This window comes from Leptodactylus fuscus, chromosome 4, assembly GCF_031893055.1.
Source record: "Leptodactylus fuscus isolate aLepFus1 chromosome 4, aLepFus1.hap2, whole genome shotgun sequence".
In the NCBI taxonomy this organism is placed as follows: Eukaryota; Metazoa; Chordata; class Amphibia; order Anura; family Leptodactylidae; genus Leptodactylus; species Leptodactylus fuscus.
In genome coordinates, this window is record NC_134268.1 from 90,011,121 (window position 1) to 90,083,209 (window position 72,089).

The 72,089-nt window shown below is 42.0% G+C and overlaps 1 protein-coding gene across 1 annotated transcript; it reads left to right on the top strand.

The window, feature by feature from the left end:
* The first annotated feature begins 18,018 nt into the window (after positions 1-18,018).
* Positions 18,019-48,329, top strand: RIOK1 (RIO kinase 1). The gene is made up of 17 exons (XM_075270799.1): positions 18,019-18,115; positions 21,685-21,850; positions 23,344-23,434; positions 24,182-24,251; positions 24,991-25,033; positions 26,006-26,098; positions 26,603-26,715; positions 27,535-27,615; positions 27,782-27,868; positions 29,847-29,984; positions 31,185-31,288; positions 33,929-34,035; positions 36,484-36,549; positions 38,103-38,222; positions 38,421-38,474; positions 39,151-39,273; positions 47,804-48,329. The coding sequence occupies exons 1-17, from the start codon at positions 18,063-18,065 to the stop codon at positions 47,912-47,914; spliced, it is 1,620 nt and encodes a 539-aa protein (XP_075126900.1). The 5' UTR covers positions 18,019-18,062; the 3' UTR covers positions 47,915-48,329.
* The last annotated feature ends 23,760 nt before the right edge of the window (positions 48,330-72,089 follow it).

The window sequence follows — 72,089 nt, forward strand, 5'->3', positions numbered from 1 at the left end:
ATGGGGATGGCACGGTAGAAGAATATGGTCTATCAGTGGAGGAGGATGAGCCTGAATTTCCCTCTGAAATGTGCCCTCATACAATCAGTTTCATTGAAGGGGTAAGTAATGTCAGATGAAGGGTTATTCTAAGAAGGGACATAACATAAGAATTGAACTTAGAAGCTGTACTATAACCTATTGTAATGATATTTATCCTTAATAACACATTATATCTAATGGTTATGCTCATTTTCCAGCTTTTCTGCAAAACTCCACGTGACCGACTGCCAATAAGATCGCCTATCAGATTCCACCCATTCTTCCACCCAATAAACTGGGACGATGTGGAGTCCGGCATTGCTCCCCCACCATTCCAACAGTACTTTGTAAGTATAACACCCAGTGACAGCCATAATGTTATCATTAGTCAGTTACACACTCACAAACCCTAAAAACGCTATTATTACATTTACACCCCTCCCCCGCATACACAGTTATCTGATTCTTAAACTTGTGTTTGTCTTCTTACAGGAGTAACTGCCTGATACAAATCAGCACCATTCCAGCAACACTATGATATGGACCTTACCTTACCGAACTGTGACAAACCTACCGCGAGATCCACCACATCCACGTAGATTTGAGTAGCGATAATCCAGGGATTTATTCCGATCGCCATATATTGGGGTCAGGAAGGAATTTTTTTTCCCTAAACTGAGGACAAAACAAAAACTAGTTCTCAGGGGGTATTTTTCGCCTTCCTCTGGATCAACATAGCAAGAAAATATTATGTTGAATATTAAGGATCTGCTTCAACCATTCTTGCTATGTAACCGTCTACAAATCTCATTTACAACTGTGGTGGAAAGGACAAAAACTACCGGATGTGACTAGAAGGATGCGGCTGCTCCTTCACCTATCGGATGTGGCCTGAGAGATGGATGATGCGTCTTGCACCTTCTCTCACCAGCCAAGGACTAGAGGAAGGTTGCGTCTTGCGCCTTCCCTTACCATACTACCACCATGGACCATCAGAAGGTTGCGTCTTGCGCTTTCTTGTACTGGCCATGGAAGACTAAAAGGATGCAACTTGCTTGTTCATCCAATAAAAAAAAAAAAAAAAAAAATTGAAGTTTTCCCTGATTTCTTTCCATATATGTAAAGTATTACCTGGGGAGGGGGGGGCTACCAGAGCTACCATTCAATATTTTTTTGTTACCTAAAGTGCTCCATTGCCAGATCTGTTCTGCAGTCACATAGTATATAAGGTTGGATGAAGACACATCTATTAAGTTTAACCTATATCCTTATAGTGTTGATATAGAGGAAGGTAAAAAAAAACACGATGTCAGTTGACTCTTCCAATAAGAATAAAACTCATATTCACAGTAGAGAAGTGGATCAAACCTCCCATAGGAATTAAAAATTAACTTTTATTATAAACCTTTAAAAATCGGGTTTTACACAATACAATACATACCAAAAGTTGAGAAATTTACTGCTTAGGGGGTTGCTAACATGACTATCTCATATCTTATTAGCAACTAACTCCCTAACTAGCATGAATGCGGTTTTCACTCTCCATAGAAGTCTCTAACAGGGCTTTTCTGGGGCTTAAATTCAGTACCTATATTCCCTTAATTAATATTTCCCAATCTATAGTAGCAGTAATAACTTCTTTTATTGATGTGAGCGGTTGATGCGCTGACCGCCGGCAGGACTGCCGCTATTGACTCTCAGCAGCGAGTTGCCCTGTCGGACTGCCAGCTTAAAAATGTTGAACCACTCCCCCATGAGATTGGACTAGCCAATACTCGCTGTTTAACTTGCGCATGCGTGAAATGAGGCGCGCCTGCATTACCACCCGCCTTACTATCATTGGCAGAGCCAGGCGCTCCCTTTCCATGTCTCGCGCATGCGCACTACCCGCCAGTTACGTGGTCGTATACCTCTTACGCTGGGTTCACACCTGCGTTCAGGGTCTCCGTACTATGGTTTCCGTCTTCTGCATGGCAGAAGACGGAAACCATAGACCGGGTCCGGCTGTGCGCGGCGGTGAGCGTTTTAGGCTCTCCGCCGCAAAACCGGATTTTTTTTATCCGGACACAGAGTAGTGCATGTCCGACTCTGTGTCCGGATTATAAAACCCGGTTTCGCGGCGGAGAGCGCAAAACGCTCACTGCCGCGCACGGCCGGACAGCTTTCTCACCCATTCAAATGAATGGGTGAGAAAGTCTCCTGCAGGCTTCCGTCTCCTGCATCTGTTTTATGCAGGAAATGGAAACCTGCAATAAGGACCCTACAACGCAGATGTGAACGAGCCTTTACTCCAGCAAGAAAATATTTTTTTCACGATTTTTCACGCATGCGCGCGGTCTTAGCGGACCTCGCCGCTACTACGTTCGCACATGCGCGTGATCTTTGCAAATATCGGAGCTACACATACCACCACCTCCTCCAAATGCTTGCCTAATGTCACTATAGATCATCGCTATTTACATAAATATATTATAACAGCCCCATGTAACCCTTTGCTATAGCTATTTGGATAGATGTGTCGATTTTGGAATGTTACCTTGTATATATCCTTTATTTCCTTCATTTGGGTGAATAAATAGTGTACTTAGTAATCACCTATATTCTCCCATTCAAGTGTATACAATGATACAGTTCGTGCGGCTTTTGCTAATTTATTCCCAGAGGGAGGGAGAAAAAGGGAACAAATCATTCCCCATTTTTTGTTTGTTTTATTCTTTATGATTGGGAAGTAAAGTAGCTTACACTACTGGACAGCTATGTTTTCATAACGCAATATTCCATATTAGAGTAGCAAGCTCGAAAACTTGCATGTCCTCAGCTGGGGATTTCTCAACAAAGACTGTACAATCTGTGATGTATAATCTACGATGTAAATGGGGATAGCTGGTTCATGCCAACTTGTCTTTAAAGGGGCTCTATCAGCAAAATTTTGCTAATAGAGCCCCACACATGCGTGAATAGCCTTTAAAAAGGCTATTCAGGCACCGTAAATGTTATATTAAACCCCGGTCCCATTTTTTAATAAAAGCATTAAAACATACATGCTAATCGTATCTGAACGTGCACCATGGGTGGAGATGCACGGTGCAACGTCAGCTTCGGGCACGCCTACCTCTTCTATCTTCTTGTAGTGACGCCCTCTGGTTCCGTGTCGTCTTCCGTCTACTTGTCTTCAAATCCTGTGCCTGCGTAGTAGTTTTTCCCTCCGGAGCTCTGGAGGGAAGTGCTACTATGCAGGCGCGGGATTTGAAGACAAGAAGACGAAGAAGACACAGAACCAGAGGGCGTCACTACAAGAAGACAGAAGAGGTAGGTGTGCCCGAAGCAGACGTCGCACCGTGCATCCCCGCCCATGGTGCACGATCAGGTACGATTAGCATGTATGTTTTAATGCTTTTATTTAAAAACAGGACCGGGGTAGAATATAACTGTTATGGAATTGCTAGGACCGCAATTCCCCAGTAAATGTTTGAACCCTGGGACGGGACACAACAGACAGTGAGCCCTTAGCTGAAGCCCCCAACTTTCCCTTCCTATTGCCAGGCCCTATTCTACGTAATAGGTGACAACCACGAAGACAGTCCCTTCCTGTATAGGTGAGACACAAAATGCAGACAAGACGGACAACAAAAAAAGAGAGGTCAGCTAGCCAAGGGTCAGTAACAGTCGAACGATGCAGTGCCAAATCGGAGTCCAAAGAATAGTCAGTGAGGAAAGCTAAAGATCAAGGATAAGAAAGCAAGCAAAATAGTGACAGTACGGAGCGAGAATGCACAAGGCAATAGCAAGCATAGGTGTGAATGAGAGCCAAGGTTAAATAGGAAGGAAGAACCCGCCCATGGAGTTGACAGGAAGGCAGCTGTCAATCACAGGTCAAGGCCAGATGAACCATTAGAGGAGCAGAGACAAACAAGGGCAGAAGACGGGTGTGGTGCAAATACAATCACAGCAGTAGAACCTTGTTCACATAGTGAGACCAAAAACTTTAAGCCATGAACCAAACTGCACACACCTCCTGTGCCGCAGCACGCGAGCAGAGGGCGGTGCAGAGATCCGAACATGCAGAGATGTTACAATAACATTTATGGTGCCTGAATAGCCTTTTTAAAGACTATTCACGCATGTGTGGGGCTGTATTAGCATAATTTTGCTGATAGAGCCCCTTTAACAAAAATAAAAAACCTGTAATTTTATTGCGTTCCACAGTCTCACAGCTGTTACAGTAAAGAATCTCAGTCTATGTTGCTGGGGAAATGTTCCTTCCTCTCGGCATAGAGGATGTCCCTTTGTCACGGTTACCGGCATAGGTGTAAAAACATCATTAGAAAGGTCTTTGCTCTGTCCTTTCAAGTACTTGTACATTGTGATTAGATCTCCTCATAAACATCTTTTCCAAACAGAGTAATCCCAAATTTGTCAATCTGTCTATGGCCCCAATACTCCCTTTCCCCTAATAATCTTTGTCGCCCTTTTCTGCACTTTCTTCTTCAGTTATTTCCTTCTTGTATCCAGGAGCCCACAATTGTGCACAATACTCTATGTGTGGACATAACAGTGATTCGTATAAAGGCATAACTATGTCCTTTTTTAAATTTTAATTTTCCAACCCCCACATAACTATGTTCTTGTCTTGAGCATCTATACCTCTCTTGATAGATTCCATAATTTTATTTGCCTGGACAGCAGCTGCCTGGCACTGGTCACTAAAGGTAAGCTTATTTTGTTATTCATATTGCATAACCCCTATGCCTCCAGCTTCCATAGATTGTGACACAGTGACTGCTGCTGTAACCTAAACATTGTAATCGTGACACACAGAGCGCCCCCTATCACCACGAATCCGCTGAGCTGCGTTACTATAATACTTGGAAAATACAAAATTAACACATACCCAAACTGTTCATCTAAGGCTATAAATTAAAATTAGCAGGTGAATCCAAAATTACTTCATCACCCAAACTCTTCTCTTCCTCACTCTAATAATAATAGTAATACATTTTATTTATATAGCGCCAACATATTCCGCAGCACTGTCCAATTTCTAGGGTTCAAGTACAGACAAAAAAGATACATTACAAAATTGATAGCACTTTTCTGGCTTCAAAAACAACCCCCCACTGTAGCTCATTGAAAATTGAAAAAGCAAACCAGATTGCTAGACTAGAGGAACATTTGAGCTAGTCCATAAGGCCACATGACTGCTATGTGAAAACCTGGTCACTCTGGATTAACCGACGTTAAGTGTACTTCCCCATTGACTTTCCCAACTTCTCTCCTTTCTTTCCTTTATTTTCTTTCTCTGCTATTTTCTCTAATTCTTAGATTTTTGGATATTATTGCTACTCATTCGCGATATTGAATGCTGGAATCTTCGTTTACAATTTCTGCTATTTTATGGACATACATTGGTGCTTAATGCTTATTGCTAATGTTTGATTGGTCTTTCCTGTAATGTTGTTTTGTTATGAAAAAATTCAATAAAAATTCTTAGAATAAAAAAAACATACATTACAAAAGAAATAGTTACTTCACACAATGGGACTGAGGGCCCTGCTCACAAGAGCTTACAATCTATGAGGTAGAAGGGGTGACACAAGAGATAGCAGGGGCGGCATCGGCTTTAGCATTGCTTATACAGCGGTCAGACAATTTTGTGATAGAGCATACTGTCATAACACAAATATAAAACTGTATGAGCTGTCACCAGTCGTGTTCTCTAACACGTGAAATAACTATTGGAATAAGGTAAACTAAAAGGGGCAAACTTTATAAAATGCATATTTTTTAAAATTTCTGCCAAATTTCCTACTTGTTCATAATTAAACACAAAACATATCAACCAAAATTTGCCACTAAGAGGAAGTACAATGTGTCACGAAAAAACAATATCAAAATTAATTTGCTGAGTTAAAGCGTTCCAAAGTTATTACTGCATAAAATGGCACATGTCAGATTTGAAAAATCGAGCTCTGTCAGAAAGTAAAAAACTGGCTTTGGCAGGAAGGGGTTAACCACTAGTGGCTCTTGCTAGTACCAGTCCCCCTTTTTTGGAATGAATTGCCTAAGTTTAAGGCTTCACGTAGCAAAATGCAGCTAAAAAAAACACAAAGGAAAAAAATGCTGCAAAAACACATAGCTTTTTTCTGCAGTGTTGTTTTCTTCTTCTATTAAAGAGGAGCTTTCATGTCCTCGGGCACATGCAGTTTTATATACCGCTAGAATTCCGACACTGCACTGAATTCAGCACACTGTCGACTTTCCCATTATGTGCATTTACTGAGAGTTCTTCACTGTCAGAAGGGCGTTCCTGACAGTCTAACTAGGAATGCCCCTCCTGACAGTACTGTGTGTAGTTCTATACTCAAAGGGAGTAAACTAGAAGTTAGGCGGGGGAGAGGATTTAGCTTAGTGTTAACCCTTTCACTGCCAAGGGTCTCTGGAAATTTTGCACCTCCAGTAGCCAGAGCAATTTTCACAGTTTTGAGATTGACAAATCAAACCTAAACTGCAACATTAAAAAAGCCTCCAACCCCCCATACCTATGTATTTTCTTAAAGTAGACACCTGCAGCATTATCAGAATGCCACTTAGTACTGTATACGAGCAGGCACCTTCATGTAATTTTGATTTAAAATGAATGTTTTATGAAAAAATGCTAAGAAATGTATATTAGTTGCTAAAAGCGGAAACTAAACAAAAAATTATATGCACAAAACCTCCTAAAAATAAGAGTTCAACATGTGCAGAGTTAATTCATATCCCTATGGCCTAAACCCGTACGCACGTGTCTTCAGAAAATCGCTAGAACTGCAAGGAACAAAAATCTGCTTTGAAGCTAGAAATGTTAAAAAAGTATCATCCTATAAAATGTAGGGATTACACACCATGAAAAGTAAGTGAATCTATAAACCCTATATATTTTTTGAAAGTAGACCACTGGAAGATTACAAATGTCTTAATGGGTCATCGATAGCCACATCCACCTTCATGCAACTTTGCGACAAACACAAATAATTTTTTTTAAAAATGCACTAAAACACATATTTGCACATAAACTCAGGTTCTATCTCAAAGTCTTATTCAAAATAATAACTTAAGGTGTATACAATGTGTATATATAGGTCCCAACAATATAAAAGTCAGTAAGAAGTAGCTCACCCTTGTACAGCTGATTCACCTCCTATGGTGCACGATCCTGTCCTCCTTGACTCCTTGGAGCTCCAAGTTAAATAAAGAAGGTCCAAACAGGTAGTTTGAAGGATCCGCAATTCATGGGCGTGTAAAATCCAAGTCTTTATTTCATAGCTTTTTAAAAAATGAGCCACGACAGGCAAAAAACACATAACAGCTTGACAAGAAGACAGTGAAAAAGGTAGAAAAACGTGAATTAAAACCGCTTAACTCAGTTAACGCTTAGTTAAGCGGTTTTAATTCACGTTTTTCTACCTTTTTCACTATGTCTTCTTGTCAAGCTGTTGTGTGTTTTTTTGCCTGTTGTGGCTCAATTTTAAAAAAGCCATAAAATAAAGACTTGGGTTTTACACGTCCATGAGTTGCAGATCCTTCAAACTACCTGTTTGGACCTATCTTCATTATTTAATGTGTTTATATACTATATGTATCGCAAACATCAACTACAAGAGCTCAGACTCCCAAAAACACGAATACAGAAGACAGGCAGGGTTTTGCTTTTATTCACTAATATGTTAAAAATCTATACTGCACTTACCAAACTGTGACTGTGATACAAAAATCTAACTTTTTTCAGATTACACAGCAGACCGTATATAAAACACAATTTATTAATTCATATATACAACTTTGCTGCAACTTTGCAGCAAACATAGATTACAAGCAAAAGCTGCACAAAAATTTAAATTTGCCATAAAAAAGTGCGGCTCAAGCAATCCCTTTCTTCAAACAAAATGTACTTTCCAAAAACTGCAATATGTGAGGAGTTCATACATACCACACATGTATATATTTACAGAGGTGGGTGTTAAAGAAACGCCATGAATCGCAGAAATGCGCCAATCCATTTTTTTAATGCAAATTAAATAGGACTTTACATAAAAATATTATTTTCCATCCCCCTATAAAAATTTTAGCAATCTATACGTTCATCTCTAGTGATAAATGTTATTACTATTATTTTAGCATGTAACAGACATCGCTAAAGATGTATTTTACTGTAGAAAGCTCAGGTATGGACAAGACAGGGAATGGGTGAAATGTAAACTTTATTCACGACTTTGTGTATGTGTTGTGTAAGTGTTTGGTGCGACTTTTTTTTGGCGCTGCGACCTGGACAATGATAAACACCTGGGTCACAGCACCAATAAACTTCCTGGTTATGTTTAGAGGGTATTATATAAGCATACCCCACTAGTAAAGCTCAGGGGGGAATTACATTATACCTGTATGTGACAATCAGAGACCAAAAGTATAGTATTCTCTGTGATTGGCATGAGAAGGGTTAAGAAGGATGAAAGTCCCTGATAACCCCCCTCCTGGGGTCACATACAGGTTATACACAGTGATGCGAAAGCTTTCTCTTCTCTATGCAGGCTGCAGGACTGCTCCTCCCCCTCCCCTTCTGCTACAGTTCACTAATGCTTCCCGAGACAGGAGGGGTGGGGGACATTTTAGAGCCCTAGATCTCTGGACTGCATGAAGATATATTGATGCTTTAAAATTAATTTTAAAGATGAGAATCTCATCTTTAAAATGATACCAAGTTCTTCATGATAGAACTTATAGTTTTGGAGCTGTTGAAACACTGGCGGAAATTGAGATCTGCAATTGGATCTCAATGCCAAATAAATTTTCAACAGTGAATCACTCCAAAACTATAAGTGGTATCATGAAAAGCTTGGTATCATTTTAAAGATGAGATTCTTATCTTTAAACTTAATCTGAAACCATCCAGATATCTGCATGCAGTCATGAGATATCGGCATTAGTAGGGTGGATGTATAAGCTACGTCCTCTGCTACTGAAGTGCAACCCTGGGATGACGTAGAGCTGACGTCCTCGGCAAGAAAAGGGTTAAAGTTTTAGTTTTTGCCAGACAACCCCTTTAACAATCTAATGCTATATGTGTAGCTTGTATTAGATTTATATGTACAGTAAATATCCTTTATTATTACATTTTATATTAGAGAAATTCTGATAAATGATCATATAAAAAACTAATTCCCATCACAAATAAACAGAAGTTCATCTAATAATCTCATAATAACTGGGTCCTGCTGAATCTGATTCCTCAATAACTCAGTGGCCTCTCTAGGTATCAAAGAGGTTTATCCCAAGATGTCAATTTATCACCTATCTACAGGCTACAGTACATGACAAGTGCTGATCAGCTGGGCTCTGATCACTGGGATCAACACAGATCACCAGAACTGCCACTCCAATATAAGTCTATGGGAGTGATATAGGAGCTATAGGTGCTAGCTCTATATCAATAATAAAGGTTCTGTTATGATTTCAGGAACTTCAAGAAAAACTATGGGTACCCCAAGATGTTTATGTAAGTACATCAAATCAATGCATTATCTGATAATTGATAACTTTTGATGATTCTGGAGTATTGGAATTTTACTAAACATTAAATTAAAAAAATTATAAACTTCAATTCTCTCTACATATATACAACTAATATACAACTATACTATGGATACATACATTTACAGAATATATCTACATACACATCATGTAGAACACCTGTGTTATGACATCATAGTTGAAAGATCGCCATGGTAACTGCATTGTGACATCATCACATTCTACCTTCTATATCACTGTCCCCACTTGGAGAAAATCACTTCCTTACAGACTTTTGCGAGTGAGGTTGATAATTATTTGCTGTTCAAAAAAGCAAACCAAAAACTGCTCAAGTAATGGAGGAGAAGAGAAGAGCCCAAAGAGATCGGGTTCTCAGACAGAGGAGAGGAATTACTGAAGAGCAGAAACCACTGTTCGCTTTAGGGCGAAAAGACTCTAAAATACCGGATATGGACAATAACGCCTCAGAAATGGCGTCTAAAAGACAGAACCTGGAGAAAACAAGAAAGATCAAGAGCCATGCAATCCTTACAGAGAAAAGGAAAATGGAGAACTTTACAGAATCTCGCTCTAGCGATGCTGATCTTCAAAGGACCGTTCTAGCTACGATGAGAAAAATCGGAGAACTAGCACATGGCAGAAGGAGGATCAACAAAGACTCAATCCTCAAAAAACGGAGAAACATCATCAGCTCAGAGTTCGAGATGGAAGAAGTTCTCCAGGAAATACCAAGACATGTCTCTGTCTCCAGTTCTGAGACTGAAGAGACTCTAAATCTGCAAAGAGAGGCAGCCCAGCGGAGAACCAAAAACAACAGAGACTGGGTTGTCCAATGTAGAAGACGTCTCTCCTATGCCAAACCAATAGTGAATGGAAATGGTGCTTTAAGAAGGTCCAAGTCACCAGGTAAGACAGAAATAATTCAGTATATTAGTGATGGGGCGGGTGAAATGGGATCTACTTATATAGTATATATATATATATATATATATATATATATATATATATATATATATACAGTCCTATGAAAAAGTTTGGGCACCCCTATTAATCTTAATCATTTTTAGTTCTAAATATTTTGGTGTTTATAACAGCCATTTCAGTTTGATATATCTAATAACTGATGGACACAGTAATATTTCAGGATTGAAATGAGGTTTATTGTACTAACAGAAAATGTGCAATATGCATTAAACCAAAATTTGACCGGTGCAAAAGTATGGGCACCTCAACAGAAAAGTGACATTAATATTTAGTAGATCCTCCTTTTGCAAAGATAACAGCCTCTAGTCGCTTCCTGTAGCTTTTAATCAGTTCCTGGATCCTGGATAAAGGTATTTTGGACAAACAATTCAAGTTCAGTTAAGTTAGATGGTCACCGAGCATGGACAGCCCGCTTCAAATCATCCCACAGATGTTCAATGATATTCAGGTCTGGGGACTGGGATGGCCATTCCAGAACATTGTAATTGTTCCTCTGCATGAATGCCTGAGGATTTGGAGCGGTGTTTTGGATCATTGTCTTGCTGAAATATCCATCCCCGGCGTAACTTCAACTTCGTCACTGATTCTTGAACATTATTCTCAAGAATCTGCTGATACTGAGTGGAATCCATGCGACTCTCAACTTTAACAAGATTCCCGATGCCGGCATTGGCCACACAGCCCCAAAGCATGATGGAACCTCCACCAAATTTTACAGTGGGTAGCATGTGTTTTTCTTGGAATGCTGTTTCTTTTTGGACGCCATTCATAACGCCTTTTTTTATAACCAAACAACTCAATTTTTGTTTCCAAAATGAAGCTGCCTTGTCCAAATGTGCTTTTTCATACCTCAGGCAACTCTATTTGTGGCATACGTGCAGAAACGGCTTCTTTCTCATCACTCTCCCATACAGCTTCTATTTGTGCAAAGTGCGCTGTATAGTTGACCGATGCACAGTGACACCATCTGCAGCAAGATGATGCTGCGGCTCTTTGGAGGTGGTCTGTGGATTGTCCTTGACTGTTCTCACCATTCTTCTTCTCTGTCTTTCTGATATTTTTCTTGGCCTGCCACTTCTGGGCTTAACAAGAACTGTCCCTGTGGTCTTCCATTTCCTTACTATGTTCCTCACAGTGGAAACTGACAGGTTAAATCTCTGAGACAACTTTTTGTATCCTTCCCCTGAACAACTATGTTGAACAATCTTTGTTTTCAGATCATTTGAGAGTTGTTTTGAGTAGCCCATGATGCCACTCTTCAGAGGAGATTCAAATAGGAGATCAACTTGCAATTGGCCACCATAAATACCTTTTCTTATGATTGGATACATCTGGCTATGAAGTTCAAAGCTCACTGAGGTTACAAAACCAATTTTGTGCTTCAGTAAGTCAGTAAAAAGTAGTTAGGGGAATTCAAATCAATAAAATGATAAGGGTGCCCATACTTTTGCACCGGTCAAATTTTGGTTTAATGCATATTGCACATTTTCTGTTAGTACAATAAACCTCATTTCAATCCTGAAATATTACTGTGTCCATCAGTTATTAGATATATCAAACTGAAATGGCTGCTGCAAACACCAAAATATTTAGAACTAAAAATGATTAAGATTAATAGGGGTGCCCAAACTTTTTCATAGGGCAGTATATCAGGCCTTATTTATCAAAAGTAGTGAAAACTGTCCTTGTTGCCCATAGCAAGCAGTCACAATCATTATCAAAGTTCCAGAACATTCTAAGAAGCCGAGTCTAAGCTCTGGCCGGTTGCTATGGGCAACAAGGATAATGTTTTTCTAATTGGTAGATAGATATAATGTATATATATCTATATATACATTTTTATATAATATATACAATATCACACAGTTCTTGTTAATGTTCTTCTATATAATAAAGTTGTATGTCCTGGCATTCTATGTAATAATGAATCATATTTCATCTCAGCAGATGGAAGCCTCAGCCTTAGCGATGACAGTAGCCGTACATCATCCCCAAGACAAGTGGTCAACATCGTATACTCTATTGACCTTGAAAATCTCCAATTTCACAAAACGCTTGGAGAGGGGAATTACGGAAAAGTAAGTGGTCAAACCTTTTATCTATTTCTTCTTATTACACATAATAGGTGGGTTTTATTTAGACTTACATATAAAACACCGCTCTGAAATGTGCGGGAGCCAAATGTATTAGGAGGCGCACACCTTGTAAAACATTTGGTGCATCTTGGGCTATTTCTTAATCTAGAAAATACCCTATAGTTTATGCAACATTTCCTGCCCCAAAATTAGCACAAATCACTGGACAAATATCACTATTTTAATTGTTCTTGTTATTATTATTATAAATCCACTTCTTTCCTGAAAATTCTTCTTGGTCTGATCTGTTTTGATTCTCTTTCAGGTCATCTTGGCATCAGATCCAGTCAGTGAAGATCTCCTGGCTGTGAAAATCATGTCTAAGAGCCACGTCCAGGACAAAATCTTTACTGAGATAGAAGTCCTGACAATTGCTGAAGGATGCCGCTTCCTAATGTGTATGCGGGCATATATGGAGACACCAGAAGATCACATCATTGCCATGGACTTTATGGCTGGAGGAGACCTGTGTGACCTGATGGAATGCTTGCCGTTTGATATAGACACAACAAGGTACATTTCTTACAGATGAATCCTAAAACAGGGTTGTGGCTAAAAGTTCATGGGCCTTGGAACAACAGTTTAGTAGACCTAGTCTAGGGCAGTCTTGGGTTATGTATCCATCTTATGTTCTCTGTATGGGTATATATGTATGTCACCACTGACCAATCCTATTCTTTCTACTCCACAGACTCTTTGCGGCAGAGATGGTGTGCGGACTCCAGTACCTGCATGAGAATGGCGTCATACATCGGTAAGTCAGACATAAACATAACCCTGTTGACTCCTCTATGTTGTCTTATTATATATCTATAGTGTAAAGATATTTGTAGTGAATTAACCAAATAAGTGTCTGCTCTTTCTTTCTGCAGTGACTTGAAGCCTGATAATGTCCTCCTAGATGCCACTGGTCACATCAAAATCGCTGACTTTGGCGTATCAGCCATGAGTGTGTTTGAGGAGGAAACAGTGACAGGGCTTGCAGGGACTCTTGGTTACATTGCCCCAGAGGTAAGAAAAATTCCTGTCTGATTGATGTAGATAGTAGGACTGAGTAATATCTGATACTTATGGCCTCCGGTCTACAACATCCTACATAACCCAAAAGAATCCTTCTCTAGCCCCTCACTACCCTAGACCAGTCCCATAGACTCTGTATGTGATCCCCTCACCAGTATATTCCACTGATCTCCTAACTCATGTCTTACAGGTACTGAGAGGTGAAGAATACAACCATTTGGTGGACTCGTTTTCCTTTGGCGTCATCTTATATATGATGACTGTCGGGCTTGAGCCATTCTATGGGGATGGCACGGTAGAAGAATATGGTCTATCAGTGGAGGAGGATGAGCCTGAATTTCCCTCTGAAATGTGCCCTCATACAATCAGTTTCATTGAAGGGGTAAGTAATGTCAGATGAAGGGTTATTCTAAGAAGGGACATAACATAAGAATTGAACTTAGAAGCTGTACTATAACCTATTGTAATGATATTTATCCTTAATAACACATTATATCTAATGGTTATGCTCATTTTCCAGCTTTTCTGCAAAACTCCACGTAACCGACTGCCAATAAGATCGCCTATCAGATTCCACCCATTCTTCCACCCAATAAACTGGGACGATGTGGAGTCCGGCATTGCTCCCCCACCATTCCAACAGTACTTTGTAAGTATAACACCCAGTGACAGCCATAATGTTATCATTAGTCAGTTACACACTCACAAACCCTAAGGGGGCATTCACACGGAGTAACACCGGGCGTTTACGAGCGCTCCCATTGAAGTGAATGGGAAGTGTTCGGCAGCCTGCCGTAGCGCCGCGTGTACGGCTGTAATACACGCCCGGCGTTACTCCGTGTGAATGACCCCTAAAAACGCTAATATTACATTTACACCCCTCCCCCACATATACAATTATATGATTCTTAAACATGTGTTTGTCTACTTACAGGAGTAACTGCCTGATACAAATCAGCACCATTCCAGCAACACTATGATATGGACCTTACCTTACCGAACTGTGACAAACCTACCGCGAGATCCACCACATCCACGTAGATTTGAGTAGCGATAATCCAGGGATTTATTCCGATCGCCTTATATTGGGGTCAGGAAGGAATTTTTTTTTCCCTACACTGAGGACAAAACAAAAACTAGTTCTCAGGGGGTATTTTTCGCCTTCCTCTGGATCAACATAGCAAGAAATTATTATGTTGAATATTAAGGATCTGCTTCAACCATTCTTGCTATGTAACCGTCTACAAATCTCATTTACAACTGTGGTGGAAAGGACAAAAACTACCGGATGTGACTAAAAGAAGGATGCGGCTGCTCCTTCACCTATCGGTTGTGGACTGAGAGATGGATGATGCGTCTTGCACCTTCTCTCACCAGCCAAGGACTAGAGGAAGGTTGCGTCTTGCGCCTTCCCTTACCATACTACCACCATGGACCATCAGAAGGTTGCGTCTTGCGCTTTCTTGTACTGGCCATGGAAGACTAAAAGGATGCAACTTGCTTGTTCATCCAATAAAAAAAAAAAAAAAAAAATTGAAGTGTTCCCTGATTTCTTTCCATATACATAAAGTATCATCCTCTTCCACAAGGCTCTCCATAATGCAAGAAGACGGAAACCACAGACCAGGTCCGGCCGTGAGTGGCAGTGAGCGTTTTATGCTCTTTGCCGCAAAACTGTTTTTTTTAAACCGGACAAAGAGTATTGCATGTCCGACTCTGTATCCGGATTTAAAAAACCGGTTTCACGGCAGAGAGCGTAAAACGCTCATCGCCACTCACGGCCGGACAGCTTTTATACCCATTCAAATGAATGGGCTTGAAAAAGTCCTGCAGGTTTCCGTCTCCTGCCTCTGTTTTGTCCAGGAAACGGAAACCTGCAGAACGGAGACCAGGCGCAGATGTGAACGAGCCCTGAGCTGTGTCCAGTCGTGTCCTCTAACATGTGAAATAACTATTGGAATAAGGTAAACTAAAAGGGGAAAAATAAATCCCTCTCTTTGGCTACGATAAAAATGTTAGTAACAGGTGACAGTGCATCAGGGTTACGTTTGACTCAGACCTTTGCTTCAACCCTCATATGCAGCGACTCGCACACTCATGTCATCTCCATTTCAAAAACAGTATCTGCTCTTTCCTTACCGCAGACACAAGAAAGACACTTATTGTTGCTCTGATTCACTCTGGCCTTGACTGCTGTAACTCCTTACTTATCGGTCTTCCCCCTACTAAACTCTCCCCTCTGCAATCTATTCTGAATGCAGCGGCCAGGCTCATCTATCAGTCTAGACGCAACATCAATGGATTCAGTCTGTGCCAGTCACTACATTGGCTGCCTATTTATTACAGAATACAATATAAACGTATCATCCTCTTCCACAAGGCTCTCCATAATACAGAACCTCCCTACATTTCCTCCCTCATCTCTGTCTACCGCCCAACCCGTGCTCTCCGTTCACTCAATGACCTAACACTTACATCCTCTATTATCAGAACCTCCCACGCTCGTATACAAGACTTCTCCCGAGCTGCACTACTTCTCTGGAATACTCTATCCTGGACAATCAGATTAACTCCCAATTTATAAAACTTCAAGTGCAAACTAAAGACACATCTTTTCAGACAGGCCTATCACAATTCCTATTGTAAACCCGTCCGTACCGTAATTAGAATGAACCCACCTCTGTTCCCGCTCCCACATTATCCCACACGATATGATGCCGTTTCAGGCTAACTTTATATGTCTAGGAACAATCTTCATGTTAAAGGACATGACTGGTGATGGCTCATACAGTTTTAAGGAATTCTACCATTAAAAACTTTTTTTTTCTAGTTGACACGTCGGAATACCATTAAGAAAGGCTATTCGTCTCCTACCTTTAGAGTTCTTCTTCACCCAGCCATTTAGTTAAAAATCCATCAGTATGCAAATGAGTTCTCTCGCAGCACTGGGGGCAGGCCCCAGCACTCAATGCTGCGAGAGAACTCTCCAGCACCGCTTCCATCTTCTTCTGGAACGTTGTCTTCATGTGTCTTCTTCTGGTGCAGGTGGTGAAACTTGTAGGCCTCGGGCAGAGCTGACTGCAGTTATTTTTCTTGTGCCCCCCAAAATTTTCTCTGTTGTGCCTGTAGGGTTATAGGTTGGACTTGATGGACTAATGTCTTTATCCAACCTCATCATCTACTATTTCTCTTTTTGTCTGACCAATCAGAGATCTTCCCCTTGTCTCTTATAAATTGATCCCTTTTCTGTTCCTAAACCCCTTCCCAATAGTATGGTGGATGCCAGGTGTACAACTATGGCGGCCGCCTGGGAGATGCCATAGCCGCCTCGTGTCTGCTGTATCATACAGCACACACCATACGCTAATGCCCACACCAATCATGGCCATTAACCCTTCTGGCGCTTCGGTCAAAGCTGATCGAGGCGCCATTTTTCCCATGTGCCGCCATTTTGCAAGCTCCAGGGCCGACGTCACGTTGGCATGACCGCCGGAAGCCTTGTATAGTCAAAAGTGCCAAACTGTCATTTTTTTACTGTTTTGCCTCTAATAAAAATTTGAATAAAAAATGATCAAAGCAAAAGCAATTTCCCAAAATGGTATAACTAGAAAGTACACCCGTCCCGGCAAAAAAAGACGCCATATACATTGTTATGGGTATCAGAATATGTCACAGTTTAGGATTTTTGTTAAGGGGTTAAAATGTAAATAAAACCATATAAATTTGGTATCCCCAGAATCGTACCGAAACACAGAATACAGGGGACATGTCATTTTGGCTGCACAGTGAACGCCATAAAAACGAAGCCCATAAAAAAGTCGCAAAAATGCACTTTTTTTTCAAATGCACCCCATTCTGAATTATTTTCCAGCTTCCCAGTACATTGTACAGAATAAATAATGGCGGCATCATGAAGAGAAATTTGTCCCGCATTAACATTAAGGCCTCGTATGGCTCTGGGAGCGGAGAAATAAAAAAGTTATGGGGTTTGAAAGGAGGGGAGTCAAAAACGAAAATCAAAAAATGGTGTTGGCGCGAAGGGGTTAAAGCTCAGTGTGACATCCCATAAGCTTCATTTATCTCTTTCCCTTGCATTACGGAAAAAATATCCGACCCAAGGTAGTTTGCGCACTTTAAGTGAGGTGACATTACAAAACATTAGGAGCCCACGGCCGCATGTCGCTGTGGTAACACAGCCGGACTTCTCGGTGCTGACCATTGCTGCCCTCTAGCGGCTCTCCTCATATCACAGCCTGCAGAGCTGGGCGGACTCCATTGTGGACGTACACACTGACAGGAAGCACATGGACGTATTTCAGGCACGTCAGTCGGCACATGTTACTAGTGGAGAGCAGCAAGATGGCGGGCGAGCCTGAGCAGCTGGACAGGTAGTGCCTATTCTTGTCCTAATCTCAAATGTATAGCCCGCACCGCTCGGTCATGCAGTATATACGGCCGTATGTATATCTCATATAGACTATATAGGCCTGGGCCGCGTTATAGACGTCCAGGTCACGTGGGTGTATCGCGGCTTCTTCAGGCTTCATGTGTAAACACGGCGTTATTACTGTGGCACCTATAAAACCACACAAACTGTATGACGTGTATGTTCTGGACTTATACAAGATAAACCATGTACGTCACTATTACCTGAAGATACACAGCACAGCCATAGCTGGGTATAGTGTGATACATTGTTCTGTCCAATATAGTTGTCTTGATAAGTTACCATTCAGTAGTGTGGGAAAGATGAGTGACCTCCCCCAGTGAGGGCTGTAATCACAATGGCATAAGCTGTCACACAACTTTCCCAAGGGGTGATTCATTTATTTATATTGCATTAGATGACAACATGGGGACTTGTGTTCTGGTGGGGAACCTTGCTTACTGGATGAAATCATGGAGATGAGGATGTTGGGTGGTTTGTAAGGGTGTGTTCACATGGCTTCCACGTTTATGTACCGAATGCAGATGCAGTGCACCGACATCCCGCCGCGGCATTCCACTCTGAATGGGCCTAATCCGAGGGAGTCCTGCACCACGGACAGGCATGTCACTAGCTAGCGGAAAAAGGAAGCGAGCGGCTCCCATTGAAGTCAAGGGGAGCCATTTTTGGCAGCAGATTTAGAGGTGCATTCGACGTCAAAATCCACTGCCAAAAAACTCCGTGTGAACATACAGATTGTGGCTTCCCTGCCCACTGCTTTGGTACCATACTCCTTGACAACACCTTTGGCCAAGGTTTACTTTATTTTTTTGTCTATCAGTGTGTTGTCATAGGAGAGCACTATATGTAAGAAATCTGCCTCCTCTAAGGTTAAATTCACACCTTGTCTTCATCCTAGTGTTATGTCACTCCTGGAAAATAGAAAACACAGCCTTTAGGGTCTTAAAGTGAACGGTGTATTGTATTTCAGATCTAAAGGAAGAAACGTTTCCTTTTGTCTGTGTTTTACTCTTAATATTTAAATGCTGCATGCCATATTTCTCACTTTTTTTTAAAATCCAAAACAGTGATTTGATACTGCTAAAAACATTAGTTTTTTATTATTAGAGATCTGTTATGTGCATTACCAGTCTCTCTAACTCTGTGGGACTTTAGTACCCCAGGCACACGAGGCAATCTAGAGCAGAAAATATGGTCCAAACATCAAGTCTGAACCTAGTGCGGAGACGGGACTTTTTGCATCAGTCACCTATGATGTTGAGAGTCCCAGCCTGGCCTACTGTTCCTAACCAAACAGCGCAGCGTCACTGTCCTGTACAGTATGTAGTAAGAGACAGTGAAGCTCTGGCAAGGTGGGCATAACCAGCATCATAAATCACTATGATGCAAGATGTCCTATCTTCTGTTGAGATTCCTTGGGATTGGCCCAGCAAGATACCCCTTAATGTGACATCTGACCCTGTGCACTTTGAGGTTAGACTTTCACATTCAGGTTTTTAGATGGATATTTTTCGAGCCAAAACCAGGAGTGTATCCAAAATGGACAACCCATTCTTAGAAATAAGTCTTCCGCTAGGTTCACACCAGCGTTCTTCTTTCCGTTCTGTGCTTTCCGTCTTCTGCATGCCAGAAGACGGAAAGCACAGACCGGGTCCGGCCGTGAGCAGCGGTGAGCGTTTTATGCTCTCCGCCGCGAAACCGGATTTTTTTATCCGGACACAGAGTACTGCATGTCCGACTCTGTGTCTGGATTATAAGACCCGGTTTTGCGGCGGAGAGCATAAAACGCAATGAATTGAATGAATGGGTGAGAGAGACTCCTGCAGGTTTCCGTCTCCTGCCTCTGTTTTAGGCAGGAAACGGAAACCTGCAGAACGGAGTTCACAACGCAGATGTGAACGAGCCCTTCCTGGTAATAAACTAATCGGCAGCTGTCCAGCTGCTGAACTTCCAAGCAGCCGCACATTTTTTAGCCGTAGCATTTCATTACATGGCACCCATTCAGATGTATAGGTGACAGCACAGGGCTTGGTTTAGTTTATTTTGACACACAGTATATGTTAGTATTACATAGGGGACAGATGGAACACAGTATCAATGCGGGATTAGGCTTCACATAGTTTTGATGCCATGACATAGGTCACTGTGGGAGCTGTAGACACAGTAGTAGGACGGTATTAGTGAAGAATGTTTGCAAGGTTGCTTGGTTTTAAATGGGTTATCCAACTTCCAAAACTTATGTGCAAATACATACTGTTCAATTGCAGCTTGATGGGTACACACAGGCAGATGAATCATGGGAAATGTAATTTGTCTGCAGATTAACTACATATAAATAAGTGATACAAGGAACAGCAAGTAAAATAAAGCCAAATGAACGCTGCACAAGGGAATAGAGAGTATTTAGCGTTTCTGTGGATATATTTGTAAGAAGCTGGATAACCCTTTTAACCCTTTCCAGCTCTTTACCATGCTATTACATTGTGCAGCAGTATAGTTAACACTCAGCACTGTAATAATACAGCGCTGCAATGCCGCAGGCACAGAAGCTGTGCCTGCGGCATTACTTCCAGCACTCTGCTGCGTTACACAGATGATGACCCGGACCAGCTGTCTGAGTTGGAAGACACTACAATTTTAGCGAATTAACCCCTGGATGCTGTGGGTACAGGGGTAAGATTGTTGCCTCCTAAACCCCCACCCCATACAATACACAATAAATAATAAAAACTAAAAAAAAAAAAACCCTTAAAATACATAATGTAAACAAACAAACTTGTATTATCCTCTTGTGTATATAAGTCCTCACTATGCAATAATCGCATTATATACGGAGAACGCTGTAAAAAAAAAAAAAATTACAGCGATTTGCAAATTGACATGTTTTGGTCACTTTGCTTTCTGCAAGAAATAACAATAAATTGTGGTCAGAAAGTCATACCTACCAAATATTGGCACTAATAAAAAGTACAACTTGCCCCTAAATAAAGAGCCCTAACCATCTCTGTCAACAATACAGAAGAGAAAGTTATAGGCGTCAGTATAAGGTGACCCCGGGAAAATCGTTCATTTTCAAAAAGTGCCATTTTATTTATTTAAAGAGGTAGAATATACAGAAAAACAATTTAAATATGGTATTGCCATAATCGTAATGACGCCGGACAAAGCTGCCATGTCACTTTAAATGTAAAGTGAATGCTGTAAAAACAAAATGATGATAGAATTGTGAGTTATTTCACATAGTCCCCCAAAAACATAAACAAAAGCTAATCAAAACATATGTACCCCAAAATGGTGGCAAAGTACAACTTGATAACAGAAAAATAAAAAAGTATGAATTTTGGAAGAAGGTGAAAATATGAAAAACATCGGCAAACATTAACATACAAACTACCCTGCATCCTTAAAGAGAAATATTCAGTTGTGGAGGTGGATGGGATGTTCTTCTACTGGTACGTATACAGACATGTCTCATGCTTTATCTTACTGCATGCCTGCTGCTCATTGTAGTGATGACATGGAGAGCTATGAAAAGTTCCTTCAGAGAAAGGAAGAGCTTGCTTCCCAAGAACATTGTAAAGAGGATAGTGAGGAGGAAGAAGATGATGATGATGACTGGTACTGGGAGAACAGCACAAATATCACAAAGCATTATACGAGAAGCAGTAACCCCCAGGTAAATGATACAAATAATGCAATGGATTTGTTGACATGAAATAACTTAATAATGGTAAATTTATTTTAATGAAGTTAAGTTAATGGAGAATAAAATTACTTTACCATTGCATATGTTCACCAGATACAGTAATTTACTGTATTTGCCCGTAATGTTTGCAAAACATGGGGCAAACATACCTTTGGTCATTGCTTTCAGAACAGTATGTGCCTTGTAGGTGACCCCAGCAGATTTGCATACTGTTGTGGAGTCAGAGCAGTATCACTTTTTATACAGCCAATGCTATTAATGGGTACTGATGTCTGTCACCAGTCCTACTATACCCAGCAAGTTAACCAACAGTCCTCAAAAGGCTCTGCTCTGTAGATTTTGACACAGTTGGAACTTTTGCTCTTGCCTCCATTGTTTCCAAGCAGTCAATACAGTTTCTTTTGGTATCCAATATACTACTTAGGCTCTGTACTGTCAGGGCTCGTTCACACCTCACCCGGTCTCCGTTCTGCAGGTTTCCATTTCCTGCACAAAACAGAGGCAGGATACGGAAATCTGCCGGACTCTTTCATGCGCATTCACTTGAACGGGTTTGAAAGATGTCCAGCTGTGAGCGCCGGTGAGCGTTTTATGCTCTCCACCGCGAAACCGTTTTTTTTTTTTTTTTTAAAAACCGGACACAGAGTTGGACATGCAGTACTCTGTGTCTGATTTTAAAAAACCGGTTTCGCGGCAGAGAGCATAAAACGCTCACCCGCGCTCACGGCCGGACCCGCTCTGACAGCTTTCTGTCTTGTGCATGCAGAAGACGGAAAGCTCAGAACAGAGACCCGAATGCTAGTGTGAACCTAGCGTCAGGATGGCGGTGTCAGGCATGAGCAGACAAGGGGATTGATTCTGAACTCTACCACTGGCTGCCTCTGATTGGAGTCGTGAATCACATTCCCTGCCTGACACTGCACCTCTATGGGTCAGTTCACATGGCAGAAAATGAAGAGGAAATTCCTCTTCGTTTTCCGCCGCCAGCTTTTTCGCACAGTTAGTCACAACAGGATACCAATGCAGTGCATCAGCATTCCGTCGTGACATCCCGCTCGTTATTAGGCCCATATGAATGGGCTTAGTCAAGAGGGGGTCTTGAGCCAAGTAATCCGCGGCAAGGTTGAGCAGGACGTTTCTTTTTAACTCATCCTGCTTCGATCTCTGCCTCCCATTGAAAACAATGGGAGGTGTATTTGGGAGCAACCTACTGCGGATTCGGGGGCAGAATCTGCACCCAAGTCTGTGGCAAATTCCTCCATGTCAACTGGCCCGTATGTTACAGAGCTTAAATAGCTCATCAGGCACCAAAACTAACTTTGTTGCTCATGAGTGGTGGGGGCAAGAGCTAAAATTCCAACTGCACTGAAATCAGTGGAGTTGTGTCTATTAACATGCTAAGAACTTGAATTGTTGGAGGTGGTGAAATGTCCTTTTTAACAGTGTCTTTTGTTGTATTTTAGGCTAACAGACAAGATATGAAGAATAGCTCATCAAAGGCCTATACAACGACAGACAAAGTCTTACAGAAGTATGAAAACAAAATTAATCTAGGTATGATTAACTTATTGTATATCACAGTGCACACATCACAAGATGGCACAGACTCTCCATACAGTCTAAATTCCAGTCCTATTCTTTTTGTGGCATTGTTTTCCCCTGATATCTAAGCAGCATGTTCTGTATTGGTGTCCCTTTCTCTGGACAGATGAGACTAGATTCACACTGAGCGCATGTGACTGATGTGACAATCTGGAGATGCCACAGTGAACAATATTTCTGCCTGTAACATCATCCTGTATGACCAGTTTGGTGGTGGGACAGTGATAGTCTGTAGAGGCATATTCATGGAGGTTTGCACAGACCCACTGTATGAAAGTCGATGGTACCCTTATTGTTGTGGGATCCTAGGATGAAGTCCTCAGAGGCATTGTCAGATCTTATATTGGTGCGGTGGGCTATGGTTTCCTCCTGGTGCAGGACAATGCTTGACCTCATATGGTCAGAGTGTATACACAGCTCATGAATGATGAAGGCGTTGTTGCAGTTGACCGGTCCTCACATTCTTCAGGCCTGAATCAAATTGAGAACCTCTGGGGCATTATGAGTCAGTGCCTCTGATGCTGTCAAGGAGTACCGCAGACTTTCCTGGATCTCACTGATGTCCTGATCCAGGTCTGGGAGAAGATTCCTCTCAGGTCACTATCCATTGTCTCTTCAAGATTAATAGGGAGTTAGAGTAATGAAGACAAGAATGATTCAGAGTGATACTAAGGGTTTTTGCTGTTCAATGTTTTCTAGGTAAACTGACACTTTCTGATTCTGTTATGAACAAAGTCACTGAAAAAAACAGACAAAAAGAATCAGAGCAGTGAGTATATATTTTTCTTTTTATTACTATGATAAGAGCCTGAATTCAGACAATTATGGCATATCCAAGTGTTCTCTCATAACTCCCATTGATTTTCTGGCAACATTTGTGACGCTAATACATTTTAGAATATACTTTTAACAGATTTTGGCTCCTTTCTGTGAAATTATCTGCTGAAATTCACATTACAATATGTGTTTGAAGTGACCCCCGACCACTCCTTACCAACCACAACTTTGTATTACACCCATACTCTCCTAATATTCACAGTCTGAAGCAGTGACTCAGTAGATTTCAGTACAGGAGTTCACAGAAAGAAGCCAAAATGTATTACAAAATGTATTAATGATACAAATATTGTCAGAAAATCAAGAATGACAGAGCTCAGAAGAGCACCCCGTGCCTACTCCAGCCTGACACCACCCACCTGACAGTACAGAGCATAAATAGTATATGAGGAACCAAACCCTACTATACTTATTACTTGGGAATAGTGGGGGGCTAGAGAAAAAATTCCAACTGTGCCAGAATCAGTGGATCAGCACCTAATAGATGACACAGAGAACTGGATTTATTTGAGGTGGTGAAAGGTCCTTTTGAATTATTGCTAAGGTTTTGAATTGTTTTATTTTTAATGTTTTATACTCATGCTTTTTATACTTAGTTTTTGTACTTGCTTGACTAAACATGAGACTAAGCAATTCTGTTTATATGCTTTTATTTATTTTAATTTTGCTAGTTACCGAGTTAAAGACAAATCTGACAGAGCTACTGTTGAGCAGGTATGTCTTTTTTTTATCAGTACAATAAATCAGATTGTCTAGATCAGTGTTTCTCAGTCTTTTCATAGCAAGTACCCATGGTCACAAGAAATTTTAAAGAGGACCTTTCACCACCCTATGACTGTGCAGTTTTCTGCACTTGTTATAGGCACTGCTGCACAGGCTCTGGGGCACTTTGAATTTTGTCTCTAGCTCCCCTCGTTCGGAGTTCTGAACCCATGTTATTTCTGACAGTGAAGGAGTTAATTAACATACAGGGTGCCAAATATAACAGGCTTCAGAACTCCGCAATGAGGGGGGACTAGAGACAAAATGCAAAGTACCTCAGAGTCTGTGCAGCAGCACCCATAACATGGTGCAGAAAACTGCACAGACTTGGGGTGGTGAAAGATCCTCTTTAACCAAGTGCTCCCAAGGTTAGGTTGCATCATAACAACACAATAAATAATTCTATTTCTCTTCATAATTGTGCGATCATTGGCCACTGCAACGTTAGGATGATGACTAAAGCATTGGCTTATATAGCTACCCTTTCACTTCCTACTTCTGCTGTCTAAATGAACCATCAGTACTCCCAGATGTAAGTCTGCTTCGATTCCTGAGTTCCTAGCCTGAGGTTTCTTAGCAACTGGGTGGACACTTGAATCTTGGACCACTGAGAGATCCTTAGCTGAGATTGGCACTTGTCCCCAGACAGCCCTGAGTCCTCTGGCTACCCATCAGTACAGCAAATGGGGCAAACAGGACACTTTCATTAGTAGACGGGTGTGCTCAGCAGGTGCAGGATCCCATTGTATCTCCCTGATCATGACTAACAATATCACCATGTCATATTGTCACTTCTGTAGCATATCTAGTAGAGTAAGGTCCTATTGATGTTCCATGAAAAACAGCACATGAATGATCAACACAATAGTCATTGTGAATTTTCTTTATAGATCATCAGTAAACCTAGTGTATTTGTGTTTATAGGTTCTGGATCCCAGGACAAGGATGATTCTTTTTAAGATGCTTACAAGGGGAGTCATATCAGAAATCAATGGCTGCATCAGCACAGGCAAAGAGGTAAGTGTGCGTGTGTGACTAGCTAAACTGAAATGTGTGTGTATAAAATCATTTTTTGTTACATTGTCATTTTAACAGATTAGCCTTGGATACTAAAACATGCCTGAATATTTCACATACCCCTGAATAGTGCCATAACAAAGTAAAACTTGTCACAAAAAATCACGGAAAATAATTTATGAAGAATGGCACTGGTTTTCATATCTACTGTAGTGGTGGTGGATTCAGTTGAAATATGATAAGGCGCAGGTCTATTCATAAATTGGGTACATCCTCTGACAGGTCATATGCCAACACTGGTTGCTTCTGGAGGTTAAAATAAAGACATCCCAGCTCCAAAACGTGTTGCAGTGTTTTAGGTTGTGGATTTCTTTATAAAAGTACCATTTTTCTTTTATATGTTTTAGCTTCAACCCTTCTTTTTTTCATAATATCTACAATAAGATATATATACGTTTTTGTTTTTTTAGACTACTATTAAAAAAAGTTTGGCTTTCATTTTAGGCAAATGTTTACCATGCTAGCACTTCAGATGGAGAAAGCAGGGCTATTAAGATTTATAAAACCTCAATCCTGATGTTTAAAGATCGTGATAAATATGTGAGCGGTGAATTCAGGTGAGATCATTTTAAGCTCTACTTTTGTCTTCAAAGAAGTTATGCCACTATTGATACTTATCTACAGAAACAAAATCTAATAGGCATCATCAAATGTAATTGTTAAATGTATACATTCCTTTAGAATACCAAGCGGGTCCAATAATGTTTATTGGCTGTGTAATAGTGATTAGAATACATAAGTGTGGTACTCTCATTTTAGTCATATAGGGCGATGTACACAAGATACACCCTAAGGCTGGTCTTACACGACAGTACGTTTAATCCGCAAATGGTCCACAATTGTGGGTTCTCAATTGTGAACACAATGTATTCAGTGCGGCCTCTTACACTATCGGATATTTTATCCGTGGTGTATTGTGCTGTGAACGGGGTCCGCACTGAATACGGCATGTCTGCAAAGGCCTTGAATTCACGGCATGGCACGGACTGTCCCATAGAACACTATGGGCGCGTGCAGCTGGACACAGCGGAATTAATTTTTGGAGTGAAATTTAGTGTTGCTGATCAGCAAATTGCGGACCGCAAAACCACTATGGTCGTGTAAGACCAGCCTAAGCTCCTGATAGATGCGGGTTCCATCACGTGGACCCTCATCTAATAGGAGAGTAAGAGTTCATTGATCCTTTCATGTCAATTTCTCTAGAAAAACTATTTGCCTGTTGAGCTCACCATTGAAGTCTGGTAGTCACAGAAAGAGCTAAACACCTAAAGATTAATATACTCTCTTAAATTATTTAGTAGTTTTTGTATTTTTGTTTAAGGTTTTTAATTTAATTTTTCAAAAATTCATTTTTTGCTCTACTTGCATTTCTCAAGGTTTCGACATGGCTATTGCAAAGGGAACCCTCGAAAAATGGTGAAGACCTGGGCAGAAAAGGAAATGAGGAATTTAATACGGTAAATTATGTTGGATTTTTATTTTGTCTATAAAACGGAGTAATAAAGTTTTAGATAAAGAAAGTTATCGATTGAAAAGTCTTCTGTTCATGAGATTTATTTATATTCTACTTCATATTATGCATACAGTAGAATTAAAAAGTGATATGTTAACAATTTTTCAAAGGCTGAACACTGCAGGGATACCCTGTCCAGAGCCAGTTATGCTGAGAAGTCATGTGCTTGTGATGGGATTTATTGGCAAAAATGACACGTGAGTCATGTTTTGTTTTTCTTTAATTTATAAATTTGTCCAGTCATATGTAGAAGAGCTACAAGAGAATTTTTTTGTGAATATTTTTTTTTTTTTTTACTATTCCACTGCTGGGATATATGTTTTCTAGTTTACAAAGAGTTAAACTCTGTGTTCAAGTATTCTTTTTCTTAACCACTTCCGGACCACCCATAGACTATATACTTCCAGATAGTGGCTTCCTTGGCCTGCAAGGATTTACTGCGTCCAAGCAGTTTTCAGTAGCTGTGCAAAATCGTGCATCTGCTGAAACAAGGAACTGGCTGTAACTTCAACCGGAGGTCCCAGAGAGAAGGCAGGGAAGTTTTATTACAAGCCCTGCCTCCCCAATTGCTGTGTACACAGTGCTCAATGAGCGCTATATACACAGCTATGGGTGCCACCATGATGCGGCTGCCCTCCTACCCGGCGGTCACGTGATCCACTGGGATCAGAGTATGTTAGAGCTGCTGCGTCCTACAGGATCCAGATCAGCTTTATAGTAATGTGCAAGAAGCTGTATTCCTCCGGCAACTGGGGCTAAATGTACTAGTTACAGGGGAAATCCGCCTCCCCCACAAAAGAAACAGTGATCAGATGTCCCCAAAGGTCTATTATGACCTTATGGGGACCCAATGTGAAAAAGAAAATAAAAAATATAAAAGTAAAATAAATAAAACTTTAAAAACACCCCCTTATTGCGTGTGAACATTCCGTGCTGCTAGCAGTGCACTGGCATCCCGTCACGGCAATCTGCTCTGGATTAGGACCAAATTAATGGGCCTAATTGGGAGGGAGCCTCGCGCTGCGGCTGATTCAGCCGCGGAATCTGCGGCAAGAAGGGTTGTCTCGATTCTTTTTTCCGCTACTAGCTATCGGAAAAAAGAAGCAAGCAGCTCCCATTGAAGTCAATGGAAGCCGGTTTTGGCAGCGGATTTTCTGGCGGATTCCGCATCAAAATCCGCTGCCAAAAAACTCCGTGTGAACAAGCCCTTACAGGTTCTAGCCCTACCCCCGACAACTCCATACAAAATAAAAATTACCATAATGGAGAGGAAAACTTTTAAAAGTTTTTTTTTTTTTTTTTTTTTTTTTTTTTTTTTTTTTTATTTTGTTTTGTTTTTTCTCTTTTTAGAAGCTATTAAGTAAAAAAAAAAAAAAAAAAGTCAAACGTTTCTCCACCTCTTTTGATTTTATTTTCTCAGATATATTAAAAATAAATAAATAAAGCCCTGTGTGTCACCGAAAAAAGAGGTAGAAATTAGTTGACTTACCCAAATGATAAAAATGTTACAGCCCTGAAAACCGCATGTACAGAATACCCAAAACATGTTTGATCATAAACCAGAAATAGGCCCGGTACTGAGTGGTTAACAAATGTATAACTTTTTGTGGGAAAGTTCTGAAAAATTGCTACAAATGGTTTAAAATACTTCTTAAGCCTGGTTCACATCTGCATTCGGTATTCCATTCTGGTAGTCCACTTGGGGACCCTCCGAACGCAATAGTGAATGCATTAAAAAGCAGTGAGCAATGAAAGCACACAGACCCCATAGACTATAATGGGGTCTATGTCCACACAAATCATGCAGAGAGAAAAGTATTTCAAGCGCTACTTTTCTCTCCCTATGATTTGTGCAGAAAACACATTTCTCCCATTATAGTCTATGGGGTCCGTGTGCTTTCATTGCTCACCACTTTTTAAGGCATTCGGTATTCCTTTCAGGGGAGGGGGGGGGGGTTCCCAAGCGGACCCCCTTAACAGAATACTGAACACAGATGTGAACCAGGCCTTAGTGATATTTCTCCGTTGTATTGTGGATAATGATATATAGAGCTAAATGTTATTTTGCATCTCTATGAAGCTAGTTTTGGAAATTTCAGTTAGTTGTATATGTCTGTAATTGTGTTTGGTATTGGATGTGCTTTCCTAATCTCCTCATAATTTCTCCTGTTTAAGGCCTGCTCCATTGTTGAAGAATGTTCATCTGACAGATTCTAAGGCTCGGGAGATGTATTTGGACATTATCCATTACATGAGAAGGATGTACCAGGATGCTAGACTTGTACATGCAGATCTTAGTGAATTTAACCTGCTGTAAGTGATCGCTTTGCTGTGTGATTCTTGGGACAATGACCATATGACCATAAAAACCATCTTACTGATTAGCAGTCCATGGCAAAATCCGAATGTAGTGGATCCTGTTCTCTGAAAAACTTTATCCTATTTTGAGGACTGAATGTGTGCATAGCTTTTAAGCAAATTTTCAAATGAGATCAAAGGTAACTGTTGTTAACTGTTATTGGGTATTTTCTGTGTCCTCCATGAAGACTAAAACAACCTGGTGAGATCTCTTTTTATCAGAAGACCAATTTTGGACCAATATATTGCGAGTGCATAGCCGTATCTCTTCTGAATTGATCAGATAACATACTATTTATATAGCACCATCCTATTCCGCAGCACTTTACAGATATTATCAGTCACTGTCCCATGTAGGGCTCATAATCTACGTCCCCTATCAGTATGTCTTTAGAGTGTGGGAGGAAACCGGAGTACCCGGAGGAAACCCACATAAACACGGGAGAACATGCAAACTCCTTGCAGATGTTAACCACTGAGCCATCTTTCTGCCCTCTATAGAATATGTATATGACCAAGGAGTGTTATACGTATCATTATCAATGTGTTGTGTTCAGTTCTTCAGTTTATTTCTCATGGTGGCGTTTGCACCTCTTTCCCTATCGATTATTCTAATATGTAATTGAGGTTTGGATTATCTTTTTGACTTGACTTTACAATACACATTTGTAAAGGGAGTCTGTCAACATCAAATGGTTGTTACACCAGCTCTAGTACTGTATAGTCTTCAGAGCCTTCAGCACAGCGCTGTAATTTGTTTGCAGAATGGCTGCTTTATTTTATGACAAGCTGTTTTTTATTCTTCTGTAAATGAACTAATAGTGCATAAGGGGAGTGTTCTGAGCAGCTGAGCATCATGGAAAGCTCTTTCTCTTGCTCAGAAGGAGGCGTGGAAAGTTCCAAATATGTCAGTGTTGTTGGGAAGGGGTATTGAGCAAGAAGAAAATCCATCTGTGATGCCCAGCCATGTCAGAAGACAACCCTGATGACGCACTCTTAGTATAGGAATAAAAAGCCGTTTGTCGAAATTAAGAAGCCATTCTACAATCAAATTCTAGCTCTGTGGTGATGATTATGAGTACTATAAGGTGCTGGGGCAGGTTGAACATTTTTTCTGCGGATAGAATCCCTTAATTAATTTTAATTCCTTTTCAGTTACCATAACGGACAGTTGTATATAATTGATGTGTCTCAGTCAGTGGAACATGATCATCCACATGCTTTGGAATTTCTCCGCAAGGACTGTGCCAATGTGAATGGTGAGTTGTAAATCTGTGGCCATAGTACACTTCTAACTTTTTATTGTTTTGTAGCTGTAGTTCAGTAATGTAATGAACACTGTGAAGGATAGTTACTAAGCTAAATATGCAGACTTCATTTGTGCCAAAAAAATTGACCAACTTTCCACCCACCACATTAACGCACATAATAATTTTATTTATTTTTTTTGCCTGAAAAGGGAAAAGAGTTGCTTAAAGAGGACATTTCTCCACCTCCAATAAGTTCAGCTCTTTACATCAGTTAATGGCTCTCTACTGACTACAGCACAGTTGGCATTATTTCTCTAATATACCGCATATACTCGAGTATAAGCAGAGTTTTTCAGCACAGTTGTTGTGCTGAAAAAGCCCCCCTCGGCTTATACTCCAGTCAAGCAGCAAGACACCTGTGGGCAGCCTCTGGAGCAGCGCTGCTGCCGATAGGTGAGTGGTGAAGCAGAGCTGTCTCCAGGACCGGCCCAGGAGACGGCGCTGCTTCACCACTCACCTTTCAGCAGCGGCGCTGCTCCAGCGACCACCCACAGTCGGCAGCGGGCCTCCGCTCTCTTGCTCTCCAGACCCCGTCGCTCCCCCACTGCTCCATCACACGCTGGGTGATGTGGCCACGTAAGCTCAAGCCCGCACCCAGCGTGTCTTTTTATCCCTAAATTAACACAGGAGAGCGGTCGCTCTTAAAACAACTTGAACGGCCTTCTCCTGTGCTGGTTTAGTCGTCTGCGTCTCAGCGCAGGTGGCGTTATCACGCTGAGTTGCAGACGTCTTACTGCCGGGTGAAGAGGAGGCAGTAGCGGCGCGGTCGATTTAAATAAATTAACTTTTTTTTTTTTGTTTGTGTTATAATGGGCTGCTACCTGCTGGAGTATCCCCAGCAAGTAGTGACCTATTTACCTACCTCCCCGGGCCTGCTCACTGCCGCTCCCCGCTTCCACTTCTATTATAGGCAGCGGAGGCCAACCGTGAGCAGGCCCAGGCCGCAATCCCACTACTACTATTATTATACTCTGGAACGGGGTGTCTTTTCAGACCCCCCGATTATAATAATCGGAGCCTTAGGGGAGGTGAGAGAACATAATAAGCAGTTTTACTTACCTCCTCGGGATCTGATGTTAATCCTAGCAGGCTTTCGGCCTGTATGGTAATGTCCCAGACGTCACGTGGTCTGGGATATTACTATATAGGCCCAAAGCCTGTGCTAGCAGTACCATATAGGCCGAAGCCTGTGCTAGTAGTAATAGCCTGTTACTGCTAGAACAGACTTTGTTCCCTCACGTCCCCTGTGGCTCTGATTATTATACTCGGGGTCTGAAACAAATGTGTTCTGTAAAATGGTGCCCAGCTGTTGGGCCACATGTCTACTATAAAACAGATATGTGATATAAATAGTGAATAGTGGGCCCCACACAGTACAGTCTGGCCCACAGTAGCCCCCAGACAGTATAATGCGTTCCACAGTGTTATATGCTCCACACTGGGCCCCTGCACACTATTCTGTGCTTCACAATAGGCCCCCAACACAGTATTATATATTCCACAATGGGCCCCCACACAGTATTAGAAGCTACTTACCCAGTATGTAGTCACACAAGAGCTTCCTCCATCTTCTTCTGACTGCAAGCACTGATGACTTATGTCATCGCGCCTGTATTGGGGCAGAGGTCACACTCTGCAGTCACTGTAAGCCGCGGACCTGTGGCCTACACTGAACTTTCGACTGTATGGGCATTTGCACATACACCTGAAAGCAACGATTGCTCACTAACAGGGAATCATGTACCTGATTCTCCACTAGCGAGTGATCAGGTGGATGGCGCGCGTGCCAACAGAGAGGGGGCTCTGCGTGCCCTCTCTGGCATGTGTGCCATAAGTTTGCCACCATGGGCCTAGAGATTAGCTCAAAACATCCACCATCAGTTTCTAAATGGGGTCAAGTAGATAATTTGCAACTCATTTTTGACAACATGTACAGTATATAACTGCACAGAATAACATGCATAGTTTCTAATTTATGGGGCATATTGAAGGATACAAAAAGTTATACCATCTTTTGTTGTTCGGCAAAAAAGGGATTCATTTTTTAGTATTAGCCATCTGTTTGCATCCTTTAAGTGGATCTGCTAAATATCTAAAAAAAAACCCGAAAAAACTTGAATTGCATGCACCCTTGTACAGTTCTCTATATATGACACTAAGAGGCTTTGTAGCTGGCTAGCTGTGGTGCACAGAGAGTGCGAAGGGCAAAATGGATGAAACAATTGCTGCCTCCTGTGAAGAAACAGGCCACTCTCCAGTAGCAGTATATATATGAAGATGTGGCTGGGGCTTCTGCTTCGTGCATTGTCAGGCATATCTCTATTAAAATAAAATTAAGATTCTCTAAAGACAAAATTGTGACGCGTCCAAATGACAAATTAATCGTTTTTTAATTCCTTTGCTAGACCTAGAAGCTCATGTTTATATGTCACAGACTTTTATAGAACAGCCCTAGGTATTCACACAAAACATAGCAGCTATCCTGCATGTAGCAACTGACAAAAAAGTGTACACTCTTCTACAGAATATTTTTTTATCTACTGTTAGATTGGATTCATGAAATTAACCCTATTTTGTGTTTACTGGCAGATTTCTTTGTAAAGTATGGAGTAGCAGTAATGACTGTTCGGGAACTTTTTGAATTTGTTACGGACCCATCAATAAATGAAGAGAACATGGATTCTTATTTAGAAAAGGTAACTTGTCCATTCACTAGCATGATTTTAGTTTTTAATTGCAACGTGTAGTTACTTTTTGCTCGTGGATGCAGATGGTGCAGGCACATTATGAGTTCAATTACTCAATTTATTAAAACTGCATTAAGGAGGTTGCTCAGGATAAAACAAAAAAAAAGTTTAAATTAGGCCTGCGGAGGGGGAAAAAATAGGAAGGAAAAAAAACAAAACATACTCGCCTGTCTTCGGTGATCAAGAGTCCTGCTGCTCCGGTGTTTTCTTCTGGCAGAAGTCCTCGCCGCATGTGACACGTCCAATCAGTGGCCTAAGGAAAGGGACCCAGGATATCTGCCACAAGAAAACATCAGAGCAGCAGGACTAGACAGCACTCAGAGCACCAGGTACAGGTGAGTATGGTTTGTTTTGGGGGGGTTTTTGTGTTTTTTTTTTTGTTTTGTTTTGTTTTCCCTGGCCTAATGAGGAAAAAAAGAAGAAAAGAATTTTATCTATCTATCTCCTGGACTACCTGTTTTAAGCGGAACAAAAAATAATCACTTTTCATTGGGAGTACATTGCCCTGTTTCGTATGAACTGTGTTGTTAGCAACTAATAAGTTTGTGCCGAAGGAACAGTTGCTTTAGTGATTGTTCCTACTGCATGTATTCAGTACATAACAATTGCTGATTGGCTAATTATTTGGCTGATCAGTGCTCTTTATAAAAACAAAAAACAAAACTTTTGCCAGGGAAAATAATTGACGTTTTACAGTCACAGCAGTGAGTCCCAACCCCACTTGGCATTAAAATGTGTGCTGCGGACATGCAGCGATTTTCAAAACTGTTGTGGATTTTGAAATCTCAGCATGTCATTTATACATACAGAGACGCTGGCGCTTTCCCTATAGGTATAATTGAAGCAGAAAGTCCGCAGAGGAAAGCTTTCAAACCTCTGTCAAATGCGCGGGGTGGCAATGCATCGCAGTTCTTTCCACAGCGCTTTTGACAGGTTCACAGAGTATGCTGAGATTTTTCCTGCAACGCTTTTTTTTGCTGTGGGATGCCACGTGGGGTCTTAGCCGTAAACTACACCAGCTTTAGAAAATGCCTAATGCTGAATATATAGCTAGCATATCTTTTTTAATCTCTAGTTCACTGACCTGATATCCTTGGCTTACATCCCAAGGGTGGCACTCAAGACTTATTTCTCTGACAAGCCTTATGACTTGCCCCCTCATTCTGCCAGATTCCAGCTCATGTGGACAGCGCTCCGTTCATAACATGGTGACGAGAGGAGGACCATGTGACTTTGCAGTGAAGAAGGCTGTGTCCTGTATGGTTACATAGTGCTTAACCTAACACATTATGGACAGGAGCGCTATCCACAGAAAACAGAGGCTGACAGAACAGGGGTAGGGTGATCATCAGCTATAGACAACAAAGCACAGTTCAGTTGACAAAGGATAAACTTACTGTAAGTGCAGTATATACTGTGTTTAGGGGCTTGGCACTTTACCTCACATAATATTGCAGCATATTGCAAGGTTTCATCAGGATTTTTATTTATTTATTTTTTACCTGCAACTGAATCTTCTAACATGGAAACACATGAACACAGTTCTACTTTACTGCCACAAGTCCCATTATGATTTTTGTGAAGGGGTTGAGAACCTTACAGCAACCATCTACATTAAAAAAAAAAAAAAAAAATTGTCTAGACAATGTGGTGTGAGATAAACAGGCCGGTACTCTGGACCAATACATTGTAGGAACTACCCGAAGGTTTGTACATAAAGTGTATCCACTTCTCAGCTGAGATCAGAACTAGCTATGAGGAGCGGCTAAAAGAACTGGGATTGTTTAGTTTGCAGAAGAGAAGGCTGAGGGGAGATTTAATAGCAGTCTACAAATATCTGAAAGGTAGTCACAGTGCAGAGGGATCTCCCCTATTCTCATTAGCACAAGGAAGTACAAGAAGCAATGGGATGAAACTAAAGGGAAAGAGATACAGATTAGACATTAGGAAAAACTTTCTGACAGTGAGGGTAGTGAGAGAGTGGAATAGGCTGCCACGGGAGGTGGTGGGCGCTCCATCAATGGAAATCTTCAAGCGGAATCTGGATAAACATATAGCTGGGATGATTTAGGAAAACCTGCACTCGCAGGGGGTTGGACCCGATGGCCCTTGAGGTCCCTTCCAACTCCAACTCTACCATAAGAAACAAATGTACAGGTTTGCATCCTCAGAATGTGAACATAGTGAGGAAACATATGGAACACGTATATGAAAATGGTCAAAAAGATAAACTGTTTTTGTTGTCCATTGCAGCCAGCCAAAGCGCAGCACATGCACTGTGATTGGTCGCTATGAGCAATTCCTTTATTTTGACATCAATGGGACCTTGTACCTGCAGTAAAGATGAAGAACATTCAAATTGAATTTTTGCATATAATCTTTGTTATATTTTTACAGGCAATGGAAATAGCAGCCTATAGAACAGAAGAAGAAAGATCTAATCAAGATAAAGTTGATGAAGAGGCAAGTAATTTTCTGAATAATGGGACATTTTTGTATAGGATTTATTAGTTTTATTTTGTACTAGACTAGATCTCCATAATCTTGTTTTCCCCTGTCCAATGGCAAATGAACAGTTATATGGCACTAATCTAGTAAACCGCTATAGGAAAGTATGAGACCAACTGAGCACGCTCAAACTGGGTGTGAGGGGCTACCGGACATATCGAGTGGCAATAGTACTCATACTCTGGTAGGAAAAGGCGGGATTTCATTGGAAATTTCAGTGCAGACTAAAGTCTCAAGAACTTGCGTGTTGTTGGCTGGTTTCTCACACAGCTGACGCTAGGTTCACACCTGCGTTCTTCTTTCCGTTCTGTGCTTTCCGTCTTCTGCATGCCAGAAGACGGAAAGCACAGACCGGGTCCGGCCGTGAGCGGCGGTGAGCGTTTTATGCAGAGTACTGCATGTCCGACTCTGTGTCCGGATTATAAAACCCGGTTTCGCGGCGGAGAGCATAAAACGCTCACGGCCGGACAGCTTTCTCACCCATTCAAATGAACGGGTGAGAGACTCCTGCAGGTTTCCGTCTCCTGCCTCTGTTTTAGGCAGGAAACGGAAACCTGCAGAACGGAGTTCACAACGCTGATGTGAACGAGCCATTATCAGGATTTTGAAATGTTTTTTGTCTTTTTTGGGGGGTGTAGGGAAGGAAGGGCTATAATACAGAAACAAGTGATATTGAGTGTCAGCATATACAGCATTTTAGTTTGTGGTGTCTTGAGCAGTGAGAGGGGGTTGTACACATTTTTAACTGGAGAGAAAACGCTTTTCTTCACTTTTGGTAGACTGAAGTCTGCTGTCAACTATCATAAATTATCATATATGTAAAATTAAAGAGTATTTGTGTCATTAATACAGTTAATACTTTATTAACAAATTTGGGATCTTTTCTGTGAAATTTTGCTTGGTTTTTTTTTTTTTTTTTTTTTTAACACTTTCCTTTGTTTCTCTGACTGCTATTCCCTATGGGCTGTGTGAAATAAAGAGAAAGTGAGGGTGGGGAGGTTCAATTCAAATTCAGATATATTATATATTTGTATTGTATGTATAAAGCAGTTTTTTTTTTGTTTTTTTTTGTTTTTTTTACTAAAAACAGACAAAATCTGAAATGTAATGAGGGGTACAAGAAAAACAACAGCAACAAAAACTGGCATACATAAACACATCATAACGGGATGACAAAGAAGGGGAGGTAGGATATTAGGGAGAGGAGTCAGAGACGGATAAAGGCACAATAAGCATCTCAGGGTGACCAAATTGCCTGGAAAGCATCAAGGGAGTGGTTTAGCGAGGCTGTCATACTCTCCATAAGCAGCTTTATGACAATAGGAAGTACATATCAATACAGACAGTTTTAGAGAAAAGGGTACTTTGGAGATCATTGGCTGCCTAGGATATGTCTGGAATAAATAACTGTCCTTTTTTTTGTAGCTCACAAATCTATTGTATGTTTTGTTTTTCACAGTATCTGAAACAGCCATAATTATATTATACACTTCTTTGCAATGTTTTAGGTATTTAAGAAAGCGTATATTCCTCGAACTCTAAATGAAGTAAAAAACTATGAGAGGGATGTTGATGTGATGCAGAAATTGAAAGAAGAAGATCTGTCACTTAACACCCAACAGGATAATGTGAGTGAGTTAATATTAAATTCTAATAACTATAATGAGAAATTGCGTGTTTCTTAATATAAAAGAAACCATAATACAACCAATTTTTTTTTTTTTTGAAGTAGTAAATGAGCCAACCAGTAAGTGACAAAACTATAACCTAAAAGTTTTAGTGAAATAATCATTTAACTTTTTTGCTTCCTTGTTATTTCTTTCTAGATTCTATATCAAACTGTAACCGGCTTGAAGAAAGATTTGTCGGGTGCTGAGACAGTAAGCTACATTACACCATTATAGTTCTGTTAATTCTATGAATATTGGTCACCTGGATTTTTTTGAGCATATAAAAAAATGAAACAGAAGACCTCCAAGGTGACCACCTAATAAAGAGGTTTTCTGGGGACTATTTTGTATACTTCCTACCTAGGTTCTTTTATGTGTTCAGTGTCCTGGTTGGGGCTGGTTTGGCACCAGGCCACATGATTGTAACAGCAATCGACTTCTTACCTTCTCCCTCCACCTCTTCAATGGTGTTATATCTGCACTTGGAAAGGAAGGATGAAGGTGATGGGTGCTGGTTCAGATCATGTGACCTGATAATGGAACCAGCCTGGAAGCCCAGCGTCCAACACACAAAACTCAAGTAGGAAGTAAAAGATTTACATGGAATACCCCTTTAAGAATTACAATAAGGGAGTATATTATCTTATAATGCTACAGAATTATTTTGAAGATGAAGTAGGGGTTCAACCTTTGAAACTCTAGCAAATGCCTTTATCAGGAGAGAGGAATGCCTGCAATGGGCTTGATGCCGCCATGATTGTCGGGCTGATGCGTGCCAATCAATTATAACACATACTGTATATCGGCCCTTTTATATTCTACCCGATCTTCACCTGTTCACTTTCACTAGTTTTTAATAGTCTATTTATGTATCTTGCTTTTGCAGGTACCATCTTTACTTCAGAAAAGTGGTCATGAGCAGCCTGATGGATCAGACTCCGATGCTGGTAGTGGCGATGAGTGTGTTCACCCCGAAGGTCAAACTCCTGCCTCAGAAATGGATAAAAAGGTCAGTGGGTGACTTATATATTTCACTGCTGTATTCTACTATTAATCTGGTAACTATCTTGTGTGTTGGCTAGTTTAGCAGTTATTGGTTAGTCAGAACAGCTGACTAACCTGGCCCAGTCCATTTCAGGTCTTCCCTTCTCTTCCTTTTTTCTTTTTTTTTTTTTTTTCCTTCTTTTGCAAATTCCTGAGCATGTACATCACTATTTTAGTGAACATTTCTCAAAACTGTGTCTTTTAAGTGTGTTTCACTTGGCTTAAGCTATTAAATGCTAGTGGTGGTGTTAGGCAGTAAAACAGAGAAACAGTGTTAACCCCTTCCCGCCGATGGCACTTTTTGACTTCCTGACCAAGCTCTATTTTTCAAAACTGACATGTGTCACTTTATGTGGCAATAACTTTGGAACGCTTTAACTTACCAAAGTGATTTTAAGATTGTTTTTTCGTAACACATTGTACTTCATGTTAGTGGTAAATTTTGGTTGATATGTTTTGTGTTTAATTATAAAAAAATTGGAAATTTGGTGGAAATTTTGAAAAATATGCATTTTATAAAGTTTGAAATGATGTACATTACATACAGATAGTCAGACCGCCAACATTATATCATAAATATCATGTCCCAGATCTCTGCTTTATGTCGGCATCAAAGTTTAGTCACCCTTTTAATTTTTACGGACATTATAAGATTTACAAGTGAAACAACAATATTCAAAATTTTCAAGAAATTTCCAAAGCCCATTTTTTAAAGGGCCTAATCCAGTTATGAAGGGGTTTTGAAAGACCCTTGTATTAAAGCCCCCCATAAATCACCCCATTTTCAAAACTGCACCCCTTAAATAAGCCAAAACAACATATACCTAGTAATTTAACCCTATAAGTGCTTAACAGGAATTAATACAAAATGGAGGTGAAATTTTCAAATTTGAATTTATTTTACTAATATTTTCGTTTAGCCCTAGAATTTGCACATTCACAAGGGGTTAAAGGAGAAAACGCATCCCACAATTTGTTAGGCAAGTTCTCCCGACTACCATAGTACCCCACTTGTGGGTGTAAACTAATATATGGACGCACAGCGAGCCGCAGGAGGGAAGGCGCGCCAAAGAGCTTTTAGAGGGCAGATCTGGCTGCGATCAGTTTCAGGAACCATGTCGCATTTACAAAGCCCTTGAGGAGTCAAAACAGTGGAAACCTCTAGAAAGTGACCCCATTTTGAAAACCGCACCCCTCAAAGTATTTATCAAGTGATGTAGTGAGCATTAGTAACCCCGAAGTGAATGTGTAAGCTGTGCGGAGTAAATTGGGTACACCAAATCCCATTCTATTTTCCCACCAGCTCCTATGACGCGGACGGGGAAGAGGGGCATTCTGGGGGGTCAGCGCTGGTGTATGCTCTCTCATAAGCTCTAAATATGGGGTGTCCCCTGAAAACGCTCGCACCGCTTACACATTTCCTTCTAGTCGCAGCCACTTATGTCCTAATGATTTGGCGACTTTTGGGGTTTTTGTCTTCACATTGTACAAGGTAGATTTTTATTTTTATTTTCTGGCAATGTGGCCATATGAGGGCTTGGTGTTTGCGGTATTAGATGTACTTTTCAATGCCACCATTTTGGGGCGTGTAACTTATTGACTACATTTTATTAACTCTTTCTGGGTGGGATGTAAAAGGAAACATCAATTCTGGCATTGCTTTTTAGCATTTTTTTTTTCCCGTGCAGCGTACAGCATAAGTAACGTGTTACCTTTATTCTGCGGGTCGGTACGGTTATGGCGATACCTCATTTATATGATTTTTTAATGCGTTGCAATTTGTGCAGAATAGAATTCAATTCAGGGAAAAAAATCTATTGTTTTTGCATCGCCATCTTCTGAAAGGCATAACGTTTTTATTTTTCGCTAGACAGAGCTGGTTGAGGGCTCATTTTTTGCAGGAAGACCTCTTCTTTTTATTGGTACCATTTTGGTTTTCATCTGACCATTTGATTACTTTTTATTGAACATTTTGTAAGGGAAAGGTGGTGAATAATCATTATTTTGTGCGGTTTTCTACGTTTTTTTTTATGACATTCGCCGTTCGGGTTAAATAATGTTTTAATTTTATTGTTCAGGTTATTACGGACGCGGCGATACCAAATATGTAATGTTTTTTTCTATTTTTCTTTATTTTACATAAAACATTTTATATGGGGAAAAAGGGATTTTTGGGGCTTTATTTATTTATAATTTATTTTAAACTTATTTAAACTTTTTTATTTTGACTTTTTTTTCACTTTTTTTTTCTGTCCCCATGGGGGCTTGAAGCAGTGATCGGCTGATCACTGCTTCAATAGAGATACGCTGCAATACACGTGTTACACGTGTATTGCAGTGTATAGGAAGCTGTCAGCCTGTGTAGACGCACAGGCTGACAGCTTCATTTACGGCAGGATCTGCCAGGAGCGAGGACGGGGTAAGTGATGGGGCAGACCCGGGGTCACTGATCAGACCCCGGGCTGCCCCCTACGAACACCGGCACCCCCCGAAACCGGCGCGGGGGGTGCCGATCGGCACCATATGACGTTGTAACGTCATGTTGATCACCGGCATCTCAGGGGTTAACACCCGCGATCGGACCCGGTTCCGACCGCGGGTGTTACGGGGCATTGTCAGCCGTGTATTACGGCTGTCACCCGCTGTGCATGGTGCGCACACAGTTTCTGTGTGCGCACCATGCATCCGCAGTAATAGTACGGCGGTTTGCGGGAAGCCCTTCCCTGCAGCGCCGTACTATTACGGCGAATGTCGGGAAGGGGTTAATCTTCAGTTTTTGTGAGTTGCTTTATGTTAAGAATGGTTAATAGTCTTCTCTTGGCAGTTTGCCTGCAGCTTCCTGAGTAGATCTTTTGTCTAGTGATTCTTTTCACCCTGTATATTTTCTTGCTGTGCTCTTAAATGGCAATATTACAGATAAGCTTGGGTGTTTATGAAGCAGTGTACTTTTTTTTTTTTTTTTTTTTTAAGAAAATTTTTTTAAAATGTAAATGTGCTTTATTTATTCATTGCTAATTACCGTATTTTTCGGACTATAAGACGCACTTTTTTTCCCCCAAATTTGGGGGGAAAAGAAGGGTGCGTCTTATAGTCTGAATGTGGCGCCTGGCACCCGCTGTACTAGAGAGGCGGAAGCCGGAAAGGGATAGACGCCGGGGCCTGAGACATCGCTGCCCTGCCCAGCATGAAGCCAGCAGCAGGAGGAGTGATGCTATTCTGCTCCTCCGTCCCCCCGCCGCTGGCTTCATTCAGGGCAGGGCAGCGATGTCTCAGGCCCCGGCGTCCGCCTCTCTAGTACAGCGGATGCCGGGTCAGTATTGGTGGCCCCTTCTCCCCCGGGGCCGGTCCCCACCAGCCCCGTACCTGTAGAGTTGCAGGCCGGCTCCTGCGCGGCGATATCGCAGGAGCCAACCTGTTCGGGTGACAGCCGGGAGCCTAATGAGGCTCCCAGTCCTGTCACTGCTGTATTAGTATTGCGGCTGGTCTCTATGACCAGCCGTAATACTAATAGACAGAGTGTCCCATAGACGGCAATACAGTTGTATTGCCGTCTATGGGACTTGCAATCAAGTGACCGCAGGTTCAAGCCCCCGGGGGGGAATAAAATAGTAAAAAAAAAAAAAAAGCTTTAAAAATATAAATAAAAGTTCTAAATCACCTCCTGTCCCTAGAAAAAAAAAAAAATGTATATATATATATATATATATATATATATATATATATATATATATATATAATGGGGTTTTTTTTCAATAAAAGGTGATCTAAGCAATAGATATTCCCCAAAATGGTATAACTAAAAAGTACAGCTGGCCCCACAAAAAAAAACACTCTATGCATCCCCGTACAGCTGCAGGGTCACCTGTCAATGTGGCCTTGCAGCTGTTGCAAAACTACAACTCCCATATATTAAATATTTTACCATTTTTTGCTTCAAAATTTTTTTTCCCTATTTTCCTCCTCTAAAACCTAGGTGCGTCTTAAAGTCGGTATGTTGTTGAGAATAAAGTAGACCATAGACAATAAATTTGTATTGGCCAAACTCGGTGATTTTGAGGGTTTTAGCTGACCAGCTAATGTTTAAGAGGCCTCCCTACTCTCCCCTGGTGCCAGATGCCTGATCCTTTTTGGTCTTTTCCTTCTCTACTTTTTGTTCTCTCCTTTTCAGGCTGAGCATGCACATGGGGGAGTCTGCCAACATTATGTATTGTCTGTACAATGTATCTAAAGCAGGCGAGGGCCGCACACAGCAGCTAATGGCTAGGGCCTAGGGGACTGATCATTAATACCATGCATCGCAAAAATCCGGCATTTCTATTGCATGCTACATAGAGTAGCCTACAATAGAAAGTATAGAATGACAGGCTGGAGCCTCACAATGCTCCCGGCTGCCATAAAAATGCACGCAGGCCCCGAATCTTGCACCGGGTGCCTGCGATTGCCGGTAAAATGGCACCTCAGAGTTAAAGCTGGCAGATACCATTATTGTGCTGGGGAAGGGTTGGAGTGCTGGGGGGGATGTTGGGGGAGGGGGGCTTCTGGATGTCTGGCCCTTCCTTGGGCCTGAGGACTGTTTTTTTTCCCACCCACTTGCAATTCTTGCACTTGGGGGTTAATAGGAGCACTACAGACTGTAATGCTCCAATTAACCCCCAAGTGAAAGAATTACAAGGTGGGTGGGAAAAAAAACAGTCCTCAAGGCCAAGGAAGGGCCAAACAGACATCAAAAAGCCCCCCTCCCCCAGCACCCCAACCATTCCCCAGCACTCCAACCCCCCATCATCATAAATCTAGTATTTATCCCCTATCCATAGGATAGGGGTTAAATACTTGAAAAATCACAATTTCTTCTGCAGAAGCTTACCTGCTTCTGCTCTTCAGCCTGCGCAGCAGTCTTGTGAGACCGCGTAGGACGCAGGCGTACGTCGGGTGCGGGCCTGATTACGTGGCCACGTCACCCGGCGTGTGGGGAGGAGGGGGCGGAGCAGAGCAGGCAGAGAGACCTGCTCTCTGCGAAGGGTAAGGGGCGGTCACTGGAGCAGCGCTGCGTCCAGCAGGGCCGCCCCAATCCACCGCTCACTTTCCAAGTGCTGATCGTGAGTTTTGTACATCTGCGGCCCGCACAAAAGTCTCAAACTTTGTCTCTAAAGTTTAGAGACAAAGTTTGAGACTTCTGTGCGGGCCGCAGATATGCCTGTAAAGGGCCGCATGTTTGACGTGCCTGATCTAAAGTGTAGAGCCTGCTTAAGTACTACAATAGTTTTGTATTGACTTCGCACAAAATCCAGAAGGACTTGAATAAATGTATATTTTGTATAGTTATTTAAAGGGTTATTTCCATTTTGTCTTGTATGACTGTCCATAGGATATGCCATAAATACTTGATAGATTTGGGTCCCACCTCCAGGATCCACAATTGTCTTGAGAATAGAGCTCCATTCGCAGCAGCAAGGGAATCAGAGATCACCATGCATACGTGAGTCTCTCTATACAAGTGATAGACTTGTGCATACGTGGTCATATCTCATTCACTTGCAGCAGTAAATTGGGCTCCATTCTTGAGGCATATGTTGGTTGAAGAGGTCCCACCTCCACCTATCAGGCGTATGTTGATATAGTCATAAATGTCGAGATGGTTCTTTCTATCTGGGCATGAAGTCAAAAGGGGTTTTATACTTATTCTCAGGTAATTTGTTGAAGCTTTCCCTCAAAAAGTACAATTACAGAGCCAGGTAGGCTATTCAATGTCAACAACTGTGATCTGGATTTGAGCTCTGCCTTTTATGTAGAGACTGGATATAACCATTTATGAGAGCATAATAACGTCATACAGGAAGAATACTTGTATGAGTGATGAAGTTTTATCCGCATAGACTTGTGGAAAGAGTGTCACTGAAGCCATTGACTTATACACACACATGAAAATGTACTGTTTACAGAAGGCCCTACCTACGTAGTCATATCCATTTTTCAGAAAAGTGTCGTGAGTGGTGGATAATGGCCAAAAGTCACATATTTTTGCATAAATTGTGCTTGAGCAAAATTTGTTAACTTTGTAAGTCAGTTTTCTGATGTAAAGCTATTGATAAATTTTCCTCCTTAATTTCTTAGTAAATGCCATTGAGTATTCTAATTTGTTAGATCTTATTTCATTTGTTAGCTTTGTCCATTCAAGAAATTGTCTCATGAAGGCAAACCATTTTTTAAAGAGAACCTTCCAGTATCTGCAACAAGTCCAGCTCTTTACATTAATTACACTTATATTAAAGGGTTGCTAGGGAGAATGTTAGTCTGTGTTAATAATATAAAGGATAGGATATTAACCCCTTAAGGACCAGGCCATTTTTTGGTTTCGCATTTTCGTTTTTCCCTCTTCACATTTCAAGAGCCATAACTTTTTCATTTTTCAGTTCACAGAGTCACATGATGGCTTATTGTTTGCGGGACAAATTGTACTTTGTAATGGCACCATTCAATATGCTGTGCAATGTACTGGGAAGCTGGAAAAAAAATCAGAATGAGGTGCAATTGGAGAAAAAATGCATTTGCGCCATTTTCTTATGGGTTTAATTTTTACAGCGTTCACTGTTTGGTACAAATGACATGTTACCTGTGTTCTACGTGTCAGTACGAACGCGGTGATACCAAATTTATATAGTATTTGAAATGTTTTGATACTTTTAAAAAAATGATAAACTTTGCAAAATAGAAAAAAAAAATTGTGTCATCATGTTCTAACACCTGTAACTTTTTCATATTTCCATGTATGGAGCTGGTTGTGGTGTCTTTTTATGCGGGACAAGATGACGTTTCTATTGATACCATTTGGGGAAAGATCTGATGGTTTGATCACTTTTTATTCAATTTTTTATAGGAGGCAAAGTGTTGAAAAAAACGCTTTTTGGCTGTTTTTATTTTTTTTGCCGCTACGCCGTTCGCAGTACGGGATAAATGTTTTAATATTCTAATAGTTCGGGCATTTTGTAGCGTGGGGATACCTAATATGTTTATGTTTAATATTCTTTAATTACTTTTATAGCTAATCTAGGGAAAGGGGGGTGATTTGAACTTTTATATTTTTTTTATTTTTTTAATACTTTTAAAAACTTTTTTTTTTCTTGTTATACATTTATGATCAGACCCCTTAGGTACCTTGAAACCTAGGGGATCTGATCGCTCATACTATTCAATGCAATACTACAGTATTGCAGTGAATAGCAAAATCGCAGCACTTCTATTAGACGATGCCTCTGGCATCGTCTAATAGACCTCGGGCAGAGACAAGCCTGGAAGCCTTCAATAGGCTTCCGGCTGTCATAGCAACCGATCACCGCCCTCATGTGACGTTCAGGAGGGCGGCGATCAGCAAAACATGGCGGCGCCCATGCCGCCGGCGCCGTTTACACACTGCGGTCACGTTTGACCGCAGTGTGTAAAGGGTTAACAGCAGCGATCGGCTCGGGCACCGACCGCTGCTGTTAGTGGCAGGTCCTGGCTGTATTATACAGCCGGCATCTGCCGTGTATGGAGCGAGCTCAGCGTGTGAGCTCGCTCCATACATCCCCATGCGACCCATGACGTACAGTTACGTCAAGGGTCGCTAAGGGGTTAAAGTATATTACAAAAATGGTCACCATATATTCCCCGACACAACAATGTAAAAAATTTTAAAAAAAGGAAAAATAGGTGGTACACTTTAAATAGCACGTCAGTCACCAAAACGAACTGCTCTTATTGCTCAGGAATGGTGGGAGCTAGAGAGAAAATGTGCGGAAATGAGTGGAGCTGCACCTATTAACAGAATCTAAGAACTTAAATTGGAGGTGGTGAAAGATCCTCTCTAAACTGAGCTTATTAAAAAGCATATAGAAAACAAAACACTGTACATAAATGGCAGTTGGATAATCTCTGAAGGCAACAATAATCCACCACCATCCAGCTGCAGTATACATCATCACTATATAAGGCGGCCACCATAGGGACATTTACCTGAATCCATCTCATTTGTCTGATCCCACCAGAGATCACAAATTCCCTACCCTCAGCCTTATAAGACAACCTATTTCTAACTAGAAGCGGTTTGATTGTCTTAGATCTTCACATCTTACCGCTAGGGAAAATTGTGTCTGTGAGTACGTTTTTCACTCAGTGCCCAGCTATTCATATGAAGTGATGTTGATGTGATACATGTACAGGCTCGCTCTGCCCCATTAACTATTTGAGCAAACCATTTTAAACCCTTTATTGGAGGACATGTTGTATTATCCCTATAGTGACCATTTATAGGAAAACGCATTTATTTTGCCTATGTAATTAATACACATCTTAACGTATTAAATTTGTTTCTTTATTCAGCTGATTTTGCTCTGATCTTACTTAAGTTATTTTATGATTCTCTGCCAAGTCTTTTTATGTCTTTGGCAACCAACTTAGTTTCTCATGAATTTGTGCTGTTGTCAGCACTTTATTTTATTCCATTTATCCTTGTTCAATAGGAAAGAAAAAAACTAGTCAAAGAAGCACAGAGAGAGAAGAGAAAGAACAAGATCCCAAAACACGTGAAGAAAAGGAAAGAGAAGACTGCAAAAATGAAGAAGGGCAAATAAACTGTTGAAGTGCAGCAGGAACACGTTGACTTTGTGTGATACATCCATCTTACAGATCAGCTGATGGCAATACACTGTGTGTATAGGCAGAGAATTTTAAAGGGGTTTTCAGCCTGATAAAATTGATGTTCTATCCTCAGAATAGGCCAACCGTATTAGCCCATATATGTTTAAGCTCTCACATTCCGGCTGGGCACAATATTACAAAGAAAATGGGAAAAATTGCAATACCACTTACAGCTGCTACAGACTGATGGTTTGATAAAGATTTCAGATTGTGATGGACTGTTTAAGCACTACAAATGCTGTAATCCCTTCAGGTAGCTTATTGGCCGGGGTGACGAGTCAGATACCAACCAAACTTTGGGATCTTAGCAGAAGGTAAAAATAAATCCAAGGTTTTTTAACTTTTAAATATACTGTACATATAAATGTAAACAGATTAACCTATTAAATTCTTGTTTTCAGTTTAATCATGTGTCGTTATGACAATTTTTCTAGAAATTCCATAGTCTTCTACGTGTAGGTAAGTGACACAACACAACTGTAATTGCTTTTGCTGCAGAGAAAATGTAGCATTAAATGTTAAACATTTTAATAGAAAGGGCTTCCTTTAGGGTTGAGCGGTCGGGATCAGAAAAGATTGGATTCTGATCAACGATCGAGTAAATTTCACAATCGCGATTGGAATTCTGATCCCGATCTTTTTAGGCGGGGATTGAGGTCGGAGGTTATTTCCCACAATGCTTTACTACTGGCCAAGCATTGTGGGAAAAGCTAACAATGTTAGCTAGGTCCCATAGGAATGAATGGATGCAGCTGGCACACAGCCTGTGCCAGCGTCTGGCCGTTTAACCCCCTGCGTGCTGGCTGCGTCCATTCATTCTAATGGGAGACTAGCTAACGTCTCTAGTAGCTAACACTTACCTGCACAGATCGCTGGTCCAGTCCCATGACATCTCCAATCCCAGTACCTGCCCACACTCTCCTAAGCCACAAGCCCCACCTTCTTCCTAGGTCTGTAACACTAACCTGGGAGGCGGGGGCAGCGAGGCGAGAACGGGGGATCGGGCCAGCGATCTGTGCAGGTAAGTGGACACCAGGGGGGACTAAGTAGCCAGTGGATTTATTTTTTTTTAATCTCTTCACAGTGTGGATTCTAACAATTAAAGCCAGAAGTGAAGATTTTTCACCATCTCTCCTCATAAAATATGGTATAATATATAGTCAAAAAGTCATGTTCCACAAAACTGGACCAGTAAAAAGCACAGAATGTACTGCAAGTAATAAGCTTAAGAGAAAAAAAAAATTGATGCGTCTTTTATAAGATGGTGATGCAAAACTATTTTTTTTTTTCTGTTTATATCATTGGGAGACACAATACCATGGGTATAGGCCCAGCTACTATAAGGCTGACACTAGGAAATTAGAAAATGGCTCTGCCCAAGTGGGCTATACACTCTCCACAGACAATAAGTGAATCTGTTTTAGCCTAGTATCCATAGGAGGCAGATATGTTTTGCAGGTCTTCTGCTTTTTATTATTTTCATTTTATTCTTTCTTTTCTCTTTCAGATTACAGAGGGGTCCTCAGTATACACCACCTCATTAGTTGTACCCCCACGTGGGTGCTAGTAGTCAAGCAGCTAGGGTTTCCCTGCAGAGGCCTGTGTCTCTCCTCATTGTCACAAGATAATCAGTGTTATATAATACAGTTTCAGTGATTTTTCTTTTTTTTTTTTTTTTTGTTATGGCTGATTATTTTTTAATTAAATTGAGTTAAAGGGATTTTCTGGGCCAATTTTTTTTTTAAATCTATTGTTGCTATTAATGGGATTAATAAGTGCACTTAAAATACCTTTACCAGTGTTTTGAGTGATTTCTAGGTTTCTCTCTGAGCTCCAGGCATCTTCTGCATTTGTTTACATGGGAATCTTCCTGTTATGTGTTTTCCTACATGGTAGCATGATGCCTTGGGCTTTACTCAGAGCTGACTTCCTCCCCCTCCCTTTGTCACTCACACCCCTTCCCTGTTTCCGTAGCTAGCCTGCCCACTGCTAACCCTTCCTAACTAACTCAAATTCCCCCCACCTTCCTCCTTCAAACTTACCTTTCTTCCAGTCCAGACATTCTGGGCAGAGGACATTACTACATCATCACGCCTGCTCAGTAGAGCTGGAGTGCCAGCTATTGCGCATGCCAGCACTCCGACCCAGAAGAAGTGACATCTCATGCCCAGAAGGTTTGGACTAGAAGACAAGTACATATGTAGTAGAGGTGATGGTCCGTATCCAGACCAACTGGACAATGTAGGTAACTAGATTTTTGGCACACTAAGTAATTTAGAAGGTAGGTAGTGGGAGGGGTGTGTTGTATAGCTTAGAATTCTCATTTTTTCCCTTTACTATAGATGCTAGTATTACATTGGCATTGTATGAATGACACTTGTGACAACCCAATAATATATGACCGTATGGGATGTGGACTAATTGTAGATGTAGATATATAGCCGTGATAATGAATGGTAGACCTCATAAAATGAGCTTTCTATTGTTCACACGTAAATAAAGTAGGACATATTTGGACCTTTTAGATGTGATACAAATCTTTACTTTCTATTGACAAGAGATTGCTTACATTTTTTGGTGGAGATGGACTTTAAGGTGTGGTTTTCGCTTTGCCTAGAGAGCGAGTCAAACCGGCTTTGTTTTTATATGGGTGTGTCTGAAATGGATTCACAGCCTCTAAAGTGATACTATGCTTGAAGAATTCTTGATCCGTGGTGACTAGTATAAGGAACTGCTCTGTGATGCCTTGGTTTGCTCTATACAGGCTTTTAGGCTGTCACACCTAGGTGTGGAGGAGTCGGGACAGCAGACAGAATATAGTCTCCACCCTACATGTGGAGGAGCAAGCGTAATAAAGGAACAAGTCAGCTTTCTATGAGCTTCATAAGTTGCTTTATAGATTTATTTTATTTCTTAGTGATCATTGATTTATAAAAAGATTTTCCTCAATGTAAAGTGAATGGCCTCTTCATTAGAGACAGCCATCTAATAGCACCTTTGGCCTTCAGCAATTGGTTGAGGCATATACATGCATCATGTACAGATATCTGAGAACCCAGGGTGTGTCAAGAAATCATTCCCAACACCATTAATCCACCTCCAGCAACCTGAACTGTTGACACCTGACAAGAAAGCTTCATCAATTCTGACTTGTGCCAAATTCTGACCCTCCCGTCAGCATGGTACACCAGGAATCTGTTTCCTTTACACAGTAATGGCACTTGTCTGCTGGTATAGTCCATCTGTGTTCAGCAACAATGGGAGACTGGTTTGTCGGGCCAGAATTATTAATAAGCTTAGGACTCTTAATAACCCTTGTGCGTCTCAGGAGGTCCTATGTACCTGAATAGAAAAACCCACTGCAGCTAGAATTTGGCATATAACTTGCGTAAGTTTTGTGGCGCAAGTTTTAGGAAATATACAGGGGTGAGGCCTTGACCTCACTCCATCCATTGTTTGAAAAATTGGTGCGTGAAATAGGGTAATCTATAACTTTGGCATAAATAATGGCCATATGCTAGAACGTGCCACTTTTACACCACTACATTTCTAAATGAACATTTTGCTACATTCCTCTATTGAGTTATACATTCAGACACATTAGTAGCAGTATTGTACACAGCTATAACTGACTGTGCAGCACCATCAATGGAAGGATTGTATACATCCACAGGATCCCCCTTTGCTAAATGTTTTTCCTTGATCACTTTATTTTAGGTATATTCTAAACTCTGTGCATGACCAAGCCCAGCAAAGTTTCTGAAATATTTCCACTGATGACCGTGCTTTGTTAAATTTTACCATTCTAATGTGGATTCACAGTAAAACTGATCCATGGGAAACATGCTCACTTGTTTATACACTGCGTATGCTGCATACAAGGGTTATGTGTGTAACTTTCACACAGGGAGCTTCAACCGTGAAAGGACAGGTGCCTCTAGTAAAGTGTATATTCCATGTATTTTACAGGTATTATGAATATGTTCTTACCAGTTCATGTTTGACATAACCAGTTCTCATGACTAGGTACACAGCTCGACAGCATTTTAACATCTAGATACTTAGTGATATAGCAAGGGACGAGGGGTAGACATTTGTGGTCCCTGAGAACACCGCTGCAAATGTTTTAATAACTTAGCGACCCCATGATAGAGATAATAGTTAATCATCACACTTTCTTCACAATTGTGTCTTCACAATTGTGTGCTGGAGTATTAGAGGTAAAAAGTAGACACTGCTATAAGGTGGCGATTTTCATACTTGTCTGTAGAAGTCAGTGGTAGAATATGAGATCTACTTAAGTATGCTCTGAAATCCATTGGTAGATGTTGCCTATTATTTGGCCACCATTCTTTTAACCTTAAAAGGTAGATGTAGAGCACTTCTATATGGATAGATGCAGCAGCTATAGGTAATATACTATATATACATTAAGTAGAGACATTGACCACTAGGGGGCATTACACATACATCCAACTTTGTTGTTACACAACATCTTGTATGGGTTTATGAAACATCACATAATTTGTGTACACATGTAACTATTATAATAGAGACACATTTAATGATGCTTTCTCATAAAACATGATTTCAGCTTTGTAAGCATTAAACCTATGAAAATCATTACCTTTAGAAAGACTTTGCCTCCAGTAGGTATAACGTTCTTATAATATAGTAGAAAAAAAAGTTTTGGGGCACAAGTTATAGTTATGTGAAACCATACTTGTTGTTTTGTTCTGGGTTTGTGGCACTTGTTACTCTCTAACGTCGGTGAAACTTTAATGGCTGTCATGTATTTTAGCTGTAGGAAGTGCTTCTATGGTCATACAATGTTACCTTTGGATCCTAATAGAGATGGGCGAACAGTGAAATATTCGATATTTGTTTCAAGTAGAGCCTCAATATTCGACTATTCAATCGAATATCGAATCTCATTATAGTCTATGGGAAAAAATGCTCGTTTCAGGGGAAATCAATATTTGACTAAAGGAGAGTCACCAAGTCCACGAATAGCAGGAGGAGAGTGTTTAGGAGGAGCGCTGTGCAGTTAAAGCGCATGGACTCCATTATAGTCTATGGGGTCCGTGCGCTTTAACTGCACAGCACTTGCAGTTGCGCTGATAAAAAGTCAGCTCCCTCTTAACTGCAATCTGCCAGCTCTCCTGACTAGCAAAGACGAGCCTGCGGCAAATCAACGCTGGTTCTGCAGCAGGCTCGTCCTTGCTAGTCGGGAGAGCAGGCAGCTTGCTGTTACGAGGGAGCTGACTTTTTATCAGCGCAAGTGCTGTGCAGTTAAAGCGCACGGACCCCATAGACTATAATGGAGTCCGTGCGCTTTAACTGCACAGCGCTCCTCCTAAACACTCTCCTCCTGCTATTCGTGGACTTGGTGACTCTCCTTTAGTCAAATATTGATTTCCCCTGCAACGGCTAGTGTACAGCATTCGGCCAATCAACATTGGTTCTGCCAGAGGCTAGTCTTTGAGGAGGCGGAGTCTAAGATCATACCATAATGGAGACTGCTGTGGTCCGATCCACAGACGAGCCTCCGGCAGAACTAGCGTTGATTGGCCGAATGCTGTACACTGGCCAATCAACGCTGGTCAATGCATTCCTATGAGAAAAGCCCTATTGACCTATCTCAAAGCTTAAGTCCTAAACAACTGCCACTCCGCTGGAGCCTGACCCTAGAATTATCCTTTCCTTGGTAAGTAAATCCATGCACAAGGAAACTCAGCCAAGTGATGAACATGGTGGTGGTAGTTAATTTTCAACAAGTGAACCTCCATCTCATAATCTCACTTACAGTACAGGCCTTCACCTTACATTGTTCGCCTCACCTTATGATTCTCTAGCTTAGTGTTTCCCACCCTTTTTAACCATTTATAGGAATGATTATAAATGAAAAAAAAATCCTTGAGACATGCCTAAAAAATAATTTTTACCAAAAGACAAGAAAAATGTCCTAAGGATGCAGATAATGTTGCATATGGTTATCTTCATGACCAGAGTGTTGGAGCCCCCTGGCGAGTTTCCAAGGCAACCTTTGCCACACTAGCTGCTACAAAACTAACCAGCTTGCAAAATCTACTGTTGTCAGGGCATGATAGGAATTATAATTTTGTGATAGCTGGACAGCATGCACAGAATAAATCCCAGCTTATCCACTGACAACACCCATGCAGAGAACAGTCATTCCTATGAAATTAACAATACCCACCCATAGAAGGCATCTCACGCAAATAAAGTACATCACCTGGATTGGGTTTTGCAGTTTTCCTCAAGAATTGGAGGAGATTCCTGGGTGATTTTGCAGCACACTATTGAGTAGAAGGAGCGCAGTTCTTCTACCTGTTGGCCTCCACTACGTCCACCCATAGAAATGTTACCTTCAGCACTAATAACACTCATTCACACAGCAGTCACCCTCTCACATTGACTTCAGCAACACAAGAATCATCATATAACATCTATATCAATGAACTGGCTACAGCCCTGGAGGCCTCACCAACCCCAGGCCTCACCCTGAACGACCGGGAGGTGAAGTTCCTGCTATACGCCGACGACCTCCTACTCCTGGCCCCCACCGAGAGAGACCTCCAAGAAAGCCTGTCAGTGCTGGAAAAATTCAGCACCTCATGGGCCCTACCCAACAACCAGAAGAAGACCAAAGTCATGGTATTTCAGAAGAAGGGCCACAATAAAGCCCCCACCCCACAATTCACACTGAACGGCTCCACACTGGAGAAAACCAACAGCTACACCTACCTGGGGCTGGAGCTCAGCCAATCAGGAAGCTTCAAAGCAGCAATAGAAACCCTGAAAGCAAAAGCCTGCAGAACCTTCTACGCCATCAGAAGACAACTGTACCACCTCAAACCACCGATGAGGGTCTGACTGAAGATATTTGACGCTGTCATCTCCCCGATCCTTCTCTATGGCAGTGAGGTTTGGGGCCCAGCCACCTACCCAGACCAGTCAAAGTGGGATTCCAGCCCAACAGAGAACTTCCACCTGGAGTTCTGCAAATACCTGCTCCATGTCCATCGCAACACCACCAACATGGCCTGCAGGGCTGAGCTAGGCAGACTCCCCCTATGGCTCACCATACAGAAGAGGGCGCTAGCTTTCCAGGAACACATCCAGGGGAGCAAGCCCGACTTCTACCACCACCAAGCATGGCTAAGCCATCTGAGCAAACCAGACACTCACCAACCAAACAACAGCCAACCACCAAACCAAAAACACCAACAGATGATAACCAAGGCCGAAATAAAGGCGACCACAGAGGCAAACAGGGAGCGGTACATTGAAGATTGGAGAAACGAAATAAATAACTCCAAGAAACTCACCGTGTACCAATCCCTACAAAGGGACTACACCATGGCCACCTACCTGGAGAGAATACGCCACCCCAAGCACAGACAGACCCTGAGCCGGTACAGACTGAGCGCCCACAACCTAGAGATAGAGACGGGGCGATACAGGCAGACATACAAGCCACGGGAGAACAGACTGTGCCAGCACTGTGACCAGGGGGCCCTAGAAGACGAGACCCACTTCCTGCTACACTGCACCAAATACTCAGCTGTGAGGGCCGTCTACTACCAAAGACTCTCTGCCCACATCCCAGACTTCATATCTGCTCATATCTGCAGATGAGAAGAGGAAACTCTATATCCTACTGGGAGAAGAAGAGGCCACTGTGGGGATCGCTGCCCAATACGTGTCCAGCTGTCACCAAATAAGAGGAAGATGAGACTCCACGGACTATTATATTTATCCCAATACACCCACCCCACCCCCACCTCCCCATATAGCGGTCACCAACGAAGAGGAAGATGAGACTCCACGGACTGTTATACCCCAAACCAACCACCCCACCCCCACCATACCCACCACTCAGTCCAACTCCCCACACACACACACACACACTTTACTAGCTTTGGCAATGCCAAATATCTATTCGGACGTGCCAATAAAGCTTTTTTGATTTGATTTGATTCATATTGCATTAACGACACCTATTCTCAGAATACCTATTGCACTAATAACAAGGAAAAGTCAAGCTATCACTAACATCACCCAAACCATACCATACACAGAACAGTAACCTTTCTCACTCTGACAACACCTACATCCAAAAAGAGCCATCTTATCTCATTGACAACATATGTGCAAAAAGTAATAACAATAATACTCTCTGTATGGCACCAACATACTCCATGGTGTTTTTTAACTGGGGAAATTTGCAGACAAGTAACTCAAAAATGGAAGCATCTGTTAAAGTGTGGGCTGGAGCCTCTGCTGCGACACACAGAGGATGCCGAACCGCTCTGATTCAAGCATTGTGTCCGGAGCTTCCGGTCCCTGGAGGAAGAGGGTTGGAACCTTTGCCATAGTCTACGGGGATTCTGGTCTCCTCCTGGGACCGGAACCGACGCTTCCTGGGCCAGAGGCTATTTAGGCCTCATTCTGGCTCTGACCTGCCGCTGGTTATTCAGTTTCCTCTGGGAATCGGCTCACCTGCGCCTCTACTCCTGCCTGTCTGCCCTTTCCTTGCCTTCCTGTTTTGTTCTTGTTTTTCGCCTCCGTTTATGACCCTACTTGCCTCCTAGATCACCTCTCCTTGACCTGTGATTTGGATACCTCGTGACCTCCGGTGTATGACCTCGGCTTGCCTGAAGACTACCTCTCCTTGACCTGTGATTTGGATACCTTGTGACCTCCAGTGTATCACCCGGCTCTACTGATTACTGTTCTGCTGCACCCTCTGTTACATCATGACCTCTGGTGTACCAACCCGGCTTGTGTGACTACATCCTGACTACCCCTGGATACAACATTTCCTCCTCTGCACCGACCCGGCCTGTACGACTTCCCAGCGGTGCTTCTGTCACCCCCTGGCGATCATCCGTACTGCACTGAACTCTGCGGACCAGCTTCTCTTGTTTCTTCTTCCACTTAGGCTTGTGGTTTTTGGGTTTTCTAGTTCCTCTCCAACTCCACCATCAGGAGCTCTGGCGAAGACCTCTGGGGCCTTGATCTGCTCTGGGACTAACTGCCCATTGTTTATTGCAGTAGGTTCCTAACAGCAATATAAATGGAATGGGAAGAATAACACAGAAAGTATCCATAGTTACCTCAGTATCTGTATAAAATGCACAGTGAAATAAAAGTAGTAAGCTGATATTTCAGAAGAGAAGACATTGACCAAAACAGGTTGAGTGTATTAGGCAGGTTTACAACTGGGAATGTTAAGTGAAAATGTAATAATCCAGGGAGTGAGCTCCACAGAATATGTGCTGCACAGGCGAAGCCCAGCAGGTGGGAGTGAGAGGATGTAATAAGGGAGGGGGAGAGTCATGGGTTAGATGAAATTGTTAAGCACTGTGGGTTGCAGGGAAAGATGAGAGCTATAATATATAAATAATGTTATAATAGGATAATTCTGAAGACTAATAGAAGAATTTGTAGCTTAGTAGGTTGGAGATATTTGACATTGATATAGCCATTAGTGGGAAAATAACATGGCTTCTGTATTCATGCAATGAAGAAATTAGATTTGGATAAAGAAAATGAAGGTGAACTTACTGAAGTCATTACTCCAGCCCTAACCCATCTCTTCAATCTATCCCTAGCCAATGGATCCTTCCCCTCCGCCTTCAAACATGCCACAGTCACACCTATACTTAAGAAACCATCCCTCGACCCGTCCTCTTCAGCCAACTATCGTCCCATCTCACTGCTCCCATACGCCTCAAAACTGCTTGAGCAGCACGTCCACTCAGAACTCTCCTCCTATCTCTCATCCAACCTGCTCTTTGACAGACTTCAGTCAGGCTTCAGACCCCGGCACTCCACTGGAACTGCCTTAACAAAAGTCACTAATGGCCTGCTAACCGCCAAGGCCAAGCGCCATTATTCTATCCTCCTCCTCCTTGACCTCTCCTCTGCCTTTGACACAGTCGACCACTCCCTCCTGTTAGAAATTCTCTCATCCCTTGGTATCTCAGACCTGGCCCATTCCTGGATCTCCTTATACCTCACCGACCGCACGTTGTGTCTCCCACTCACACACCACCTCCTCACCACGCCCTCTCTCTGTAGGTGTCCCCCAAGGCTCCGTCCTAGGACCCCTCCTGTTCTCCATCTACACCCTTGGCCTGGGCCAACTCATAGAATCTCATGGTTTCCAGTACTATTGCTATGCTGATGACACCCAAATATACATCTCTGGACCAGACATTACCTCTCTGCTGGCCAGAATTCCATATTGTTTAACGGCTGTAGCCTCCTTCCTCTCCTCCCCCTTTCTCAAACTCAATATGGAGCACCCACCCCGTATGGCCCCTCCACCTGACCCATCTATCAAAGTCAATGGAACCACACTTACCCCTGTCCCACAGGCCCGATGCCTTGGAGTAACACTGGACCCCGACCTATCCTTCAAGTCACACGTTCAAACCATCAACACTTCCTGCTGCCTCTAACTCACGAGCATCCATCGAATCCACTCCTTCCTCAACCCTGAAACGACTAAGACGCTCGTCCAGGCCCTCATAATCTCCCGCCTAGATTACTGCAACACCCTTGTCCATGGACTCCCAGCAAACACCCTCGCCCCCCTCCAGTCCACCTTAAACTGCGCTGCTCGCTTAATCCACCTCACCCCCCATTCTTCATCGGCTGCTCCCCTCTGCCAGGCCCTCCACTGGCTACCTATAGCCCAGCGAATGAGTTCAAGCTAATAACGCTAACATACAAAGCCATCCACAACCTGTCCCCTCCATATATCTCTGAACCAATCTCCCGCTACCTGCCCACACGTAACCTCAGATTCTCCAATGACCTCCTACTCCGCTCTGCTCTCATCCGCTCCTCACACAACCGTCTCCAAGATTTCTCCCGTGCATCCTCCATACTCTGGAACTCCTTCCCACGCCACATAAGACTGACCCCCACAATCACAGGCTTCAAGAAGGCCCTGAAGACTCACCTATTCAGGAAGGCCTACAACCTCCAATAACACTATCACCGCACCACCATCTGTACAGTCTCCCCCTCTCCTTCTGTCTCTACCCCCCTTTTCCTCATAGATTGTAAGTCCTCGTGGGCAGGGCCCTCTACCCCACTGTGCCAGTTTGTCATTGTTAGTATTATATGTACCTGTATATTTTGTGTATTGTATGTAACCCCCAAATGTAAAGCACCATGGAATTAATGGTGCTATATAAATAAACAATAATAATAATAAGGTGCTTAGCTTTATCAAGAGAAGGATTTGGTACGTGATAGCAGAGATGGCTTTCCATAGAATTATACACACGCAACTGCCTTAGAGAACACAGTGTGAGGGAGCCCAGCACTAAACTGCTTCTACATCCTGACACACTAAGCTGCCACCACTAGGGGAGTTCACAACATTGAGATCTTTACTGCTGCAATTACATTCAAAAGTACCTGTATATATTCATTTTCATTGGGTTCCCTACAGTCAGCCTTTCATAAGTCAAAGTTTTATTTATTAAAGGGGTATTCCCACGTCGCATACTCACCAGTCTTTACTGCTGTAAAATCTTCTTTCTTCTTGGTTTCTTGCATCATTTGGTGGGTGGGGTTTCACATGCAACCTGCCGTTTAGCACCGCCCCCAAATTCGTGTGTAGCTCCGCCCACCCATATTGGACTATGAAGTACAGGCAGCAGCAACTCCATTCTGTGTTACGTACAGAGACTGCCTGCCTCTGCCATAATGAACACAACTGAATTAGCTAGCCTGATAACTGGGAGAACAGAAGACGAGTTCAGAAATGAAAGCAGCTCCTCTCCTCTATCTGATAGCAGGACCTAGGTCACGTGGTGTAGACACAGGAATAGCTAGAAACACAGGCTCGCTCCCGTGCACTTAGCCCCTCCTCCCTCCCCCCTGAGAGCAGGCAGATACATCACTTGACTTTTGAGCAGATAAGTCAAGGGCTGTATCAACAATGAATTGAATAAAGTAAGATATTGGAAAAACAAAGCAGTTTTGCTGAAGCAGTGTATTTAGGAAAAGTCTTACATTCGCATTAATAAGCAGTATAGATAGGATCCTTGTGATGGGACAACCCCTTTAACCCCTTATCAACCTGGCCTGTTTCGGTTTTAAGGACTAATAGTGGCGTAACTACCACCATAGCAGCAGAGGAAGCTGCCACAGAGCCCGGGACATTAGGGGCCCAATGACAGCTACCCCTGCTACCCCCGATCTTATCACAGACAAACTGTTTTAACTGCGATAAGATCGGGGGAAAGCTTGCAGGACCTGTGGATGAAGGACCTTGTGTGACGTCAGCCGTAACATGACTAGGTGGGCGTGTCTTTTTAGCCTGTACAGTCCTGGAAGAGAAGAGAAGGAGAGATATGCTAGGTACTGAGGGGGGAGGGATTAATGTGAGATGGAGAATGGAGAGTGTGTGTTTTGGAGGAGGGGAGAGGACAGTGTCCTGAGATCTGTGTATTAGGAGGAGGGGGAGGTCAGTGTCAGTAGATGGATCAGTACTCTACACATTGTTTGTATTCAGACTTGCCTGCAATTGCTGTTACTAATGACTGTCTAATAGTAGTCAGGGGGCGCTCTGTGTATTGTATTGTATTGTACTGAAGGGGAGGGGGATGTGAGATGCAGAATGGAGAGTGTGTGTGAGTGTGTACAGTCATGGCCAAAAGTTTTGAGAATGATACAAATATTAATTTTTACAAAGTTTACTGCTTCAGTTTTTCTAATGGCAATTTGCATATACTCCAGAATGTTATAAAGAGTGATCAGCTTAACAGCAATTACTTGCAAAGTCAATATTTGTCTAGAAAATGAACATTATCCCCCAAAACACATTTCAACATCATTGCAGCCCTGCCTTAACCCCTTAGCGACCCTTGACGTAACTGTACGTCATGGGTCGCATGGGGATGTATGGAGCGAGCTCACACGCTGAGCTCGCTCCATACACGGCAGATGCCGGCTGTATAATACAGCCAGGACCTGCCACTAACAGCAGCGGTCGGTGCCCGAGCCGATCGCTGCTGTTAACCCTTTACACACTGCGGTCAAACGTGACCGCAGTGTGTAAACGGCGCCGGCGGCATGGGCGCCGCCATGTTTTGCCGATCGCCGCCCTCCTGAACGTCACAAGAGGGCGGTGATCGGTTGCTATGACAGCCGGAAGCCTATTGAAGGCTTCCAGGCTTGTCTCTGCCCGAGGTCTATTAGACGATGCCAGAGGCATCGTCTAATAGAAGTGCTGCGATTTTCCTATTCACTGCAATACTGTAGTATTGCAGTGAATAGTATGAGCGATCAGACTCCCTAGGTTTCAAGGTACCTAAGGGGTCTGATCATAAATGTAACAGAAGAAAAAAAAAGTTTTTAAAAGTATTAAAAAAATAAAAAAAATATAAAAGTTCAAATCACCCCCCTTTCCCTAGATTAGCTATAAAAGTAATTAAAGAACATTAAACATAAACATATTAGGTATCCCTGCGCTCCAAAATGCCTGAACTATTAGAATATTAAAACATTTATCCCGTACTGCGAACGGCGTAGCGGCAAAAAAAATAAAAACAGCCAAAAAGCGTTTTTTTCAACACTTTGCCTCCTATAAAAAATTGAATAAAAAGTGATCAAACCATCGGATCTTTCCCCAAATGGTATCAATAGAAACGTCATCTTGTCCCGCATAAAAAGACACCAAAACCAGCTCCATACATGGAAATATGAAAAAGTTACAGGTGTTAGAACATGATGACACAAGTTTTTTTTTCTATTTTGCAAAGTTTATCATTTTTTTAAAAGTATCAAAAAATTTCAAATACTATATAAATTTGGTATCACCGCGTTTGTACTGACACGTAGAACACAGGTAACATGTCATTTGTACCAAACAGTGAATGCTGTAAAAATTAAACCCATAAGAAAATGGCGCAAATGCATTTTTTCTCCAATTGCGCCTCATTCTGAATTTTTTTCCAGCTTCCCAGTACATTGCACAGCATATTGAATGGTGCCATTACAAAGTACAATTTGTCCCGCAAACAATAAGCTATCATGTGACTCTGTGAACTGAAAAATGAAAAAGTTATGGCTCTTGAAATGTGAGGAGGGAAAAACGAAAATGCGAAACCAAAAAATGGCCTGGTCCTTAAGGGGTTAAAAGGGCCAGCTAACATCGTTTCAGTGATTGCTCCATTAACACAGGTGTGGGTGTTGATGAGGACAGGGCTGGAGATCAATCTGTCATGATTAAGTAAGAATGACACCACTGGACACTTTAAAAGGAGGCTGGTGCTTGGCATCATTGTTTCTCTTCTGTTAACCATGGTTATCTCTAAAGAAACATGTGCAGTCATCATTGCACTGCACAAAAATGGCCTAACAGGGAAGAGTATCGCAGCTAGAAAGATTGCACCTCAGTCAACAATCTATCGCATCATCAAGAACTTCAAGGAGAGAGGTTCCATTGTTGGCAAAAAGGCTCCAGGGCGCCCAAGAAAGACCAGCAAGCGCCAGGACCGTCTCTTAAAAGTGTTTCAGCTGCGGGATCGGGCTACCAGCAGTGCAGAGCTTGCTCAGGAATGGCAGCAGGCAGGTGTGAGTGCATCTGCATGCACTGAGGCGGAGACTCTTGGAGCAAGGCCTGGTCTCAAGGAGGGCAGCGAAGAAGCCACTTCTCTCCAGAAAAAACAGCAGGGACAGACTGATATTCTGCAAAAGGTACAGGGAGTGGACTGCTGAGGACTGGGGTAAAGTAATTTTCTCTGATTAATCCCCTTTTCGATTGTTTGGGACATCTGGAAAACAGCTTATTCGGAGAAGACGAGGTGAGCGCTACCACCAGTCTTGTCTCATGCCAACTGTAAAGCATCCTGAAACCATTCATGTGTGGGGTTGCTTCTCAGTCAAGGGAATCGGCTCTCTCACAGTCTTGCCTAAAAACACAGCCATGAATAAAGAATGGTACCAGAATGTCCTCCAAGATCAACTTCTCCCAACCGTCCAAGAGCAGTTTGGCGATCAACAATGCCTTTTCCAGCATGATGGAGCACCTTGCCATAAAGCAAAGGTGATACCTAAATGGCTCAGGGAACAAAACATAGAGACTTTGGGTCCATGGCCTGGAAACTCCCCAGATCTTAATCCCATTGAGAACTTGTGGTCAATCATCAAGAGACGAATGGACAAACAAAAACCTACAAATTCTGACAAAATGCAAGAATTGATTGTGCAAGAATGGACTGCTATCAGTCAGGATTTGGTCCAGAAGTTGATTGAGAGCATGCCAGGGAGAATTGCAGAGGTCCTGAAGAAGAAGGGTCAACACTGCAAATATTGACTTGCTGCATTAACTTGTTCTAACTGTCAATATAAGCTTTTGTTACTCATAATATGATTGCAATTCTATTTCTGTATGTGATAAAAACATCTGACAAACACACATAAAAACCAGAGGGCAGCAGATCATGTGAAAATATAATATTTGTGTCATTCTCAAAACTTTTGGCCATGACTGTATGTATGTGTGGTGTGGAGCAATTGAGGAGCAACAGTAACCTAGGGGCAGAGATGGAGGGGAGGACATGAAAATGGGGGTAGAGATGAGGGGTGCATGAAACTCGGGCAGATGGAGGGAGGACAGGAAACTGGGGGCGGAGGGAGGGCATGAAATGTCATGTGACATCCATGCATTATTAAAGATGGGCAACACAACCAAAGACTGCAGCGGAGCCGGAGACAGGTAAGTAAAAAAATTTTTATGTCTGTATCTCCCCTCGGTCTCCAATTATTATACTCTGGGGTCTGAAAATACCCAAGAGTATAATAATTGTTCATGGGTGCTCATTATGGGGCATAATCCCGTGTGCAGGGGCCACAATGGGGTGCAATACTGTGTGCAGGGGCCACTGAGGGACATAATAGAGCGCGCAGGAATGCGGCATGGGGGGGGTGTCGCTCAGGAAGGGGGGGCCCCATGTCAAAAGTTCTCCAGGGGCCCCGCCATTCCTAGTTACGCCACTGGGACTAAGCATATTTTTTATTGCTGTTTTCCAATAGCCATAACTTTTTTGTCTGTTGACACAATGGCTTATTTTTGCACCATGAATTGTATATTTCAATTGCATCATTTTAGGGTACTTATATTTAGAGATGAGCGAGTACTGTTCGGATCAGCCGATCTGAACAGCACGCTTGCATAGAAATGAATGGACGTAGCCGGCACGCGGGGGGTTAAGCGGCTGGCCGCCGTCAAAGCAGAAGTACCAAGTGCATCCATTCATTTCTATGGAGCGCGCTGTTCGGATCGGCTGATCCGAACAGTACTCGCTCATCTCTACTAATAATACATGGCCATACATCGCCTGAAATTCCTTTCAACGGACACTCTGTAGTACTGCATGCTCCCTGCATGCCTGGCTTCTATATAAAAATGAGTTGTGTTTATGAGACAAATGCTTAAACTAAGATGGATTTATTATTGAATTTATGAGAGCTTTATAAATCAATCTCAAGTAAGCTACTTCTTATGGTAGCTGCCAAAATGTTATCATTAAACTACATGGCCATGTGATAAAAAAAAAAAACAGGGTATTTGGAGCTTTGTGTCACAAAATGAAGTATCCACCCAAAGATATATCAGTAAAATAATTAGTACATAATTAGAAAGAAATAAGCATAAGTACTTGTACTATAGGACAATTCTTTTGAGTAAACGTACACATTCCTACAGATCTAGACCAGGACACCTATCAGAATGACTCAGTGACATTGTATCAAGAGCTTTCGTAATTGTCATTCTGTATGAAACGACTGTTAAATATATATAGATATAGATATATGAGTAGGACTATAAATGTGTTCAAAATCCATAGTATTCAGTTCAGAAAGAATTAATGTATTTAAATAAATTAGTAGTCTGGAGTATTGTATGAGTAAAGCCAACATCCTTGGCGCTCCAAGCTAGTGAAAGGGTCAATACTAACTTTCCTAGCGGTCTAGGGTAGTGAAGCTCTTAATGACCACTTTCCTGACATTTGGTATTCTAGGATAGTTAAGGGATTACTGTCAAATTTCTAGTTGGTGTAAGCAGTGGCGTAACTAGGAACGGCGGGCCCCATGCAAACTTTTGACATGCGCCTCCCCCCCGACCGACGCCGAAGACCCCAACGACCGACACCCCCCACACACACACATTTCTGCGCGCTCTATTATGCCCCATAGCAGCCCCAGTGCACAGTATTATGCCCCATCGTGGCCCCCGAACACACTATTATGCCCCATATTGGCCCCTGCACACAGTATTATGCCCACTGTGGACACCCATGAACAATTATTATACTCTGGGGTCTTTTCACACCCTAGAGTATAATAATCGAAGACCCAAGTGGGGGATACAAACATAGAAAACCGCTGTCACTTACCTATCCCCGGCTCTGCTGCAGTCGTCGGTGGTGTCGGCCATCTTCCTTGACGTTCGGATGTCACATGACCCTGGTCATGCAGGCCCCGTTCATGTGACGTCAGGGACCTCACAGTAGTAGGCTCGGAGCATAGAAAGGTATGTAACAGTTATTTATGTTCATTTACCTCTCCTGGGCTTCCGATCATTATATTTGGGGGTCTGAAAAGACCCCTGGGTATAATAATAGTGTTTGTGGGGCCTGTGGCATCACTTACCGATCCCGGCCCCTGCCAGGATCGGTAAGTAAATAGGGCCTGTTACCGGCTGGAGTAACTCCAGCTGGTAATGGCCTATTAAGAAAAAAAAAACCTAGTGGTAGAAGCGATCGCCAGGCCCCTAATGTCCCGGGCCCTGTGGCAGCTGCTACCCCGGTAGTTACGCCACTGGGTGTAAGGTAGTGGAGATTTTAATATCTAATACCTGATACAAAGTTGGTTAACTTCTTCTCCAGGCTCCATTATTATCCATGTGTGATCATCATGCATCTTCCTCTTCCTGCCCTGCACTGATCATTTATAGAAGCAATAGAGAAATGTGTATTGACTTAACACTTGCACTTTGTTCCATTCACTACAGAACTAAATGAACGCTGCTGCAGATGATTGAGCTCCGTGTGCAGGCCTTAGTACTTGTAATACTATCTGCAAGAGACCAAAAGGGGGAAGTCCTCTCAGGACGGCATGATGGCCTAGAGGGTGTTCCCAGGATAGAGACCTACAACGGCTGAAGAACATATATCACAGACTTCTAATTCCATATTAAACCTTAACGCCCATTTAGGATCACTAATTCATTAATTTTTGGGCAACTAAATTGAAAATAACATGGACGTACAAGAAGGTACAGCATTGCAAGAAAATAGAATTAGTCATATGTATATGATAACATCAAAACTAATAATTCATAGAAATGTATAACATGTTATTATGAGCTTTGCCAGATGATATACAGTACCAACCCCTGCACACACTAAATAATTCAGTGACCTTTGTCCAATGTGATGTGTACTGAGTTTCTACAAAGCAGTCAGGCCTGGTTAACGTCTCCCTTCAGTATTCCGTTCAGGGAGTCTGCTTGCCCCCCCCCCCCACCCGAACAGAATACCGAGCACATTGACAAGCGGTGAGCACTGAAAGCACATGGACCCCATAGACTATAATGGGGTTCGTGTGTTTTCTGTACAATCTCTGCACAACTCATGCGAAGAGGAAAGTAGTTCATAAAGGACTTTTCGCTCCATACAACTTGTGCGGACAACACGCGGAAAACACACGCACCCATTATTGTCTATGAGGTCCGTGTGCTTTCATAAGCTCACTACTTATCAGTGCGTTGGATATTCTGTTCAGGGGGTCCCCATACGGACTTTCCGAACAGAATACCGAACGCAGATGTGAACCAGGCCTTAACGTTGTATGTGATCGTTGCAAAGTAACAATATGTAGCTTTCAAGTACAAATGTAAAAATGCTCAGAGTAGATTTGTAATAATAAGAATCTGATGCACAGCAAGGTATTGAATGTAATATAGTTCGGGGCAAGATCTCAGGGTGGGAAATGACACAAGCTACTACCTGCACAAGTGTTTATATGATATAAGTCTGCATGGTTAGTGTGAGTTTAGAGCTTGAATGAGGGTGTTCCCCCCCACGCCCATAGCTAAACTGCTTGACTACAACATGGAGATGGGAGAGGACTTTGATGGTTCTGCAGCTTTCTCCCTCCCCTCAGGTAAAGGTGTGTTCTCCCGCTCACTCAGCAAGAAGAGTGTAATACAAGCTCTATGGATTTGCATTACATTTTCACATTATCATTCAACACCAGTTGCAAAATCAGCCTTCTATGCCTTCAAATGTTATTAGTAATATAATTGCATTTTTATCAATTATTACATTTTTATGCATTTTTCTGGGGATACTGCAATTTTAGAGGCACATTCTTAATTCAGGGTGCAAGAAAAAAGAATTGGGATTTTCTAAAAACTAATACAGTAGAGAAATGACAGCTGGGATGTCAATGGATAGCAACATGGCCTTTATTACAAAGAATAGGAAAAGTTGGATACAAGTGGACGCTATGCATAGTAGAACACATATATGTGAGAGGACACAATATAATGATTAAAATGGGGCCTTAACAATGCCACAGTCTATCAACCTTGAACAAGTGGACTTGTTGCTGTTTTGCCTAATTCGCTTTCTATAATCCTTGCGTTACATCAAGACAACCATTTTTGTAAGGCCTGTGGAGAAGTTATTCAATGACTAGTTGCCACTCCGCACCAAAATAGGCAATGCAGCCAAACGAACTGTAGCACTCATGCCCCAGGGGCTCAATATTTACTATATGGTCTGCTCTGTGGTACATATGCCCCTGACTATCAAGCTATACAGAAAGAGGGGAATATAAAGAACACATAACTATATAACAGGAAAATACATTTCATATTGATAATGATGTGAACACACTATATGACCAAAGTGTGAAGAAATTTACCCCGTGCCATGTATTATTCTGCTTTACTTACTTTGCTCTATATTCTATAATTTTACAATTCTAGAATTTTTCAGTGGACCCAAATTGCAATACCAGATTCTACCTGTGGATTGGAACATTGCTGTTTCTGCAAGTAACAATTCAATATAGATTTGGATAGTCATCTCATTGACGTTTTACTTTATTTGCAAGTTCCTTTGTCCTGTATTTTCTGGCATCTCAGCATGCCTATGAATCTTCATCACAATGATGTATAATTTGGGCACCAGTTTCGCAGGTCTACTAAGTATAAGTAACTAAAACACTATTACTTTATCTTCTGCACCCATAAAGCTCCACAAACCACTAAGATGAATGTCATCTTAACACATGTAAATAAAAATATAATGATATAAAAACAGGTATAACAAGTTCAAATACAGCGTCTAAAACATTGAATATTTTTTATTTATGGAGAAGTAAGAACAAATACACCCAACTGTAGTATAAGCTTCAGAATATGTAAAAGTATGGAGTGTAATACTCTCACATCTCCACCCTGGTTAACACATATCTATAAATTCAGCAGCCTATCAGCGTAGTCTGTGCGTCGCAACAAACAGACACACCCAAAGCCTCATTAATTCGCAAGCGAATGCCATCCCTTTCTTGGCATCGTCATTCCTGCTGGCATATCTTCAAAAACACCTCCTTGCTTTTCTGCTCTTCCTTGGTTCAGGTTCAAGGGTTCTAATTCCAATAGCTGGCTGCATAATTCTCATTTGTAACCTATCGATAGGTCGCCAAACAGCGGTGGTGTAGTTGGGTGATTTCCTCAGTAGAAGGTCGTTTGACATTGGGTGTGACAGAATACTATTTAGATAAAGCATAAAGGAGGTTTGACTCACTTACAGACTTTACTCTCAAAACCACACCTCTTGGATCCCTGCCAGGCATAGATAGAACAAGTTGCTTGCACATATTCATATTTGTCTTGTTACAACAAGTTTGTCCAAAGACACATTCCCATGGAGAATTTGCTGCGTATGTATCTTTGCTTGGTACAATCTCACTCTGAATGTTTTTCAGAAGTTTTAATTGTAAGGAATGTTGGCGATAGAAAACAGAAGACAGCAACACAGGAAAGGCTCACTTGAAACTGAATGTCACTGTGAGATGTTCTTCATATTTGACACCTTGATGAGAAGTAGTCATGTGACATCTGCAAATATCTGCACTTATGTGAAAACTATGGTGGTGAACTGCAGCTTTTGAATATCCTATTCTAAAGCTGCATAAATCAGAAATAATTTAAAGGGGATGTCCAGGCAAAAATGGATAACCCGTGTAATTTTTAAATGAACTGGGGACAGTGAAAAAAAAAAAAAAAAAATTTCATGCTCTCCTTACCACAGTGCTCCGGTGCCTCCCAGCACAGTCAGGTCTTTTCAGTCCAGTGCTGGCGTTTGGCTGAAGTCCCCACCACGCGTGTCCTCTGAAAACAACCAGCGGCCTCAGTGGTCATGTGATCACTGAGGCTAATCAGCGGCTTCAGCGGAAAGGATCCGGGACTTCATAGCCAGTGAGCAGTTTCACTTTGAGAAGACGCTGGAGCAGCAGCACCAGACCGCGCTAGGAGAACATCGGGGACAGATGAGTATGATTTTTTTTTTTTCACCTTCCCCAGCCTATGAGAAAAAAAAAATGAATTGCCCAGGCCTAGACAACCTCTTTAAGTATAAAACTAATGATCCTTAAAAAATAAGATTGGCTTTACACATATGCAATACATAAAGGTGGTGCAGGAACTAATGACTATTCCTTAGCTACCCACAACATATGACAGGTTTTATAGACTTTCTTAAAGGGGCTTTCACATTAGAACACTCCTTTTCTAAGTGTCCGCTAAGGACATACAGAGGGTGTTCCTTTAGTCAAGACCCTTTTAACCAAAGCAGAGTGGGGCTGATTGCTTGGCAATGGAATAGGACTGTAGGAGTAGGGCTGGAGCCTCCGCAACTCTGTGCGGAGGTTACCGGCCCTCTCCTTCCTGCGCTTCTGAAGTCCCTGCTTCTGGGTCTTGGGAGGCAGGTCGGAACCTCCGCAGCAATGTGTGGGGGTTGCCAGTCTCCTCCTGAACTGGACAGGGGGCTTTCCGTTTTTTTCGGTCTAGTGGTGGACTGGAACCTATTTAAGGATGGCTCTGGCTCCGGATCGCCGCTGGCTATCCAGTGTTCTTAGTGTCCTGATACTAAATTTTTCTCCTGTATCTCATTGCCTCTGTTTCTGACCCTTGCTTTGACATCTGACTCTGCCTTTGCCTTCTGATTTGTGTACTGTGTCTGTTTATGATTCCGGCTTGCCTGTAGATCTCTGCTTCCTGAACCCGTTTTTGTACTGCTCTGACTCTCCTGTTACTGACCCGGCCTGCCTGACCTTCCCTCTGGATTACCTTCTGTACTGTGCTGCGTTGCTCTCTTGTTGACGACTCGGACTGAACAACTACGCTTTGATTCTCTGCTGCTACCTGCTGATCACAGCCTGCTGCTGCCTTCTGCTTCCTTGAACCTGCACCACACCCTGAGGATCTGTTGGCAAGAATTCCCAGTTTCTGGTTCTACTATGATTTGTGGTGCAGACATTTCCCAACTTGTACCGCTCTCCCTAGCAGTGCTGCCAAGTCCATCCCCACCATCTGGGGCTCTGGTGAACACCACTGTGGGGTTGGAGTTGGTGTGGGCCGGGGTTGTGCTGGACACTCAGTGCCGTATTTACCATTTTGATCAGTGTATCTAGTACTGGTTCTCACTATTGGCTCAAAATTACATCTGTTATCCTAACAAGGATCTAAGAATAGGTGTCATAATAAGACTGAAAAAAAAGAATACAGAAATTCATCTAATACAATTTACTTTCCCCCAGTGTTGATCCAGAGAAGGGCAAAACAACTAATTTTCATCATCTTAGAAAATGATAATAGGGATAAGGATGCACCTTAGAATAAATCTAATCAGCCATCTCCAGTAATATTATTTATATAATTTTTTGTAGTATTACTATTAAGAACATCTAAGTTCTTCTTAAAGCCGCGTCCTGTGCGCTATAGGACATACTATTGTGTGGAGAGCAATATACTCCTACTCATTGTTCACTTTTACAGCTACAAAATGGGTTCTCCAGTTGGTCATGTGATTAACAGACTGACTTGCCCATTCACACACCATAAGTCTGTGAGAGCATACAGTGTTGGCCACATGTATTGGCACCCCTGCAATTCTGTCAGATAATACTCATTTTCTTTCAGAAAATGATTGCAAGCACAAACTCTTTGATATTAATATCTTCATTTATTTTGCTTGCAATGAAAAAACACTAAGAGAATGAAAAATAAGTCAAATCATTGATCATTTTATACAAAACTCCAAAAATGGGCCGGACAAAAGTATTGGCACCCTCAGCCTAATACTTCGTAGCACAACCTTTAGACAAAATAACTGCGCACAACCACTTCCGGTAACCATCAATGAGTTTCTTACAATGCTCTGCTGGAATTTTAGACCATTCTTCTTTGGCAAACTGCTCCAGGTCCCTGAGATGTGAAGGGTGCCTTCTCCAAACTGCCATTTTGAGATCTCTCCACAGGTGTTCTATGGGATTCAGGTCTGGACTCATTGCTGGCCACTTTAGAAGTCTCCAGTGCTTTCTCTCAAACCATTTTCTAGTGCTTTTTGAAGTGTGTTTTGGGTCATTGTCCTGCTGGAAGACCCATGACCTCTGAGGGAGACCCAGCTTTCTCACACTGGGCCATACATTATGCTGCAAAATTTGTTGGTAGTCTTCAGACTTCATAATGCCATGTACACGGTCAAGCAGTCCAGTGCCAGAGGCAGCAAAGCAACCCCAAAACATCAGGGAACCTCCACCATGTTTGACTGTAGGGACCGTGTTCTTTTCTTTGAAGGCCTCTTTTTTTCCTGTAAACTCTATGTTGTTGCCTTTTCCCAAAAAGCTCTACTTTTGTCTCATCTGACCAGAGAACATTCTTCCAAAACGTTTTTGGCTTTCTCAGATAAGTTTTGGCAAACTCCAGCCTGGCTTTTTTATGTCTCTGGGTAAGAAGTGGGGTGTTCCTGGGTATCC

Bases quoted from the DNA above. Each gene is read 5' to 3' on its own strand.
- RIOK1 (XM_075270799.1), top strand. From the start codon at position 18,063: ATGTTACTAGTGGAGAGCAGCAAGATGGCGGGCGAGCCTGAGCAGCTG. The intron at 18,116-21,684 runs GTAGTGCCTATT...TGCTCATTGTAG, and splicing joins GAGCCTGAGCAGCTGGACAG to TGATGACATGGAGAGCTATG. The intron at 21,851-23,343 runs GTAAATGATACA...GTTGTATTTTAG, and splicing joins CGAGAAGCAGTAACCCCCAG to GCTAACAGACAAGATATGAA.